At 43.5% G+C, this 70,998-nt stretch overlaps 5 protein-coding genes across 6 annotated transcripts; 2 read left to right on the top strand and 3 right to left on the bottom strand.

Annotated features, from left to right (window-relative positions):
* The first annotated feature begins 24,495 nt into the window (after positions 1-24,495).
* On the top strand, positions 24,496-31,099 carry LOC136475974 (copper-transporting ATPase HMA4-like). The gene is made up of 9 exons (XM_066473628.1): positions 24,496-24,936; positions 25,443-25,707; positions 27,182-27,927; positions 28,022-28,493; positions 28,575-28,742; positions 29,181-29,435; positions 29,599-29,721; positions 29,827-30,312; positions 30,403-31,099. The coding sequence occupies exons 2-9, from the start codon at positions 25,456-25,458 to the stop codon at positions 30,823-30,825; spliced, it is 2,925 nt and encodes a 974-aa protein (XP_066329725.1). The 5' UTR covers positions 24,496-24,936; positions 25,443-25,455; the 3' UTR covers positions 30,826-31,099.
* Positions 31,100-31,355: 256 nt separating this feature from the next.
* On the top strand, positions 31,356-32,987 carry LOC136475976 (exopolygalacturonase-like). The gene is made up of 2 exons (XM_066473630.1): positions 31,356-31,944; positions 32,065-32,987. Exons 1-2 carry the CDS (start codon positions 31,462-31,464, stop codon positions 32,809-32,811), a joined length of 1,230 nt encoding a protein of 409 aa, XP_066329727.1. The 5' UTR covers positions 31,356-31,461; the 3' UTR covers positions 32,812-32,987.
* A 134-nt stretch (positions 32,988-33,121) lies between these two features.
* LOC136475975 (fumarylacetoacetase-like) lies at positions 33,122-36,863 on the bottom strand. Its single transcript, XM_066473629.1, has 14 exons — positions 36,525-36,863; positions 36,229-36,307; positions 35,837-35,895; positions 35,619-35,743; positions 35,218-35,292; positions 35,021-35,099; positions 34,683-34,782; positions 34,538-34,597; positions 34,286-34,356; positions 34,085-34,147; positions 33,928-33,992; positions 33,698-33,794; positions 33,481-33,606; positions 33,122-33,361 (listed from the first exon to the last, which is right to left on the bottom strand). Exons 1-14 carry the CDS (start codon positions 36,753-36,755, stop codon positions 33,299-33,301), a joined length of 1,293 nt encoding a protein of 430 aa, XP_066329726.1. The 5' UTR covers positions 36,756-36,863; the 3' UTR covers positions 33,122-33,298.
* Positions 36,864-38,195: 1,332 nt separating this feature from the next.
* On the bottom strand, positions 38,196-42,800 carry LOC136471338 (3-oxoacyl-[acyl-carrier-protein] synthase, mitochondrial-like). 2 transcript variants are annotated; one of them, XM_066469065.1, is made up of 13 exons: positions 42,397-42,800; positions 41,546-41,650; positions 41,391-41,462; positions 40,950-41,036; positions 40,715-40,866; positions 40,313-40,393; positions 39,983-40,016; positions 39,771-39,837; positions 39,597-39,673; positions 39,416-39,476; positions 39,079-39,161; positions 38,910-38,981; positions 38,196-38,808 (listed from the first exon to the last, which is right to left on the bottom strand). In XM_066469065.1, the coding sequence occupies exons 1-13, from the start codon at positions 42,727-42,729 to the stop codon at positions 38,644-38,646; spliced, it is 1,389 nt and encodes a 462-aa protein (XP_066325162.1). In that variant the 5' UTR covers positions 42,730-42,800; the 3' UTR covers positions 38,196-38,643. The 2 variants fall into 2 exon arrangements, with proteins under 2 accessions (XP_066325162.1, XP_066325163.1); XM_066469066.1 differs by having other exon boundaries at positions 41,546-41,607; positions 42,397-42,691.
* Positions 42,801-55,742: 12,942 nt separating this feature from the next.
* Positions 55,743-57,265, bottom strand: LOC136471340 (protein MONOCULM 1-like). The gene has a single exon (XM_066469067.1). The coding sequence runs from the start codon at positions 57,130-57,132 to the stop codon at positions 55,876-55,878; it is 1,257 nt and encodes a 418-aa protein (XP_066325164.1). The 5' UTR covers positions 57,133-57,265; the 3' UTR covers positions 55,743-55,875.
* Positions 57,266-70,998: the final 13,733 nt, after the last annotated feature.

Genomic DNA, 70,998 nt, shown 5'->3' on the forward strand with positions numbered 1-70,998 from the left:
GCTACTCAAAGGAAAGACTAAGGTCCTAACATCAACAAAATCAAGAGAAGCTAGAACAGTCGATCCCAAGATGCAAATATCGGCCGACGAATACAGGGAAAATAAAAGACGTCATGATAAGCAAAAGAGCCAATATGAGCAGGGAGAAACGTCAAAAGATGGGGCGACAAAGTCATGAGTTACATCTTGGATCCTATTGAATAAGTGGCAGCGGCAGAAGGAAAAGGATTATCAGCATTGGTTAAAGGATTAAGAATACCAGCGTTAACTAGAAAAAGAAAGGTATAAAAGGAAACAAGCTGAATCGCATTGGAATTGTCCTTTCTTCAGACATTGCTGGAATGAAGGTTTGAAGTTGCCTACCAGACATGACTGTCCAGAATGCATCAATCAATATTGGGAGTTTAGGCAATCCTAAACCAACCGTCGGTCTATCCATGCTCAAGATGCATATTATCATAATAACATGGATCAGCGCTTAAAAAATGGAAGTGTTCATAATCGGCTGGGAAAAAGAGTTGCTGACCAAGATTGGGCTGATTATAAAGAAGGCAATGAGAGAAAATATATTTGGCAGAAAGGCCAAAGGTGTCCAGGAGGTTTGATAAGAAGTCAGAAGAGAAGGGTGTAACGCCTAAGGAATAAAGAGTTGGAACAGGCGCAGGCATCCGGTAAATCTCAAGTGTGGCATACTAAGCAAACAGCTGATAGAAAGCAACCATCGGCTAATATTCAAATGGCTTTTCTGTTACCATTAGAGTTCAGAGCTTTGACAGATTAAGAAGTTTACTTGGATTTTGATGAATCAGAGTATGAGGAGATAGTTGCCAAGTAAACGGTTGTGCAGCAAGCAATATTTGATAAATCAGTCAAGCATTGACACTTAAAGGCTTTATATATGAAAGGATTTATTGATGGGAAGCCGATGAACAAGATGTTAGTGGACGGAGGTACTTCTATTAATCTCATGCCTTTCACCACTTTCCATAAACTTGTCAAGAGACTAGGAGATCTAATTGAGACTAACATGATTCTTAAAGACTTCGGAGGTAACACATCTAAGACTCGGGGGGCAATGAATGTCGAACTGATAATCGGGAGTAAGACTCTGCTCACCACATTTTTTGTCATCGATGGAAAAGGATCGTATAGTCTGCTCCTTGGTCGTGATTAGATCCATATGAACTGTTGTATACCATCAACCATGCATTAGTGTTTGATTCAATGGCATGGAGATGATGTCGAACTGGTTCGCGCTGATGAGTCTATGAGCATCGCAACAGCCGATCTAGTCTTCTAGAAACTAGGAGACTTTGAATGCTTTTCTAGCAAGTTATGGGAAGGAGCCTTCATTAAGATCAGCAATGAAAGCCAACAGTCGATGTAAGCGATCGGCTTTGAGAGTTTGTTTTAGTAAAAAGTCACGGCTTCACGTCAGCCATTGGATTATGGAAAAAATAAGCATTAGCCCCGAAAATGGGTTTAGGCCGACGTATGTGAATGCTAAGTCGAATCATAAGTGCGATTCATAGTTGATAGATTTCTTAAAGGAGTTTTATTTTGCTTAATGGGATGCTTGCCCTGGGTTGATCAATCGTTTAACCTTTGGTATGAAAAGTTCTACGGCAAAATATATAAAGGGACGTTATCCTAGCATTTGATCAACATTTGATAGCCGATTTGTTCAGTCATCGGCTCTAATAGCCGGTACCAAAAAGGTATCACCTCTAGTTCAAAAAATGAAAAATCTTCAAAGACATAAAAGCTAATGCGATATGTATCGCCTCCAGAGCAAGAAATAAAAACAAAGACAGTCATACACGAGGGCATTGCATTAAGATGCGTTCATGGAAGAGCAGGAGTCTTTATTCATCAGTTTACCCTAAGTACAAACTAATTGAAGACCTTGTTCACCACATCTTGAGCAGATGTGATGTCCACAATAGCCTCCACCGTGATGACAAACTCCTCAAGCAAATCCTCATGCTCCTCGGGGCCGTCGCCCATTAGGAAGCCAATCTCCATGGCGTGGAGCTCGTACCCAATCTGGACTTGCGCCGTGGTCAGCACCACCGCTGCACCATGACGAACGCTGTGGAGGGTGATCTCTTGAGCGCGGGACAAGATGTCTTGGAGGCAAGTGTTGATGAGGGAACCTCGAGCATTGACGGCATCTGCGGCCGCATTCGTCGCTAGTTGGAGAGACTCCGATAGCATCATCAGGGCTGGCGATCATAGAAGACTATCAAGATAAAGACGGTGGAAATCAGAATAGAAGCATTCATGGAACTCATCTTGCCTGCCACTGTGGCGTCAGACTTGGCCAATCGCGCTCGAACAGCACTAGCCTCCTCCTCAGCCACATTAAGGGCCGCTTGGAAGACCCCTATACAGATATCAAGCTAGCTATTTTTTCGAATCGCCTCAGAATAACGGTCCTCGGCCGCCCTCCATTCTCAAAAGAAATACCGGGCATCATCGTCGTTATACGAGTTGGAAGAATCCAACGACGAAGCCGACGCGAAAGATGCAGCGTCAGAGGGATTGTCGGCCCTAGGGAGGGGGCGAAGGCTGTCATTCATGACAAACCTATAGGCAAGTCAGAAAAGATCATCACCATGAATAGAGGATGTCAATCGTACCTCATGCATCAGAGGCGCTGGTTCATCGGCATGTTCTCCTCCGGGACCTCCTCCGCTGTGCGCTTGCCGTAGTTCTCCTCACCAGCCATGAAGTTAATCTAATCTATAGGAAGAGAGAAAGGCTGCTATAGAGTTATGCGAGGGCAGAGAAAAGCAAAGAAACAGGAATAGTTGCAAGTGTGGATGTATGCCAGATCGGAGCCCTCAACCAGTATTTAAAGCCACGGGACGAAGGAGTGGATGCCTCGGGTCATGCAAAAGGCAACCACAATTAATAGGAGACGTAGCGTCACCTCGCTAATACCGAAGAGAGTACGACGTCGGATGACTAAGGATAGAAGATCGAAGGGCTCTCTTAATAAAGGCCGCATTTTCAAACCTGAATAGGATTAAGACCGGGAATCTGGAATCGGCTATTTTCAAAATAAGCTCTTTAGCCGAAACAAAGGACCTGATCTTCAAAATGGAAAAGGAAGATAAGACTCTAGAGAAGACTAGGGATGGATTACCCTTGATGGCCAAGAGCAAAAGAGCTGATATGGTCGCCTTATGAACTTGTGCATAGCCATAATGCAGTCCTTCCTTGGGAAGTTTAAATTGGATCGAGGCGTGTTATGTTGCAAAATGATTTGTCGACCAAAGTCTATAAAGATCTTGTGATAGATGACTTAGAGAATTTGAGTTGCGGCTACGTGCACTTGAAGATATTAAAGCCAATAGACTAAGGGTTATGAAATATTACAATAAAAGAGTCAAGAATAAGCAATTTTCTAAAGGAGATTTGGTCTAGAAAGTAAAATTGTCGATCGGGTCAAAGGACAACAAGTTTGGCAAATGACCACCTAATTAGGAAGGACCTTATCGGATCAAACGTTGTACGCCTGGTAATGCTTATGTTTTGGAAACACTAAGAGGAGAAGAAAATTTGGCAGAGCAATCAAATGGGAAATATTTAAAGAAATATTACCCTAGTATTTAGATTAATACTTGACAACCAATTTGCTCGGTCGTCGGCTCTAATAGCTGATACCAGAAGGGTATCGCCTCTAGCGTGAAAATAAACCCAAAGGGGTAAAAGCTGGTACGATATGTATCTCCTATAGGAGCAAAGCAAACACGGACAAAGTGATGCCTATAGTATGAAGTACGAAACAAAAGGAAAATCACTCAAGAGGGAGAACTTGTTTGCTAATATCACCTATTAGTCTATTACAAACTATGATACGGAAAACACTTTAGCTACTATATCATTAGCCTAGGAAATAAAGGCTACGAAGTTAGCAGCACCGAAAAAATCCTCAACCAGGCGCTCACAATCCCTAGGGTGCGCCGCAGCTGGAAAACCATGGAGAAGGAACCAAAGTTCGTGGCTAGAATAGGCTTACGCAGAAGCCAATGCCATGGCGGCACCATGGCGAACACCATACAAAGCGACCTCCCTAACATGGCTTGGGATGTCGTGCGGTGAACCATCGGGACGGTGCCCCTAGCGTTGATGAATCCTGTCGCGTACTCTGTAGCCAATCAAAGGCTTTATAGTTGAGCAGACAAATCTAAAAAGATTCAAAAGGAAGATGATCAGAATCTTGAAGATGAAATTGAAAGAAAGCAAAGGTTATGATAGATATCTCACCAGCGATTCTAGCCTCGGCCTTGGCCAACCTATCCTCCACTGAAGCGGCCTTGGGAGGCAATTAGCATCGAACCATGGCCAGAGCTGATTCTGCGAGGGAGAGACATTCAGCGAGACCCTGGCCATGCCGATCAATAGAGGCAAGTAGATCATCATTGTTAATCTGCCTCCTCTAATAACAAGGGAGCTGGCGATGAGCTATTGATGAAGAGAACCCTAAAGGCCAAATGGAGTCAGTCCTATCCCCCGAGGCAGTGGGGGCATCACGAGTTGTACCCTCCTGACGATGAAGGCGCTGATGCGATGATGCAAATCCTTTGAGAGCCTCCTCAGCAAACCTCTTACTGTTCTCCATGATCTCAAACCTATGAAAAAGCAGGAACTATACTAAGGATGTAGAAGGTTTGGGATGAAGCGAGTTGTTTTTTGATCTCCAGCCGTGGCCCGTATATATAGCCTGGGAAGGCGAGGAGATAGATTTCGCTGGGGGTGTGAAATTGAAATCAGATATAGAAACGGATCGATGCTCTAAAAATTTAGGGGACAGATAACAAAGAGATAACAGATTCAGACTTATTGCTTCCCAAGTTACAAAATATCATGGAATGGATACAAAAGATTTACATTAACCAGCAATTAGCCCACCAAGGTTTCTTTGGATTGAAGGGAGTTCGAATCCCCATAGGGCCGAAAGTCATCATGAACTGAGTCACATCGGCCCGTAAATAAAATTATGTCAGAAAAGAGGAAAAACTGCTTGCCTAACAGATGCCCAGCTGATTTCTTGGTGACTGGGAAACTGCAGGAAAGAAACTTGTGGCTTTCCCGATGGGCATTTGATTGAGCAAACAAGGGGAAGTTGTCCACACATTTTAACCCTTGCAAATAGTAGAACAGCTCTGCAAGCATGGAGAGAAGACCTAGGCGATATCACAAGGATTCTTCTAACTGCAGTAGCTGATTCTCTTGCTCGACAAGGTGCTAAGATGAGCTACACAATCACCCTATGCACAAGAATTCTTCTAACCGCTCAAGATCTTCATAGCAAAAAGATAGACCATGGAGGGTCCAGCGAAGTCGAAAGCACTCGAGGGGTATATGGAAGAGAAACATAGCTGAATTATTGAATTGCTCTCATCGGGGTCAGATAGACTTTTTATAGACGGCCTAGAAGGATAAATCCAACTGTTCGTGAAGCAATGATGCTCTTGAAAAAGTTTTGAAGCATGGGCTCATGAGCTGACATAGACAACAACAAATAGTAGACCCCAGATCAAGCCTCTCTACCCGTGACTACGGACCAATCGGGGATGCAAACGTGATAATTTTGGAATAAATTTACTTTTATCCCAAAATTAGGGGGCATGTGTCTACACCAAAATTTGGAAAAAGAGTCATAGGGACTTGAAAGCTCATAAGATCATATCATCAAGGAATCAATCGTGTGTAGGTCAGTATCAGCTGATTCGAATGCAACATTGGAATCGGCTTTCTTCAGATAGTATCGGTAGATAACGACAAAGGCTATGTCGGCGCCGGGACAAGACATGTTGGACTCTACAAAAAGGGAAAGGTTAGAGTCCAAATTATCTTAAATTAGGAATGTTTCCTCTAGGGCCAAAGATTATGATGAGTCATGCTTAGATAGGAGTCATGCATAGGTCCTGGGTATAAATATCAAACCTCGGCTATTGTAAAGACACACAATCAATCAAATACAAGTTACTTAGGCTCTGTTTGGTTGGGCTTTTGGCTTTGGCTTTTGGCCCCAAAAGCCAAAAGCCCAACCAAAAGGGCTGCTTTTGGAGGGTGCTTTTTCAGAAGCAGCTGCTTTTCCGTAGTTCATTTTTGAAAGCTGGTTTGACCCTGCTTTTGGCTTTTGGCTTTCTGCTTTTCGAAATTGGTGGAATAAAAAGCTCTTCCATAGTTGTTTCAAGAGAGATAAAGATGAAAGGTATATTTTATACTTGTTTAACCAAACAGCTTTCAGCTTTTCTACAGCTCACAGCCCACAGCAGCTTTTCCACAGCTCACAGCCCACAGCAGCTTTTTCCCACAGCCACAGCTCAACCAAACAGGGCCTTACTTTTTTCGGCTCCGGCCACCCCTTAGGAGTAGGAGTAGAGTAGATCTCGTTGAGTTCTTCAGCAAGTACGGCTGCATCGATCTGGTCGACCTCCACTGCTTGTCTGTAACTACCCTCATGGCTTATACCTTTGTTCGTACGGCTGCATCGATCCGATCGACCTTCACTGCGACTCTGGTATAAGTTAGTTATCGATTCTTGTCTAGTTCAAGTAAGTCTGCATCGATCCGATCGACCTCCACTGCTCGAACTAGATTAAGGTCAAGTTATCGGTTCTATCTAAGGGTGGCGTTCTTTCGGATAGATTCATTAAGTTACCGATATTGCTTATTGCTTCTATTATTTATTTAATTATAGTAATATCACTTCTTCCAATTGAGATTGATCTAGATCGGCCTTATATCTTGTTTAACCCATTGTTTGTTAATCTAAACTGATCTAATCTGTTCTTTAAACGATGAGTTATGTTTTATCGGCTGTTTTATATCAATCTTGATCGTGCATAGCGTGCGGTTAAGGCACGTTCAATCTTGAGTAGATCTATTGGCTAGCGAAAACCGTTCAATGGCCCATTATCATGGCCTGTGTGATTCTGCCTCACACCCCACTATTAGCATCGTGGAGTGGGGATCGTTATTTGATAGATCTGTTCCTGATATGGCATGACCTTAACTGTGCGTTATGCTTGAATCGACTATTTTAATCGATATCGAGCGATTTCACGAACAGTTCACATCATGAGATTATCGAAGTAGGGATAGGTTGAAAGATGTGTTAGTCCCATGATCTTATTATTGTATTATAGCCTGCATGATTCTGCCTCATGCCCCACTAATATTAGTGATAAGTTAGGGTCATCGAGTCTATTGTTGTTTCTACGGCCTGCATGATTCTGCCTCATGTCCCATTGATCATAGCGATAGATGAGATCTAATATGTTCATTAGATTTATCTTTATTAGATGGTTGAATAGTGATGAACTATTTCTTTTATATAAAAGGGGTTCCGTTACTTGAAGTCATTGGCTTAGTATAAATTAATCATTGTTGACATCTTTTACCATTGACCAATATTTGTCTAAATAATGACATTCATCCTTAACGATAACCGATTCTTCTTACACAACCCTATGAGCTTTAACTGATTTATTTTTATAAATATGCTGAAATCGACTATTTAGTCGATCTTCTTTCATATCGGCTCTCAGAGCCGCACATTCGGGATTGTCTGGTAACACCGGTATGTTCCACCCTAAATTACTGATAAACTTTCTATTTTTTGTCAATTGCAAGGTCAAATTGACTGGCACGTCTCGAGAGAAGTGCGCAGGATTGACCGCCCTTGGACTGAAGCTAGACGGATCTCTAGCTCCATTGAGCGGACCCTTCCGGCTTACACATGTGCCCTCGGCACGGGACGAAATTTCATACCGACATCATCTCACCCTTGTGCTTTTGGTTGCAGATGACTATGAAATTGGCTTTGTATTAAACTATGTGTGATGTTATGTTAAACTACTTTGCTTCCGCTACTTTTAAACTTGGTTTGTAATAATTATTCGAACTCTGATGTATGAGAACTATTTGTGAACTGTGATGTAACATGTGACTGGTTACGTTGAATCTTTACGATCTTGGTTTGTATGTTGGTTGTTTGAGATCCTTCGTGATTTCGTCGGACTATCGTGTTTATATGTGCTCAAGTATGACAGTTTGATTGCTTTGGTAATTGCTATTGTACTTGTGCTCTTATAAATTGGACGGTTCTACGATAAATTATACTTCCTCAGTCTAAAATAAAAAACATATCTCGCATATTGAGGAGTTAAACTTTTTAAAATTTAATTATAAATATAGAAAATACTATCAATATTTGTATCTCTAAATAAATTTATTATAAAAATAATTTCATATTTTAATGATACTTAGTATATATCATAAATATTAGTGATTTTATATATTATCAAAATTTTAAAGGTTCGATTTTTCGAAAAACGAGATGTATATTTATTTTGAGACGAAGAAAACATGTCGGTTGGTAGAAGATCTTTTTGTAACCTGCCAAATCTCCCAGGCGTTCGCAAAAACAGGGTGTAGGTGTAGGTGTCAATATGTTGTTTCAGAAAAAAAAAAGTGTTACTCCCATCGAGATAGTGAAAATAGATGTTACATTAAAGTGCGTGTACGTCACCTTCAACTTTTGTATTGTGCTTTGGAAAAAAAAAACTAGCACAAATGGATTCGTTTGGTTAAATGCGGTGCGGCATTTTTCTTTAGAACGATACAGGCAAGCAGAAATGCAGAATGAAAGAGTGGAGAAGAAGCGGGCGCTAGAAGGAGATGACGCCATGGAGGTAGATCCTTTGAACAAGGCAAGGACGGTGCCGGTTGGAGAGAGCCAAGATGATGAGAATTTCCAGAAAGCGGAGCTGACGTACCAGCTCCGCAGGACAATAAAGCTCTTGGCATGGAACTACCGGGGCTTGGGAAACGCCCCGGTAGTTCGTTGTCGGAAGGCCGAGCAAGCAGACATCCTGTTTTTGTCGAAAATCAAGTTAGACACCAATACAATGAATGTTTTTAAACAGAACCTAAATATGGGCAAGTGGCGGTGGATTGTGAAGGAAAGGGGGAGGGGGGGATTGCATTGTTTTGGCGGAGAGCAATCGATGTGGTTGTGAGGACTCAGTCCAAAAATCACATTGACATGGAAGTGTCTGAGTCAGGGAGTGAAGTTTGGAGATTTACGGGCATTTACGGTGAACCACAAGCCGAAATGAAGTACAAAACCTAGGACCTGACGAGAGACCTCCACTCAGAGGACCTCAAGGGGCTGCCGTGGCTATGTGTGGGAGATTATAATGATCCTTATTATATATCATAAACATTAGTGATTTATATATATATTTAGTCATATTTAAAAGGTCTGACTCCTCGAAAAACAAAACGTGTATTTATTTTGGAAGGAAGAGAGTATGGCGGTTGGCAGCAAGATGTTTTTGTAACCTGTCAAATCTCCAAGGCATTTGCAGACGGTGTAGGTGTGCGTGTCAATATTTTGTTATAGAAAAAAAAGATTTACTCCCTTCCAGATAGTGAAAATAGATGTTACTTTGTTAGAAAATGAAGGTTATGATAATTTTTCATACGCCAAGTTTTAATATATTTTTTTATAAAGTTTATATCACTAATAAGTCCAGCATCATTCAGCAAAACCAAACAATCTAGGAGCACAAGGGGCGTGTTTCTCTATTTGTTCCGGTTTTCGAAAACCGGTGACTCCTCGTTCCAAATAAAGTGCATGTACGTCACCTTCAACTTTTGTATTGTGGCTTAGAAAAAAAAATCACACAAATGGATTCGTTTGGTTAAATGCAGCCTTTTTCTTTAGAAAGAGCGATACAGACAAGCAGAATAAAGGCTTCTCCAGCCTCACATCTCAGCGATGGGCTGAGGTTTAAAAAGGAGACCAAATAAAGCCCAAATCTGAAAATCTCACGGGCCAAATTAGGCTGTTAGGCCCAACTATTTTGGCGCCATGGAAAAATCATGTGAGGCAGCAATCTGAAGCCTCGGAATGGAAGAGAAAATTTCAGGATCAATGTCCTCCACTTATTCAGCAAATCAAGCCCGCGGCCGCAAATTATGCATCGTCATCTCTTTGAGAATGGTGTGTGATCTCTGCTTGAAACGACCCTACTGGCTAGTGGCTACTGCCGTCGTCGTCACCGTCGGTATACCCAGAGTTCTGGCGGGGCCGTCACCGTCGTCGCCAAGGGACGACCGGCGAGGCGGTGAGTTGATCCGATCAGACGACCCTACTGCCGCTGCGGGCGGGCCGGGCGAGTCCTAAGCGGCTGTGCCGCCGTTGCGCGATTTCCCATGACCGCTGCTAACGTCCTCCTGCCTGGCCTTGGCATTATTTGCTTTCCCCATCAAAGCTTGTTATTAGCAAACATGGAGCCAGCTGCAACACGTCTTTCTCTTGTGATTTCCAGTTTTTGACAAGCACTGAATTCCTTAGCAGAGATATATGTTCTGGGTCGGTAAACGACTGCATGCATGTGTTGTATCTTGTGATTACAGCACGCTTGTTCCATAATGAAGTACAGTAGCAAAAAAAAATTCTTGACTTTTTCGACAAGGAGACTCTTCTTCCAGTAGCAATTTTCTACTCTTTTTTTTGAACATTTTGATCACTAACTAGTTGATGATTAGACATGTTTCTGCTATGCTTAACATTAATGTTCTGTAGTGATGTATCCAAACTGTAATTAATGTTCTTTAAATTCTCTGTAAAAGTATGGAAATGTCTATTGGAGTGACTAACATTGAGCATTTCCGGTGTTTTTATTGACTAAATGTGAATGTTTCCCTTGGCAGGAAAAATGAGAAATGTGGTCGAATCCGCCTTCAGCGAGGACATTCCCAGAGGCACCGGTACTCGGCTGACAGTAGTAGATCTCAAATATCACTCCATGGTGTGATTGACAACTTGTAATCATCCATAAGTCTGGTGACTTCTCTTGTCACAATCTTAATGCGAACTATGTATTTTTGAGCTGATCACAGTATCCGGCACAGTTATTTATGCAACTATGTATTTTGGAGCTGGGGTAGCGATTGTTTATGGTCCTGACCATGGCTGATGCTCCTCCATCGTCATGACAGATTCCAATTGTGTATCTGGTAAAGTTTGCTGACGCTCTGAAGACATTGCAACACATTATACAATCCGTGATCTTGGTCTAAAGAAATTGCAGTGCATGAGGCTGCATTCAGCCATTCTGTGTTTCTATATACAATTGACTGAACATGAGGCTTCATTTCCATGCATTTCTGGTGGCTATAGCGGGCGCAGCATTGCAGCAAGGGAGCGGAGTGGGCCGTTGATTGGAAGGCTGTCTTAATTAAGCTCTAATTTTTTAGTAAATCCCAATTATCTAAGGTTCCCAAATCCCAAACAAAATAAAAACCCATCAGTCGACTGTGTCCGTTACTGTGTTATCATACCCCATAAGCACAAACTTTTCTTCTTTGAGTACAACTACTATTCATAATCAATAATCTTGCAGTTCAGAATATCTCTGATCTAGTATCTTAATTAGTCAATTACCGGTACATAGAATTGAAGAACAACCCACACATATACCGCAACAAATTCAATATCCACCAACAAATTCCGAATGCAATTGACATCCATCATAAGAGCTCAATTACCGGTACACACGGAAGAACAAACTTTTAGTTTCTGCACCCACATCTGTATTCCCCTATCGTGAAAAAAAAAAGTTTCTGCACCCACATCATCATAGCCGCTCAATTACCCGTACACGGAAGAACAAACTACTTTCAGTTGAGCTTGAATCGGAGCCATCATAGGAGCTTGAAATCAGAATATGGGATGCGCATTGCCCATGCCTTGTGCAAAAGGAGCTTCACCCGCTGAAGGTCCTCCAGCAGCACCTCTGGTGGGTGGCGTGCATCCTGGAGCGCATACGCCACCTCCTCGATTTAACGTCCGAGACCTTGCACGATCAGCTGAATTGAGGGACTTGCCATCTGATGGTTTCGAAGAGTTGTTCCTGATACAAACAGCCGGTGGGTAGCGAGGTCGAGATTGTAGCAGCAGTCTGGCTCGACGGCGGCCGAGGCGAAGAGGGTCGGGTTGACGGTGGCCCCGAGCGAACCCTCTATGCCATGTCCCCAGACGTTGTCGTTGTCGTGGTCGGGTCCACTCTAGGCACTGGCTTGCCAGCAAGCTAGGGAGACATTTACGAACTTCTATACGAATACCCGAACGTGGGGGATTACAAGGGACGGATAGAGCTGTCACCACCTGCCGCCTACCCCTCGACCGTGGAGCACCGTCACATTCGAAAGTTCCCGTATACCCAAGCACCACGCTCGTGTATAAAGAAACTACCCGTATCCCCCGAGACTCAGACCCTACGGATCAAAGTATAGGACACGAGCAAACCCGAAGGAACGATGAACCGCCACCTCAACTTAGCTCTAATTTTAATCATATAAGTTGTATGACTAATTAAGCATATAAAGTTCTATATGCTAAGTTCATAACATAAGAACTATACCCTAGTTCATATGCTAAGTTCATAACATAAGAACCATATTCTAAATCATAAACATAATTGTATTGATATATTGAGAACAAGACTATGGAAGAACTCTTTATTTTATTCATACCAAGAATTCTCCAAGGTACAAGCTCTCCAATGAAGATTCTTGCCTAGCTTCAAATGTCTAAAAGTATAAAAATACAAGAGTAGCTAGAGAGAGGAGTGGCTCCAAAAGTGGTGTTTTGTGAGAGAGGGGGCTCTCCCCTTCCTCTTATACTACTCTACAGGTCGGTTCGGGGGGATATTCGGGGAATCTTCCCCAAACCGACCTCTAAGGCATTAATGGCACCGCCTGTCGAAGGTGGGCCTGAGAGGCAGTACGGGGTGCGGGCACACCCCTGGTACGACCGCACTTGGGCCGGCCCCTCTCGCCACCGCCTTCACGTGGCGAGTTGCTGGTTGGGCCTGTGCTGCTTCTTCGGTGGTTTGGTGCCCAGATTGAACATGTAGGTGGGTCTTCCTTCATATCCTTTGCGTAGTTCTGCTTTACGCTTTGTTGGGTTGCGCCTTTTGTCCATGTTTTCACTGTATTTATGTATATGTCCTGCAAAACATTGATCTTCCAAATACATGTGGAACTTTGTTAATATAAATAACATAGGTGTGTAAATTTGCTAGTTTCTCATGTTTTGTATCTTAATTGGCGATCGAATTTGGTCGTTAAGGACCGCCAACAAGATCCCCCAAGCTTAACCTTTACTCGTCCCGAGCAAATAGCTAAGTCATTGTTTGTTGACCAGGAGTTGCTACAATACTGATTAGAATTCACAAGTGCCATGTCTATATCCAAGTATTATTTCTTGATTTAAATAAGTTGTATTTTATCCACCCTTTTAACTCTAATCCTTATGAGGCTTGTTCCTTTTTCAAGTCTTAGGTGGTTAAGATAGAACAGTTTTAACAGAATCACTAATCATTCGTTCTTTGATCAACTTTATTTCCGAAGGTTTTGAGAGTTTTGCAAATAAAAAGTAAGTTCCTCAGATGATTCACTCGATCGCTCAATGTGTATAATTCTCACCAAAGGCTTTTGATATTTGCCTTCTTTTCATCCTACCTCTAAAGGCTTTTTGTGGAGTTTTGGATAGGTATGAAAGAGAGACATACTTGCATCACATAATGTTGCTAAGTCAAAAACCGGATCCAAGGAGATGCAAGTCATACACTTTGATCAAGAAGTGCAAGTGTGTGAAATTTTAAATATTACTAATTTTAAACTCCTTTGTGCATGGCTCTCTCTCTCTTTGCTTTGGTTTTGAAAATATAGGCTATCTTTATTGCTTTTAGTTTTTTTTCTTTTCTCATGCTTTTTAGCATGTATATTTTTTTCTCATGCTCTTTGGCATGCTTTTTTAGCATAGCCCATATTTTCTTTTGGCACATGAATATTTTGGAGAGAGAGACTCATGTCATATGAATTTTTTAATTGGTAGAAAAAGCATGTTTTTGCATAACTTTTAGCGTGAGAGTTAGTATTTTATTTGTGGGTGTACGTGAATCTTGATCATGGGTGCATGACGAGAATCTCAACAAGGGTCACATCAATTTGAGAAAGCTCAATGTAATAATAAGCAGCATATGACTAAGTTTTTGTATTTGTATAATGTCATATGGCTTTGGCAGGACTTTACCATCATCGAGAAACTTTTGATTTTAACATTTTAAAAATTGAAAACTCCGGATGTCAAGATTCTTTTAGAACAAAGTTATAGCAAATTCTATTTGTACCATATCATAACTCGCAACAACTTAGAAAATGATCATGCGTTTGCAACCCACAAGTTTTAAGTTTTTAAGAATGAGACATTTTTAGCCAACAAACTTAAACCTTGTGGAATACTAAGTTATAAACTAGGCACAGATGAATTATAAAGCAGAGCAACTATTCATCATTTCAACAAGAAAAAACTAAACATTCTTACTACACGTATATGGAGTAGAATAAATCAGCATCAGCTGGCTTATCAGCCGTAGAAACCATCAGCCGAACAGCTCCGATACATAATTCAAACAATTTTCACTGTGGTGGTTACGGTACTATGACAAAACCAAGGAACATTAATAATTTTTACATATGGCGCTTAAAGAGAAAACTAAGACCACGTTAGTATAGGTATAGCATAGTCGCACGGCCCGAGAAAAAAATAAATAAAGGGACATACAAGTCTTGAAATATTCCTTTGCTTTTGCGAAGGAGTCAGTCATGTTTTACATAAAAAAGTCTACTTAATCCCCCCACCTTTCATACTTAGTCTACTTCACCCCCAACTATGAAACCGTCTGTTTTATCCCCTGAACTTTCTAAAACCGTCTATTTTACCCCCTGGACGGTTTTCAGCGGCGGTTTTGCTACAGTAACAGCGGGTCTGCTACAGCAACGCTAGGTTGCTACAATGTTGGTGGTTTTGAATTTCCTTTTTTTTATTTATTTTCGGTGAATTTTTGAAAAATCATAATAAATCATAGAAAAATCATAAAATAAAAAATCTAATTTTATTGGACTCCACATGAGTAGATCTACACAGTGAATATATAATACGGTATGCTTTAGTACAATTTTTTTTGTAGCTTTAGATTAATTAAAAAATCCAATTTTGTCTGTAATTAATTAGAATTTATCTATAACTAAGTTATACATAGTCCAATGAGTACAAAATTTTTACTATAGTTCAAGCATACAATAATTAGCATACCATAAAAATTTCACCACAATTGGACCATAGAAGCTGCAACTATGAATTATTCCAATTAATTACAGATAAAATTAGATTTTCCAATTAATCTAAGGCTACAGTAAAAATTTTGTACTAAAGCATACTGTATTATATATTCACTATGTAGATCTACTCATGTGGAGTTCAATAAAATTAGATTTTTTATTTTATGATTTTTCTATGATTTACTGTGATTTTTCAAAGTTTCACCGAAAACAAAAGGAAATTCGAACCACCATTACTGTAGCAAACACCATAATTGTAGCAAACATGTTGTTACTGTAGCAAAACCGTTGTCAAAAAACCACCCGGGGGGGGGGGGTAAAATAGACGGTTTTGGAAAATTCAGGGGGTAAAACAGACGGTTCCATAGTTGGGGGGTGAAGTAGACCATGTATAAAAAGTGGTGGGGTTAAGTAGACTTTTTCCATGTTTTATATGTACTCCACGTGCTTCTTTGTTTACTATCTCCTACCACACAAAATACACTATGATATTCGTACCGGACAAACTAGATTAAATTTAACTAAGTTTATACCAAATAGTATTAATATTTACATCTCTAATAAAACTTATTATAAAAATATATTTTATAATTAATCTCACGATACTTATTTTGTATCATGATACGAGAACTACTATAGTACTCCTCTTTCTAAAATTAGTACGGATCTTAAAGCAACCAAGGTAAATAATTATTTATCTCCGAGGTCTCGCATGGGTCCAGCTCATCCAAGCCTGGCCCATGCCCAGCCCGACCCACAGCCAAAGTCGTCTCTTCCCTATCCCCTTCGACGAAGACGGGCGCAGATCACACCGTTCGGGAGTCCGAGAGCTTGCACTGACCGAGATCCTTTCCAACAACGCAGAGCATGACTAGGAGTGGCATCTCGCCGGCTGTGTTACATTAATTTGACCGGAGGACCGCAAGAGCACGATCGTTTGAACTTATCAGCCGATTTATCAGCTACAATCTACAGTATTTTTTTCTCACAATAAATCAGTCCGGTTTATCATCTGGCTTTAATACCAGCCAAAAATGCCCCTAGAGCGTAGCTACAGCGTGCTTCCTGGGTTGACTTTGGGTTTCTCGTACTCACATGAACTGACACCGCTGAATCCTTGCTTCGAACGTCAAGAGCCATGGAGTACACTGCACTGCGGATGATCCCACACCTGTCATGCACTCGTGCTGTGCAGGAGACCAGAACACAGGGGCATGGTCTGGCTCACCGAACCCTTGCGAGGTCCGAGTGCGACGGATGGAGAATTGGAGATGGATCATCTCCGCCGCTGACTGCTGCAACTTGCACAGGAGATGTGTCCGGCTAGACACGGGCTGGGCTTGGATGGGCCAGGCACATACGAGACCCAGCAGAAAAAAAATTAAGAAAAAAATAATTATTTGGTTATGTTGCTTTGAAATCTGTGCTAATTTTAGAAAGAGAAGTAATGGAGTAGTTCTCTACTTTTGGATTTGAACCACGAATCTTTTCAACAAATTCGTTTTTTTTCGAAATCCAGCAAGAGAATTGCCGGTAAATTTATCAGAGAGCAAATAAAGAAACACCAAAAAAAAGAGAGTGCAAAAGACATAGAAAGGGGGCAGGTAGTGAAGGCACGCACAGTACAGACATATAGAGGCATTATTAGCCTTAGACTAAAGCTATGCTCCATATTGGCAAGGCAAAAAAATAGGACTACCATTCAACTATACATGCATGATTCCTCGGCCCCGTTTAGTTGCTGGCCGATTTAGCGCCGCCAGAATCCTATAACACTGTAGTGCACTGTAACATTTCGTTTGTATTTGGTAATAATTGTCCAATCGTTGACTAATTAGACTCAAAACGTTCGTCTCGCAAAGTGCAACCAAACTGTACAATTAGTTTTTGATTTCGTCAACATTTAGTACTCCATGCATATACCGCAAGTTTGATGTGACGGAGAATCTTCTTTTTGCATAGTGACAAAGTTTGGATTTTGGGTAACTAGGGCCTCATTTCCTATCACCTTACTCTGTACAGTAAAAAAGACATGCATGTAGCACCTTTTCTCCTTTAAGGCCACCATCCGCCGGTTACACCACATTCTTGAGTGTTCTCTCTCTGCTATGTGTGTGTCACATAGGGGCACTACTTGGCCCGGGAACTACTATAACCCTCTGCGAGACCATCAAACGGAGTGACATGAAACCATGATATAAAGGTGGAGGTTAGGGACACACCAACATGGCGCGCTGGGGAAAGCGTGAGGGCATGACACAAATGCCCCAACCAAAGATATCGCACCCATGCAAAAATAAAGGATGACCCGATTACAACCTGGATCACCTCTGAACTATTAGAAACTGTCTTTCCCGTCTTATTATGAACCATTTTTCTTGGCAGCTAGTTTGAATAGGTTAATGTATTCCTTAGTTAGAAATGCTAGTTGCTGAGGTTGTAAAGATGTTTGCTGGAAAATTCTTCGATTCCATTCCTATTCCACCAAAAATAAACCATGACGCCATCAAATTTCTTTCCCTCCTTTTCGTGATTGTGCGTCTCCCTTTCCTCCAATATTTATAGATTGATCCTAATAAGTCCAAGTTTTGCAAATGTCGCAAAGTCAGCCCATGGTAGGATGATTGCCCAAACTTCTTGAGTATATGATCGAGTAGCCTTTGCATATGTGCTTGAGTGTTTCTAGATGGACCGAGCATAGTTTAGAGAACGGGTCATTGTCCGGACTCTTATTTTATAGATTTTTTTTCCGATAATATTATTTTAATGCAGCCAATAGCGCAGCCACCACCCGGTAGCCAAACTTGTCGGCGAAGTTCAAAAGAAACTTTTTTTTATATCCAATGACGAGAACACTGTAGTTTGCTAGCTAAATATTTTTGGATAACAAGGATCGTCCAGATTCCTAAAAGCTTCTGGCTCTGTTACTCATGTAGCAAAGTCCATGTAGAGAACCTAGATCTCGGTTCCACTTTTGTTTTCCAGATTAGACATAAAATCGTTCTTGTATAATTTGTTTTAAAGTAGATGAGGTGTACTTCCTCCGTCCCAAATTAATTGTCGTTTTTTATTTTCGTGCCGCAAGTTTGACTTGATTTATAAAAAATACATGCAATATTTATATCCCCAAATAAATTTGTTAAAAAACTAGATTCAAGCATCTTTCTGAAGGTATAAATTATGTACCATAAATATTAATATTTTTTAATATATATTTAGTCAAAGTTATTTCTCGAGAATCGAAAACGACAGTTACTTTGGGACTGAGGGAGTACACTCTTAGGGCTTGTTTGGATGCACTCATATAACCATATTCACCTCAATCCATGCGTGTTAGAGTTAATTGGGGTAGAAATTAAACTAAGTTTATCCTCAATTTACTCTAATACATATGGATTGAGATGAATACAAGTGTATGTAAGTAAGACCTAAGTGGAGTATATAAGTGGCCATCTGGCATCTAGCGCTACCGAATCTTGTCTTTCTTTCAACAGATTCACAATCGGTTTCTCTCTCAACTTTAGACTTGCAAGGGCAACTCCAACCAAACCATCAAATTTCGGCCCCTTCTTCAAATGAGAATCCCTCATTCATATTGCATCCCTTACTCCCCAGTGCACTCCAACCGATCTTCTAAATTTTATCTACTTTACACTGTATTATCACGGACCCTATACGTAGTGGTCCCACTTGTTAGCTTTATGAGAAGAGAGAAATGAGGAATAGGGGAAACGATGAGAGAAAAATAAGAGTCTCTCATCCATCGGGTCTTGAATAGAGGTCCGGATGGAGAGGTTTTTTTATGAGTTTATAAGCTCCCAAAATAGGACGAGGGCGAGTAGGAGCTTGGTTAGAGTTCGTATCCATACTTCACAACCATATTTTAATAGGAAAAAGTCTACTTAACCCCCCACCTTTCATACTTGGTCTACTTCACTCCCCCAACTATGAAACCGTCTGTTTTACCCCCTGAACTTTCTAAAACTGTCTATTTTACCCCTGGGCGGTTTTTTGACAGCGGCTTTGCTACAGTAACAGCGGGTTTGCTACAGTGTTGTTGTTTTGAATTTTCTTTTTTTACTTTATTTTCGGTGAATTTTTGAAAAATCATAAAATGAAAAATCTAATTTTATTGGACTCCACATAAGTAAATCTACACAGTGAATATATAATACGATATGATTTAGTATAATTTTTTTGTAGCTTTAGATTAATTGGAAAATCCAATTTTGTCTGTAATTAATTAGAATTTATCTATAACTAAGTTATACATAGTCCAATGAGTACAAAATTTTTACTATAGTTCAAGCATACAATAATTAGCGTACCATAAAAATTTCACCACAATTGGACCATAGAAGCTGCAGCTACGAATTATTCCAATTAATTACAGACAAAATTAGATTTTTCAATTAATCTAAGGCTACAGTAAAAAAATTATACTAAATCATACCGTATTATATATTCAATATGTAGATCTACTCATGTGGAGTAAAAAAAATAGATTTTTTATTTTATGATTTTTCTATGATTTACTGTGATTTTTCAAAGATTCACCGAAAATAAATAAATAGAAAGGAAATTCAAAATGGATACTGTAACTGTAGCAGACCTGCTGTTACTGTAGCAGACAGCTGTCAAAAACCGCCCAGGGGATAGAATAGACGGTTTTAGAAAGTTCAGGGAGTAAAACAGACGGTTTTATAGTTGGGGGTGAAGTAGACCATGTATGAAAGGTGGGGGGTGAAATAGACTTTTTCCTATTTTAATACAACACCGATTTCATAGCCAGAGATACAGTCAGTAGGATTGGATTGGAACCCCAGGTGTGACCACGAGACACGAATGTGGCACATTTTAGTGATTTTTTTTGTGACTTTAGAGATTTGACAGTTGACACCGGTCTAAAGCACCTTTGAGCAGAGCTTTATTGAGGTCGCCCGTGTCCTACCGCCCTTTTCTCTTTAATTTAAAGAGGGGAGGAAGCAAATAATGCACCGGGCATCTGACGATGAATAAATGAATTGCGTCGCTAGTGCAAGGAAGCTGTCCGGGTAAAATGTTTGGTTTTGTCATACTGGTCTTTCGTGAACATCAAACCGGACAAATTCTGGTCCTTTTTGCTTCTCATCAAGACGTAAATGTTGGCCTCGTACAGTCGTACTCGTGTCGATGGAGATCGCTTGGATGGCCCTGTGGATCATTCGGTAGAATGAGTGCAGAAGAACTCATGCACAGATAAGTAAGCCTGGCCTTTCGGTTTCGATTTGGTTTCTCGGTTTTTGAAGAAATTCGGTTCTTAGAAAATAGAAACCGATTGGTTCTAAAAAAAAATTATCGGAACCGACCATTTAGGTTTTCGGTTACTTTGGTTCGGCTCCGGTTCTAACCGAACTAACCAAACTTTTTGAGAAGACCTCAAGACAACAATAAATATACGTGTTATAAGGCAAATTTATGCAACACTATATTAATTTTTAATAATAATTTATAAGAAAACAATAGCAATATAGTAACACAAATATATAGCAGGTCAAATATAAAACACCACATATAAACTAAATATAATATTACAAAATACAAGTAAGTGGAGTATAATTTATGTAATTCGGTTCTTTCGGTTAATTCGGTCATCCGAGAGTAGGAATTGAATTTTCTTCGGTTATTTCGGTTCCTCAATACCAGAAACCGAATAAGAAACCAAATTTTTCGGTTTCAGTTCTTTCGGTTTCGATTCTGATTATTTGGTTCGGTTTTTGATTCTCGGTTATTCCTAGGGCTACGGATAAGTGCAGTGGGTCTAGCAGGATCAACAACAGACGCAACGCTGCCCAACTGCATGCGTTCTCTTGGGAAAAAGGGAAAAAAAAGGCTCGGCATCTTTGGCGTGGCTTGTGCTCCTGCCATAGCGGTAGCGGGTGCCACATGGTCGGGAAGCAAGCCGCTTTTGGCCGTGGCAACGAGTGGCGTCTTTCGGGGGCACGCAGCCTATTCGTTTGGCTGGTTCGTATCGTTACTAGTTTGTAAAGAAGTACTGTTGGTTGGTTTATGTGAGAGAAAAATACTATTTCGACTGAAAATTTACGATCGTTTACGACAAGCCACAGCCAAATGAATAGGCTGATGATTGGTTGGCTATCAAAAATTTTTATATCAAAGATTTAGCAAGCTAAAAGTTAGGTAAAAATATTGTTAAAAATTTAGCAAGATAAATATGAGAAGTTGATAAGGTTTAGTAGCCAACCAATCATTAGCTAAGACCATGACTTACCAAATTCAAATTCATGATATGATAAGTTTTGGTAACCAAACCCACATTTTCCCACGATCGCATCGCATCGGGGTCGGGGCTCAACTCGTCGGAGAGTCGGAGATGAGAGCGACGGGAGGAAGCTCGTCGGCAGTCGTCTTCGTTCTTCGGGCCTGTTTAGATGGCAAATTTTTTTGTAAAATGCACTGTAGTACTTTTCGTTGTTATTTGACAATTAGTGTCCAATCATAGTCTAATTAGGCTTAAAAGATTCGTCTCGTGAATTTTGTCTAAACTGTGTAATTAGTTTTATTTTTTATTTATATTTAAACTGGACCTTCGTCTCAGCTCCCCGTTGGTTGCCGCGCGAAAGTTTTGCAGCCTTGCGGGGTTTGAGCAAATGTAGTTGCTGTGCACATCCGTTCAAGACTGCACATGCTGCTGCGTTTCTTCTACCCATCTATTTTGAAGCTGCTATCAGCCTGTTCTGTTGGCTGATTCATATTGTTGCTGGTTCATGAAAAAATATTGCTGACTGATTTATATGAGAGAAAAATACTATTCCAATTAAAAATTTACGATCGTTTACCACACGCCACATCCATTATGAACCAGCTTTATTACGTCCACACGTTGGTAAGTACTAGGTGGTGGAGTGCCCGTGTACTACCCTCCTCGCACAGTCCTACTAGGGGGAGTACGGTCTCCATCTAAAAAATACAATTCTAATACAGCGTAACGCTCTGATACCTTAAGTTTGATCAATTATAGATTAAAAATATCTATATTTATAATACTAAATAAATACTATCAAATTAATTATAAAATATATTTTTATAATAATTAATTTAAAACTATAAATATAAATATTATTTATTAAAAACTTAATTATGAACCACTCTTCGTGTCAAATAACTCGTAGGTACATTCTTTTCGTAACCGAGGTAGTACCAGTAAACACAGAATTGACGCGACAGGCGAAATGATAGCGCAACAGCCTTCCTTTCCGCTGGACCTGTTGGAAAGCAGGCCAGGATCGCCTCCGGTGCGGGCCATGCTGCCCGTGCGCGTGCGTGCCCACGCACGCACTGGCCGATTTTTTTACTATTTAGCTCTTTTTTTTTTTTTAAGTTTCTCTCAAATAGATCTCTGACAAAAAGAATTCTAGAAATAGACCCTTGGCTCGGCGTCAGAGTAACTGGCGCCGAGCTCGGCGCCACGGTCACTGGCGCCGAGGTCCTGGGCACAGGAAAATGGCCTGCCAGGGGCTCGGCGCCAGAGTGACTGGCGCCGAGCTTGGCGCCATTCACTATGGCGCCGAGGCACCTGCATTTAACCCCGCATGCACTTCTTCTCCGAGCGCTCTTCCTCTTATTTCTCCTCCGTCTTGGGTTTTTTTCTCGCCACTTCACCCTACCTCACAATCACCGGCAACTTAGAATTTTGGCTAAGTCCCTAAATTTACCGTGAGATGGATATATAAATTTACCGTGAGATGGATATATAAAATTTTAGCCCAAAATTTTATATATCCATCTCACGGTAAATTTAGGGACTTAGCCAAAATTCTAAGTTGCCGGTGATTGTGAGGTAGGGTGAAGTGGCGAGAAAAAAACCCAAGACGGAGGAGAAATAAGAGGAAGAGCGCTCGGAGAAGAAGTGCATGCTGGGTTAAATGCAGGTGCCTCGGCGTCATAGTGAATGGCGCCGAGCCCCTGGCAGGGCATTTTCCCGTGCCCAGGACCTTGGCGCCAGTGACCGTGGCGCCGAGCTCGGCGCCAGTTACTCTGACGCCGAGCCAACAATTCATTTCTGGAATTCTTTTCGCCAGAGATCTATTTGAAAGAAACTTTTAAAAAAAGAGCTAAATAGTAAAAAATTCGGACGCACAGGCCACTGGGCACTGGCGCAGGCAGCCGCACCGCAGAGATAGGGCCCTCGGAGATCCATAACCTGAACACCGGACGCCGTGAACCGTGGCTATCTTAACTAATCCTTCCTCTCTTTTAAAAAAAATATATAAATCTCCTTTGTCAGGACTTAATTAACCTCGAATTTTATCGAATATATAAACAAGTTAATATAGATTATTTATAATAAACATCATTAGATTGAATATATAATAGATCTTTACAATAAATCTATTTCCAGACTGCTTGATTTGTCGAAAAGCAAAATTTATGTTTTTTTGGACGGAGGGCCAAGCCGTCACACCCAGAAGGAGAACATGCACCTCAAATCAAAAAAAGAACAAAAAAACTCCCATCGAAATAACTTATAACTAAGATGCACAACTTGTCCGGGCTGATGTAGTCCTCAACAGACTCTATCAGAAAACTTACAATAAGCGCTGTTACATGTCGGGATCACCAAAGTCACAGTCGCGGTCAACAACAATTCTTCTACGGCGCGTTTAGTTCTGCAAAGTTTGCGCCTACAAATTTTACATAGTGCATGATTCTTCACTATAGCATTTCGTTTGTATTTGTGAATTATTGTCTAAACATTGACTAATTAGGCTCAAAAGATTCGTCTCGCAAAGTTAGCAAACTGTATAATTAGTTTTTGATTTCGTCTATATTTAGTACTCTATGCATGTACCGTAAGTTTGATGTGACAGAAAATCTTTTTTTTACATAGTACGCTTTTGGAGAACTAGGGCTGTTCCACAGTACACAAAGCACAAAGCGCTTTGTTTTGTTTCGCCCGTGGTACCGAAAACAATGCTATGCCGCCCACGAAAACGAAATGGTTCAAAAAGTCAGCACCTGGTTCACGACAAGTTTGAATCTCGAAACCCACTACGACCATTATTAGTTTTTAAATTCGTCCACACGTCTCAATTCGAATTGAGAATTCAATTGGTCTATTCATTCAAATTTCGTGCCGTGGCCGTTTGGAATGGAAAACTCTAGAAACGCGGCGAGGAAAGCCAAGACAAAATGCGGGCGGAGAAAGCGAGCGGGCACCCAAGGACAAGGAATGGGGGTGAGGGAACCCAAAATCAAACCATACTCGTCCGGGATTTCAAAAGGAATCTGACAAAACCTCGTCGCGTTCCCATCCAAATTTACGCCGAATCCCCACGAAATTTAATAATAAAATCAAACAAACCGCCGCACGCAAGAGCGAGGCGACCTCGCCGTCTCCACCCTGTGCCGCACCGCACCACCGCCCGATTCACGCCGCCCCTCCCCCCTCCGCTCCGCGTCCTCTTTTATAGACGGACGGTCGGTCGGCCTAGTCTACTGCTACGCCCGCCAAGTCACCCTCCTCGTTCAACTCAAAACCCCCACCGCCACCCCGCGCAGGCAGGCGCCGCCGCCACCGCGGGAGCAGGGAGGCTACAGCAGGCGGGGGGCCGAGAGCTTCTTCTCGCCGCGGTCGTCGGGGACCGACGCGCCGGCTCGTGTGCTTCCGCCGCGCCGACCGCGGGCTTCTGGTTCGATTGATTGATCACAGCACAGGTTTGTGTTTGTGCCACCCATCTTCTGTGGTTTGTTTGTTTTCCCCCGTCGCCTCGCGCGGTCGTGGACTCGCAGCGTTGGAGTCGTTGGCTCTGGCTGATTGATCCACGGTTGATGGGTGCGCGGGTTTCGCGTTAGTTCTGCTGCACGAAGCTGCGATTTCAGTTCCTGTATTTTTGTTCCCTCCCTCTCTGAGAATTAAATGAGGGAACTCTCGCTGTCGTGGTGTCCACTGTCGTACGCCGTTCAATCACCAGTTGTGTGCGTCAGTCGTGGTTCCATGTCTCTGGTAGTGTTGCTGCATATTTGTCATTGATGACTCTGATAGCGTCAGCGGGTGAAGTATGGTTCCTGAATTACCGTGACTTTAACACTGCCCAATGATTGGGGTGCTGTAAGCCTGTAATGCAGATAGTGCCACTGAGCTACTAGTAGTAAATTAACAGTGATTGTGTTCAGCTACTTACATGTGACATCTAACATGCAGTTAATCTTTGGCGTTTCAGATCAGCGACAGGCATGGAGCGGAATGGCGAGAACCACCTCACGGACCTGCTTCTGCCGGCGACATCCAGCGCCTCTCCTGCCGGGGCGTCTCCAAGGAAGGAGAGGAAGACGAGGAAGGTCATGTTTAGTGTCCGGGGCATCTCCTGCGCTTCCTGTGCTGTGTCGATAGAGACCATCGTGGCCGGCTTGAAAGGGGTGGAGAGCATCCAGGTTTCCCCACTTCAGGGCCAGGCCGTGGTTCAGTACAGACAGGAGGAAACTGATGTAAGATTATCATGAGCCCATGGCCTTGCTATCTTTGCTCCCTTTTTTTTTTTTTTGAAATTTTAGCATAGCATGATTTTTTTTTTCAGTTCTGTGGCCCATTCTCGTGATGACAAGATGCTAAATCGTAGGAAGCTCACAATAAATAGGAAAAAGTCTACATCAACAAAAAAAAAAAAAACCCCTCCCACCTTTTATATTTGGTCTATTTCACCCCCACAACTACGAAACCGTCTGTTTTACCCCCGGAACTTTCCAAAACCGTCTATTTTACCCCATGGGCGGTTTTCTGACAGCGGTTTTGCTACAGTAACAACAGATTTGCTACATCAACGGTGGTTTGCTACAGTGTCCGGTGGTTTTGAATTTCTTTTTATTTATTTATTTCCGGTGAATCTTTGAAAAATCACAGTAAATCATAGAAAAATCATAAAATAAAAAATCTAATTTTATTGGACTCTACATGAGTAGACCTACACAGTAAATATATAATACGGTATGCTTTAGTACACATTTTTTTTTGTAGCTTTAGATTAATTGGAAAATCCAATTTTGTCTGTAATTAATTAGAATTTATCTATAACTAAGTTATACATAGTTCAATGAGTACGAAATTTTTACTATAGTTCAAACATACAATAATTAGCGTGCCATAAAAATTTTACCATAATTGGACCATAGAAGCTACAGCTATGAATTATTCCAATTAATTAAAGACAAAATTAGATTTTTCAATTAATCTAAGGCTACAGTAAAAAATTTATACTAAAGCATACCGTATTATATATTCACTATGTAGATCTATTCATGTGGAGTCCAACAAAATTAGATTTTTTATTTTATGATTTTTCTATAATTTACTGTGATTTTTCAAAGATTCACCGAAAATAAATAAATAAGAAGAAACTCAAACCATCGGATACTGTAGCAAGCCACCGTTACTGTAGCAAATCCGTTGTTACTGTAGCATCCCGCTGTCAGAAAACCGTCCAGGGGGTAAAATAGACGGTTTTGGAAAGTTCAGGGGGTAAAACAAATGGTTTCATAGTTTGGGGGGTGAAGTAGACCAAGTATGAAAGGTGGGGAGGGTGATGTAGACTTTTTCCACAATAAATATCTGTATTTGTGTTCTCCATGCCAGGAAGATTGTTAGAAATTGGGTTCACAAATGAATTGGCGACGTATATAGATAAAGAGTTTTTCATTTTTACCTGCCTATGTATTTGTGCTGTAGGAATTTCCTCAGCCTGTTTGGGAGGCCGTAAACGATCGTGGATTATTTACTGCTGGCTGGTTTGGTGTGAGAGAAAAATACTGTTCCCGGCTGGAAATTTATGGTCGTTTACGAGCAAGCGAACAGGCCGCCTATCCATGTGTAGTTTATTAATACCATGAAGTAGTGACAGTATATTACACATTAGGTGTTATTTTCCATATTTTCTCAGTTATTAACTTGTGATTCTTATTTCCCCAGACAAGAACCATAAAAGAAGCTATTGAGGACCTCAACTTTGAGGTTGATGAACTTCAAGAACAAGAAATTGCTGTGTGCAGACTTCGGATAAAAGGAATGGCTTGTACAAGCTGTTCTGAATCTGTTGAACGGGCGCTTCAAATGGTACCTGGAGTTAAAAAAGCTGCAGTGGGTCTTGCTCTAGAGGAAGCTAAGGTCCACTACGATCCAAATGTCACTAGCCGTGATCTTATAATTGAAGCTGTTGAAGATGCTGGATTTGGGGCTGATCCCATTAGTTCTGGGGACGATGTGAACAAAGTGCATCTAAAGCTTGAAGGTGTGAATTCTCCAGAAGACACCAAACTCGTTCAGTCTGTACTGGAAGCTGCGGAAGGGGTCAACAGTGTTGAATGGGACACAGTTGAGCAGACAATAAAAGTTGCATATGATCCTGATATCACTGGTCCAAGATTACTTATTCAGTGCATTCAGAATGCTGCACAGCCCCCTAAATGCTTTAATGCTACATTGCACTCACCACCAAAGCAAAGAGAAGCAGAGCGAAATCATGAAATTAGGAATTACAGGAACCAATTTCTCTGGAGCTGCCTGTTTTCGGTTCCTGTGTTCCTGTTCTCCATGGCTCTTCCTATGTTTTCTCCTTTTGGGGATTGGTTGGAGTACAGAATCTGCAACAACATGACAATAGGCATGCTACTACGGTGGTTGCTATGTTCCCCAGTTCAGTTTATTGTTGGTTGGAGGTACACCCTGGAAGTCTTCAGCATCTATTACTGGTTTATCGATTCCTAGATTTCATTGCACCTTGTAATTTCCTATTATTTGTTTTACCTGCAGATTTTACGTTGGAGCCTATCATGCACTCAAACGAGGATACTCAAACATGGATGTGCTGGTTGCTTTGGGAACAAATGCTGCTTACTTGTATTCTGTGTATATTGTTCTGAAAGCACTTACATCAGACTCATTTGAAGGCCAGGACTTTTTTGAAACTAGTGCTATGCTGATATCTTTTATATTACTGGGAAAATATCTGGAGGTGATGGCAAAGGGAAAGACATCAGATGCGTTGTCGAAATTGACAGAGCTTGCACCAGAAACAGCTTGTCTTCTTACTTTTGACAAGGACGGAAATGCCATTTCAGAAACAGAGATCAGCACTCAGTTACTTCAGAGAAATGATGTCATCAAGATTGTGCCTGGCACCAAAGTTCCTGTTGATGGCGTTGTCATCAAAGGTCAAAGCCATGTCAATGAAAGTATGATAACTGGGGAAGCAAGGCCTATTTCAAAGAAACCAGGCGACAGGGTAAAATCCATTGCATTTTTTTGGGGTTTTGTGTATAATACTATACTACTTGTTCTGATGATTCAATTTGTTTTGTAACAGGTTATTGGGGGCACCGTAAATGATAACGGTTGCATTATTGTTAAGGCCACTCATGTTGGGTCCGAAACAGCTTTGTCGCAAATAGTTCAGTTGGTTGAAGCTGCTCAACTTGCAAGAGCTCCAGTGCAGAAGTTAGCAGACAAGATTTCACGGTTTTTTGTTCCAACTGTAAGTTGCCTGTTGCTTTCTCCTGCAAATTTCTTCCCTGTTATGCATGGACTGTTTTTTTCTAATTCAAAATTGGAACATGGCCAGATCATCCTCTTGCCCAGTGTTTTGTAACTGGATCACCACAATGAATTTATCTTGTTGAAGTTCTGAACATGATAAATATGAGTAGGTGACGGATACTTGGTCAGAGTTCAGCTCGAAACTGTCTAGAAGTATAACACATTGATTTCATTTTGTAAACTGGTGGACTTTTTTCCTATTCAGTTAATGAGCTGGTTCATTCCTGCTCTTTATTTGACCAGTTCTCAGCAGTGAGTAATGGGTTAGTTATAGGAAGACATCTGCTCCAAACATGCAGATGTTCTGACGTATGCCTGCTGTGAGACTCCTTATATAAGTTCTTTTGTTCCTCATATTGTTCCTTCTCATTTCAAGGTGGTGGTGGCTGCATTTCTTACATGGCTTGGCTGGTTCATACCTGGGCAATTGCACCTCTTACCCCAACAATGGATCCCAAAGGCCATGGATAGTTTTGAGCTTGCTCTGCAGTTTGGAATTTCTGTCCTAGTTGTCGCATGCCCATGCGCTTTGGGACTTGCTACACCAACTGCTGTTATGGTTGCCACTGGAAAAGGTGCTTCTCAAGGTGTTCTCATTAAGGGTGGAAATGCACTTGAGAAAGCTCATAAGGTAATGGACCAATTTCTTTTCCGAAGATTTTAGTGGCACAAGTGGAGTTGATTTGAAAAACAATGTGCTTGTGGGCCACAAGCACATTATTTTCCAAATGAACTCTGCTGTTCAAATTGGCATACTGAACTAATGTCTCTTTTTTTCATCTATCCTTTTGCAGATTAAGGCTATCATATTTGATAAAACTGGAACGCTGACGGTTGGTAAACCTTCAGTCGTTCAAACAAAGATCTTCTCAAAGATACCGCTTGTGGAACTCTGTGATCTGGTTGCTGGTGCTGAGGTTGGTTTCTTAACTTCAAGATATTTTCCTGCACAAATGCTATGCTGAACAGTGAAGTCTCCGATAACTTCTCTCTACTTTCTAATGCTTTTCTACCTTGGTCAGGCAAACAGCGAGCATCCTCTATCAAAAGCTATCGTTGAGCACACAAAGAAGCTCAAGGAGCAATATGGATCTCACAGTGATCACATGATGGAATCGAGGGACTTTGAGGTGCATCCAGGAGCAGGTGTCAGTGCCCAAGTTGAAGGCAGGCTGGTTTTGGTTGGAAACAAAAGGCTGATGCAGGAATTTGAAGTTCCATTGAGCCCTGAGGTGGAGGCGTACATGTCCGAAACTGAAGAGCATGCTAGGACCTGTGTACTTGTTGCTATCGATAAGATTATCTGCGGGGCTCTTGCTGTTTCGGATCCTCTGAAACCTGAGGCAGGCCAAGTCATTTCTTACCTTAAGTCAATGGGCATCTCCAGTATCATGGTGACAGGTGATAATTGGGCTACCGCAAAATCAATTGCAAAGGAAGTCGGGATCAGCCAGGTGTTTGCCGAGATCGATCCACTGGGAAAAGCTGAAAAGACCAAAGACTTGCAGGTACAATCTATTGTCCTTTTCTGTCAGGATTAATTCCGATGTTGCACCACGGACTATTAGTAATCTTTCTTACATTTTTGTTTTAAATAGATGCAAGGGTTGACGGTGGCAATGGTTGGCGACGGGATAAACGACTCGCCAGCATTGGCGGCGGCAGACGTGGGCATGGCGATTAGTGCCGGCACAGACGTGGCCATCGAGGCCGCTGACATCGTTCTGATGAAGAGCAGCCTTGAGGACGTGATCACGGCCATCGATCTCTCGCGCAAGACCCTCTCCAGGATCCGGCTGAACTACGTGTGGGCCCTGGGCTACAACGTCCTGGGCATGCCGATCGCCGCCGGCGTCCTGTTCCCATTCACGGGCATCCGGCTGCCCCCCTGGCTCGCCGGGGCATGCATGGCTGCCTCGTCGGTGAGCGTCGTCTGCTCCTCCCTGCTCCTCCAGCTCTACAAGAAACCGCTACACGTCGAAGACGCCCCCAGGCCCGGCGACGGCTCGGGTTTGGTGTGAAAGTGTGAGGACTGATCCCTCGATCCCGATGTACTAACAAGAGCTTGCTGGCGTCACTGATGCTTACCGACCCAAACACTGGCATACCGGGTGACCAAAGATGCATTGCTTATTGCAAACGCTTTGTCTGCAGCTGCGGCGGCTCACCAGATTGATTCGTGTACAGCAGGTAGTTGTGTTCTTTTTTTTCACGTTTTGGAACAGTTCACCAATTGATTGTGCAATAATTCAAGACAAGGTTAAATGATGGGTAGTGTTTCATTGTTGGTATGCATCCATGAGGCTATTCTTAATCCACGGTATCATCATACTTTAATAAGGCACGAATGGGACTTCATTGGCTCGGACAATTCACATGCTGGAACAGACCAGACCAGAACCAGTAGAGCAGGCTGGTGATCGTTAAGCTGCCGCACGGTGTGTCGCTCGAATCGGAGAGAGTTCAACGGGCAACCAGCTGATGGGACCCCTAAAGAAAGCAGGGGACACCAACGTCTCGCCGGCCGCGCCATGCACGCATGGCCATCGTCCCGAACATAGCACGCCACCCCCTCGCCGTCGCCGTATATATGTGCTCGAGCGCACCGCCGCTGTCACGGCACCGGCACGCAGCCTGCATCCCCTCCAACACGAGATATGGCGTTCATCAGCAATGTCGTGACGATGAAGGCGGCGGCCGTGGCCGCGCTGCTGGTGATGGCCGCGGTGTCGCCCGCCGCGCGCGCGCAGGGAGGCGCGCCGTCGGTGCCCGCGGGCCCGCTGGACATCGCGCAGCTGGGCGCCAAGGGCGACGGCAAGTCGGACAGCACCCCGATGCTCCTCAAGGCGTGGAAGAACGCGTGCGACGCGACGGGGGTGCAGAAGATCGTCATCCCGCCGGGCAACTACCTGACCGGCGGGCTGGAGCTGTCGGGCCCCTGCAAGTCCTCCATCATCATCCGCCTGGACGGCAACCTGCTCGGCACAGGCGACCTCAACGCGTACAAGAAGAACTGGATCGAGATCGAGAACGTCGAGAACCTGTCCATCAACGGCCACGGCACCATCGACGGGCAGGGCGCCCTGGTGTGGAACAAGAACGACTGCCAGCATTCCTACAACTGCAAGATCCTCCCCAATGTATGTGTGTTTTCTTTCCCTCGATCTGTCTCTCCGCCTGCTCTCTCTCTCTCTCTCTCTCTCTCGAAAATGATACAGCTAGTACTGATTGATTGAAATGCCATGCATGCAAATGGACAGAGCTTGGTGCTGGACTTTGTGACGAACGCCCAGATCCGCGGCATCACGCTGGCGAACAGCAAGTTCTTCCACCTGAACATCTTCGCGAGCAAGAACGTGCTGATCGACAAGGTGACGGTGACGGCCCCCGGCAACAGCCCCAACACGGACGGCATCCACATCGGCGACTCCAGCAACGTGACCATCAGCAGCAGCACCATCGGCGTCGGCGACGACTGCATCTCCGTCGGCCCCGGCAGCAAGATGATCCGGATCGAGGGCGTCAAGTGCGGCCCCGGCCACGGCATCAGCGTCGGCAGCCTGGGGCGGTACAAGGATGAGAAGGACGTGGAGGACTTGAAGGTGAAAGGGTGCACGCTCGTCGGCACCACCAACGGCCTGCGCATCAAGTCGTACGAGGACTCCAAGTCGTCGCCCAAGGCCAGCAAGTTCCTGTACGAGGACGTGACCATGGACAACGTCTCCTACCCCATCATCATCGATCAGAAGTACTGCCCCAACAACATCTGCGTCAGGTCCGGCGCCTCCAAGGTGGCCGTCACCGACGTCGTCTTCAAGAACATCCACGGCACCTCCAACACGCCCGAGGCCATCACGCTCAACTGCGCCAACAACCTGCCCTGCCAGGGCGTGCAGCTCATCAACGTGGACATCAAGTACAACGGGTCCGGCAACAAGACCATGGCCGTCTGCAAGAACGCCATCGGCAAGTCCAGCGGCTTGGCAAAGGAGCTCGCCTGCATCTGAAAGAATTGACATGCATATATAATCGTCACTCTCGAGTCTCCACTATATATACAACCATATCCGCTGTTTTTGTTTTTGTTTTTTGGATCACAAAATTAACCAACCAATGCAATTATTATTAGGCGCCTGACAATCTACGAACTTGCTTATTCTACTAGTGTTTATATATCTGTAATTCCGTTCCATATATCCATTCACGCTCGATGCTATGCTCTCTGTTTCACAATCCGCGTAACATTCTGAGTTTCTTATCAGAGGACATTGCAATGTAGTACAAGTTTAATAACACAACTCTTAGAGAGAGAGAACGTGTAAAATGATGAACCAGTTTTATTGCACAACAGAGTATCAGTCTCCTCATCTTCAATAGTGCAGGAAAACAACCCGTATTGTTCAGTTACATAGCAGCTTGCTAGATTGCGGAATGAACTCTTTGATAGTTGAGATTGTTGAGACTCCGGAGAGCTGATGCGAAGACGTTTTGGGCTCAGGGAAGTGCCGTCAGAACCTTCCCGGTGCAGGTTCCAAAACCAACGTTGTAGCCTTCACCCTGAAGAACCAGCAGATGGAATCAAGATACAGCCCGACAGCAGATGGAATCAAGATACAGCCCGACATAACCATAGAGACCTAGATTTGAGTTGATGAGGAAAGACGAATTCACAATACCTTGCAGCATCCTGTCAAGATGACCTCATCTCCATCTTCTAGATACTTGCGGGTCGAATTCCCCACCGGTATCTCATTCTGCCCGTTCCATGTTAGCTCCAGCAGACATCCGAGAGAGTCCGGTTCCTGAAACGTCACATGTCAAAATAAGATTCATATGGATAGGCAACCCCCAGTTACATGTCAGATGATAAAAGATGCAGTGTTTATTCCATACAGGTCCACTGAGTGTGCCAGTTGCAAATATATCCCCCGGACTCATGTTGCATCCATTGATAGTGTGGTGTGTTAGCTGCTGCGTCACCGTCCAATACCTGTGAAATTGGTTGCAAGAATGTGCCAATGTTATGCGCTATGGCAAAAACATATGCAGTATGGTTGATGGGTTGCATCCAACTAAAACACATGAGCATTTAAAGAGAAAAAACGAATAAGCAGTGTACTTACAGATGCTTGAAATTAGTTTTTGTGACAATTGATGCATCATTTTGACCTTTGGGCTTAACCCAGACCTTTCAAAGGAAAAAAAGCGTGCCCCACTTAGATCTCTTTTTGACATAAATAAAAATAGTGAAGAAGAAGCTGCAGAATAACAATGCCATACTTCAAGAGGAATGTCATAGTTTATGTGGTTTTTTTCAGCTAGGTACGGTAAAGGCTCAGGTTCCTGTAATGCAAAGAGAATTAGGTCTCCATGGACTGAAGTTCCATAAAATGCTGATTAGGAAAAATAATCAATTGGTCAGTGTTATCTTAGCAGTATTGGTTATTCCAACGACAAATCTTAAAGACACTATTTCCTCACCTGCTTAGGAGCATCACACATGAAAGGCTTCAAAGCATCCAGAGTAACAATCCATGGCGATATGGTGGTACCTAGAGAAATTGTACAAACACAGTAAATTTTAAGGACACAATTGAAATATTATGGAGCCAAAAAGGGAAAACGATGGAAGCGCATATGTTAAGCTTGCAGGATTGCTAACTTTTTATTTATAAAGCATAGCTTAATATTTGTTCAGAAAACATAAAGTTTCATTAAGTTCAAGTGTCTTACTGAAGCTTTTCCCAAGGAAAGGTCCAAGAGGTATAGTCTCCCAGGCCTGGATATCTCTGGCTGTCATATTACATGCAACTCAGTATAATCACATCATGCATGTTAACATTAATTAAACAGATTAAAATTGTAAAGAATAGAATACCACTCCAATCATTCATCAAAGTTAGGCCAAAAATATGTTCTTCAGCGTCATTAATATCAATAGGTTTGCCTAATTCATTCCCTGGACCAACAATGGCAGCCTGAAAGCACAAGCCAACAAGCATTATGAATATAATATAGTGAAAAGAAAATCATCACTGAAACAAAGCACACATTACCTATACTAGTCCTATATTTGATAATCATATACCAATAATAACTGAAAATGTGCAAGGAAAAAAATAATAGCTGAAAGTGACTTAACAGCTTAATGAGAAAAAAATTAACTGAAAGTGACTTGACAGCTTAATTAGGTAGATAGGGCAGTAAGAAGCTAACCATCTCAAGCTCAAAATCAAGCTTCTGAGAGGGGCCAAAATAAGGAGCAGAAGAGTTTCCTGTTGGATGTCCTTGTCCTCTATATAAAAAACAGAGAAATAATTAAACAAAAGAGCAACAGACGGAGCACAAAATAGAGGTTTCAAGCTTGAAACAACATTTAAGACTCTTTTTAGCTAGTATTTTGGGATGCACACCTGGGCCTAATGACATCGGTCCCAGAGACAACTATAGATGATGCTCGCCCATTGTATGCTATTGGAAGATAAAACCTGAATTGACAAAATGTACATTGTAAGTTAGTTACAATTGGGTCACATCAATGAAGTGATGAAAAAAAAGTAGAGTAAACAGTAACATGCAGCAAAGCATCTAGAAATTTAATCATAACCATGAAGGTTGAACATAGTAACATAACAACCAGTGCTACGGATGTTCATACTTTTTTTAGTCTTATTATCAGTAAAAAGAGCAACTGCATGATCCCTAGCAACTTAGCAAGAATATTCACAGGACAGGATCTGATATCAACTGATTAGCATACTGCTTTTGTTTCCCCAGATGCCAAAAAAGCACATTATCAGAGAAAACACATTACCAATTTGGCATGAGTGGAGTTTGCGGCCCCCGGAAGATGAATCCGCAGTTCCTTGCATGGTGCACAGAACAAAAGAAGTCTGTGTAACCTCCAACCGTGATTGGTAGAACCATCTCTATATCACTCTGCATTACCAAAGCAGAGCATTGGCGATGATTTGGTCACTGGTCCTTTTGTTACCATTAGAAGAGACGAGAAGGCTGAGTCATGAAGCTCACCATTGGTACCAGACACTTGTTCCTCAGCGCCTCGTTGTCACGCAAGACTGGCTCATCGGCTGCAAAGCGACAAGGAAAGAAGAGTGAGGACTGCCGTCCTGCATCTGTATATATTGCCATCGACATCGATAGCTGGTATGAACAAACAACCACACTTTGAGCCTGTTCGCTGGTTGGTTTCTAGGCTGATAAGCCCGGCTAGTGCTGGTTTGTTGTGAGAGGAAAACACTATTGGCTGGCTGATAAGCCCCGGCTGAAACCAACAAGCGAACAGGCTTTTTTTTTTTTTTTTGCCTGACACTTTGCAAATTGCATACTAATTGTGTGGTCAGTAAATAAAAAGGCTAAAAGGCGAAGCGGGTAGTAAATAAAAGGGGCAGAAGACAACGAACCTGAGAGGATTTTCTGCAGCGTGGCGCGCGCCTCCCTCCACGCCGGCCGGCCCATGCCCAAGAACATGTTGAGCGTCGCCTGCGTGCACAGCACCAAGGACACCAATTATTTTCTACTCTAGTCCAGTACCAGACCAGTTACCTCAAATCCTCAATTAACTATTTCCACCCTGGCACCACCAACCCACACGGCGACTCGGCGTAGCTAAAATCAAGCTCACGCCATCCATCCGTCCGTCCGTCACTGGAGCAATCGAATCGAATCAAAGGGCTAAGGGATCAGAGCAGGCATGCACCTGGTGGAAGCACGGGGAGCCGGAGAGCACGGGCCCGTCGAAGAGCCCCGCGTCGGCGACGGCGGCGAGGTCGAGCGCGAAGTCCCCGATGGCCACCGCGGGGCGCGGCGCCTGCGGCTGCGACCCCCGGCGGCGGAAGACCCCGAAGGGCAGGTTCTGGATGGGGAAGTGCGAGCCCGCCGGCATCTCCACGAACGACCGCAGCAGCTGCTGCTGGCTCGGCTCCGCCATTGCTCCTCCGCTCTCTCGTGGAGTCGTGGGTGCTGCTGCCTACCACAGCCACAGGCCACGGCCACAACAACCCGCCCGTGAAGACTTGCAGAGGCAGCAGAGACCCCCGGCCGGCCGTATGTATAAATAGACAAGGGTGGTGGATGTGTCGGGGCATTGCTGGTTTGGTTTTGGAAATCCTCCTAGGATATGCAGTACGGTTCTAGCTAGCTAGTTTTATCCGAGTCAAATATCTAATTGTAAATATGCAGAAATTATTATATATAATATATTTAGATTTATTTACTTATAAAGTAGAGTAGTAGCTTAAAAGGTACAATGATGTGGATAGATTGAAGTTCAGAAATACTCCTTTCGTACTAAAAAATAAAGTCGTTTTTTTTATAGCAACACGATCTCCGAAGTATAACTTTGACTTCTTATTTTTATAAAAAATATTTATCAAAAATGATATATATATATATTTTTATAAAAGTATTTTTCAACACAAATCTATTCGTATGGTTTTTATATTTCTAAACTCAACTACTTAAAAGTTATTCATAATTTATATTTTTAATGTTTAACCCAAAACTTATCTAAAACAACTTTAATTTTTTTTAAGCACGGATGGAGTATTGCACATGGGGAGTCCAGGATCTCAACAAGTTACCTATTCTCACATACGCGTGTACCAAACAGGTCATATAGGATTTTCGTTCGGGAGAGAAGAGGTAATTACTAGGAGTGGTATTTACTAGTCTCTTTGTCCCAAAATAAATTAATTTATAGAATTGGTGCCGGTTAATTTTTTTTAAGTTTGACTGAATTTATAGAACAGAGTAACAACATCTATTATATAAAATGAGCATATTACAAAAATATATTCTATGGTACATCTAATGATACTAGTATGGTATCATAAATCTTGATGTTTTTTCTATAAATTTAGTCAAAGCATAAAAAAGTTTGACTTAAGACAACTGATGAATCTATTTATTTAGGGACAGAGTAGCTTACTGATAGCTATTGTTTATCTTTGGACGGATAAGTTTACGATGCGGTTAGCGCTTCAGCCGGTCACAAAGAAAACCGTCTAGAAGCCGTAGGCGGCGCTCAGCTTCCAGCTGGCCCGCTGCTTACGCCACGCAAGCAGTTGTAGCAGTATTATCGTTGGGCATCTACTATTGCTTTCGACGGTAGCGAGCCCTCTGTCGACAAGCAAAGCAGTCCACCCCAGACAATACTCCATTTTTTCAGAGAACGAATGATGGGTGCCACAGGTAACTCAAGTTCATAAATAAAATTTAAAAAAGCTCAGTACTTTAGCTTTTTTCCCCAAAAGAAAAACAGAGTCGTCCACTCGTTTTGCATTGGCAGAAAGTATTTTTTTTTTAAAAAAAATCCAGAAGCCATCTTTTTTGGTCTAAAAGCTGAATCAAAACTGGAGAGAGCAAGGAGTTTGTGCCTTTGTGGTGGCTGGTAAATTTGTTCTTAACTCAAGCTGGATACCACACTCTAGAAGACCGATGGGGCCATGCATACACGAACACGAACACAAGTACCCAAATATAGCTTTCACTTTGAACTGCTTTCTCCAATGCAGTGCAACTGTGCAAGTGGTGTTCAGTTTAACCGACACTTGAAACAAAAACCTGCGAAGAACCGTTTAACCGAGTTTAGTTGCCTCAGGTGTGTAGCAGTTAAACGGTTTGCACGGCAGCCGAAGCAAACGCATGAGCAAGCGAAGGAACAGAATGTGGCGCGTCAAAGCCCTGAAGCCTCCTCAACTTCAGCCAAACGCGGGTGGTGCCTTCAGAAGCTTACTCCGGAACATATCTGAATATTCCAGTAGGCCTCTTCACTTCCAGCGAGAAGCCGAGGAACAGATGGTAGAGCGCTGTTAAAACTAGGGCGGGCACGAGAACAGCAGCGACGTGTTAGTTCCACCAAACCCGAAAGAGTTGGAGATGGCCGCTCGTATCGGCGCCTTCTTGGGCGCAGATAGTGGCGTGAACGCCCCTTCGAACAGCGGGTCCGGCTGCTCCAGGTTAAGCGTAGGCGGCGCGACTCCCTGAAAGCAGCAGATGTTGATGTGAGTTGAGCACAGGAGTGTTTTCTCTTTTGGTACAAATTGAGCTGCTGCTCATAACCAAGAGATGGTAGACGACATACGTGGTGGATTGCTAGCACAGTGAAGATTGCTTCTACCGATCCAGCTGCCCCTAGCAGATGACCAATTGCTCCCTAGACAAAAGTTGTGCGTTGGAATGGACTGGGGGGGAAATGAAACAAAAGGGGGAACAGAGGTAAGTTTTGATAGGACTGTGGCGCCGGAGACTACCTTTGTTGAGGATAATGCGAGACAACCAGATGCCGCGTGGTTGCCAAAGACGGATTTGATCGCGTTCGCCTCCACAGCATCACCTAATTGTGGGCCAAATCGAAATTAAGTGTCAATTCGTTTATCATTACTCCATTTAGCTCAGGTTGGAAACGGAAGTTATCTAAATGGACAGAACAAACAGAAGTTATGTGAATTAGCCTATTTGTGCTTCAAACAAAAAATAGTTCCATATAGCTTGCGATCAGAAACAGAAGTTATCAGAGGAATAGAACAGAACACAAGTTATAGCTAAGTTGATACTAATCTGAATGTCTTTGGCATATGTGAGCCTTACCAAGAGGAGTTGACGTTGCATGCGCATTCACATAATCAATTTGATTTGCATGAAGACCTGACTGGAAAGAGGATCAGAACACAAATCAAAGAAACAGTCATACTGTTCCTAACTTCTTTTACACTAAAAGAACAGTAAAAATATGCAGCGCAAAACAACAAAGGTGCATATGATTTTGCACCTGGTCCAAAGCCCGCTTCATGGCTAAGATAGCACCTCTACCACCATTTTGTGGCTGAGTTATGTGATGCGCGTCACCTGGAAGAAACTGAGCTTCATAATCTGACATATACTAATAACAGAAACAATCTTCATGTGAGACAGAAACAATCTTCATTGAGGAATAACAGGGTACCAGACATTCCGTAGCCTCGAACTTCAGCATAAATTTTTGCACCCCGTTCCTTTGCATGATCAAGTGCCTGTGGAATAAGTAAGAAACTTTTCAATACATGTAAAATGAGCAGAGCCTGGAAATGTCAAGAAACGACAGGCATTACTCTCCAATACTGTCTTGTGTGTTACTGGAAGTAATGATTGGTTTTAAACAACATCCAAACCACTCACCTCCAAAACCATGACCCCACAGCCCTCACCAATCCTATTGATCAGTTTAGAACAAAAGGTAAGAGCATGGTGAAAAGAATAAGCTGAAAAAGGGGGCAAACCCAGTGCCGGAGGCTCCCACATGAGTGGGGTCTAGGGAAGGGAAAAACCAAGGCAAGCCTCCCCCCCCCCCCCCCCCCCCCGCAAAATCTGCGGAGAGACTGCTTCGAACCCGCGACCTGGTGACTCAGTGAGACAGCTCTCACCACTGCACCAGGCCTGCCCTTCGTGAAAAGAATAAGCTGAACATTAATTAAAACAGACACACAATCTAATAGTGGCATGACATACACAAATCCATCTCTACCACAGTCAAAAGGTCTTGAAGCTGAAAGTGGAGAGGAATTATATTTTTTAGACAATGCCCTTAGCCTGCAAAACAGAAAAAAATGGAAAATGGAATAAGGTATTGGCTGGTGACACTAATAAGGGGGAAAACTACATATCGATCAGCAACAATGGGCAAAAGCCAAAACATGCAGATAAATTTTGCAATTTTGCATATATATTTTACGAGTGGCTGTTAGTGGATGCAAAAGTGGCTTTTCTATTGCTTACTACACCCTCACACTCAGCAGTGTCTCCTAATAGCCTTAGTAAAGCATTCAGGCCATTTTCCAATTACCAAAAGGAAAGCACATACAGTACTATTTTGGAAGACAGACAAAACAAAACATTTGAGAACATACTTGCCTAGAAAATCCAGCTATAGACAAAGCATCGATACTGCACTCAGTTCCACCAGCCACCATCACATCGGCATCTCCAAATTGGATCATCCTAGTAGCATCGCCAATAGAGTGAGCACCAGTGGCGCAAGCTGTCACAGCAGCATGGTTTGGACCCTAAGTTAGAAGCATAACTACTACTATTAACATCCATTTTATGAAAAACCTTAGTTATTCCAAATGGCAACAAGGAAGTTCACCTGGAAACCATATCTCATGCTGATATGACCTGATGCCATGTTGATCAAAATCTTGGGGATGAAGTATGGGCTGAGGCGACGTAAACGCTGATCAAAGAAAAAACAAACTTTAAATTTCAGCTTTGGAAGTAACTAGAATATAATCATTTATATTGCAAGGCATGTGTGTCATCGAAAGCCAAACAAAGCATGGCAATGAGATACTATACGTATGGGATTGCTTATGGCCATCTTGTCTAAACAAGACATCTAACATTGCATTTCCTCGATACATTCTCAACATATAAGAGAATAGATGCAGAAAGTTCAGATCGTAGAAACACATATCAATTAAGAGGAATTATGTGCAACCATCATTTGAAATTGAACTACCACAGTAATTACTGACTACAGTGAATGCTGCACACAGCAAAATTGGAATGCAGGAGCAAGGATACAAACATTTTCAATGATCATTTGCGACGCATCTAAAATATCTGAGATGCTTCCGATCCCTCCACCAATAGAGACTCCCTGATACAGCACTAATCAGACCCGGAACTTAAAACCACATATATGAAAAATGAAAATGAGCTTCCACAGAAGACAGATGGTACCGTTCTTTCCTTCTTCTCATCTTCGGAAGGCAACCAATCTGCATCTCTTAAAGCCTCATCAGCTGCACACAGAGCATAGGATATAAATCCTGATATAGATTTATCCTGGAAACAAGAAAGTTCAATAAAGATTTAAGAACATGAAAAAGAAAGTTTGACCACATAAGCACAAAATTTACACACTTATAGCCATGCAATAACATTCCAAAAGCGTACAATGGACTTCCTATTGGATTATAGAGACGCCACATTGGAACAAAGCCAACAGAGAAGACACATCTTTGCTATACAAATCTGTTTATTAAATCAAGCATGCATCTAATCCAAGGAAGGTTCAATACACACCGACTTTGTAAGCACTGGCATCAGTGACGATGGTGGAAAGTAGCAAATATTCCCTCCATTCCAAATTATAAGTCGCTTTGATTTTTTTTGGTACATCAATTTTGCTATGTATCTAGACACAAAATCTATGTGCCAAAAAAAAAATTCAAAGCGACTTATAATTTGGAATGGAGGGAGTAACTAACAATAGCACTTTTTGGATTGATTATTTGCAACAGTGTATAATGAGTGAGGACTGTAGTATAGCACTGTGAGATGTAAACTGTGACATTTATCTTCTGTTAATAATCGAGACTATTACACCTGTCCACTGGCATGGAATTTAGCAGTAATATGGGTTTAGTGCCATAATATGTCCACGTTCTAGAAAATTGTATTGTGGATTTTTGGTGTAGAATTAGAGCAAAAAATTCGAACTCCTAATGCGAAGTAAGCACACAAATGGCACAATGCTCTCTTCCTCACACGCGGGCACCGTGAGCAACAATTGAAGTAAAGCATTAGACCTTGGTCCACGAGTCCTCGTCGAACTCGTCCTCGCCCTTCCCGCGCGGCACGGCGGCGACGACCCTGGACGAGAGCTGCTCGAGCGTCCTCCCCGCCGCTTCCTCCGAAAGGCGGAGGTCCTCTGCGGCGAGCGAGCGCACGGCGCATCGCCCCGCGACGAGGCGGTCCCAGGTGGCGCCCACGCCGCGCGCCAGCGGCGTGACGGCGCCCAGCCCCGTCACGACCACGCGGCGGCCCGCGGAGGGGCGCGGCGGCGGGAGCGCCTCCGCCTCCGCCGCCGAGGAGGAAGAGAGGCCCCGGAGGAGGCGGGGAGCGCGGCGGAGGCGGCTCATCAGGCGACGGGGAGCGGCTCGAGGACGGCGGCGTGGCTGTGGGAGACGGGCGGAGGCGGGGAGCGGCAGCCAACGAGTAAGGGCCTGCGATCTGCGAAGCAACCGCTTTCTAGTTGGGCCGAGGGAAAAAGGGTGACGGGCCATTCCTGTGATGCAACGGGCCTTTTCATTTTTGTGTCTAGCTTCATCCGTCTGCTTTACGAATCACGCAATCACGACAAGGTTGACGCGCATGAGACTTCTATAATATATAATAATAATAATATAATGCAATTATTCTCGTTGTATTTACAAATGGTATATTCTTGAGATGTTCCAAGATGTATCTAGATTTTGTTTTTCCAAATTATTCAAGTTCCATATGTGTTGTTTTTTTCAGTGTTTCTATATATCGTACCCATGAGATGTTACACGATGTATTTTTTTTATTGTTCACACACAACATATGAGATGTTCTATAGTGTATTTTTAATCGTTTGTCAATATCAAAAGATCCTCGATGGTACAATTTAATTGTCCCAATTATGCAAGATTTTTTTATTTTCTAATACTGGGCACGAATATTATGCAATGAACCTATAATTTTATTTATTCTCCTAAAATCTGAAATATTATTATCCTAAATCTACAATATATATTTCTTGTGAACGTTGTTTCCTAAATCTAGAACATTGCTATGCTGAACAAAAAAAGAAAAATATTATATCTTTACAAGAAAAATGTTCTTCATAAAAAAAATCTAAACATATTCGTATGGGGTTTTATTTATTTTGAAAGATTACTGTAAGAAACATAATGGTACAATTGAAATTTAGTTTGAATCATTAGTTTGGCAACTACGACTTTAAAATTTCCAAAAGTATTCGTCAAACGCTGGATCTGTACAGGCGTGGAAACACAACAGTCGAGCGGAGAAAGGGTGCGGAGCTAAAAAAAAACCACGCGGCCCAACATTGTGATCTTTCGGCGGGGACTGGTTGACGCGGACAGGCGGCGGACACAGACGGGACGCGCACGGCGCACACGCCGCCGCGCTGGCCGGCCGGCGGTCGGCTGCGGCGGGACAAGAGCAAGCTGTTGAGACCTGTAGCGCGGCGGCGGCACGCCACTTCTGCCGTTCTGCGGGCTGCGGCTTGCCGCACATACGCATGGATTCTCAGCAATCTATTATTGCGCGCTGGCCTGTTTGGTACCGCGGTGTGGTGCCCGAGCTGCGACATCTGTGATATGTAAAATTGCTTCGTGCAGTACAAAATCAGCTGTGGCTAGTCTTGTGCGGTGGTAAACGTCAAGCGCACCGCATACTGTTTGGTGGGATTGTTCGCTTCTGACGATCAACAACGTGAAAAACGTGGTTCCAAGCCTGACAATACCAGATCTGTTCGACTGGCTGAAAAAACGGCTGACGCTGATGTTAATTTGTTGTGAGAAAAAATAAGGCCCCGTTTGGCACGGCTCCACTTCACCAAGGAAGCCGTTTTTGGGGGGCTTCAGCTCCATGAACGGCTCTATCGGTGGAGATAGAGCTGTTTTGGTAAATTGTTTGGTAAAACAGCTCCACATATAGAGTTCTTTAAAATATGTTCTCACAGAACGCCATATAGGATGAAGTGAAGCCGAAAGAAGCCACTATTTTTGGCTCCTTCCCACCCCAAAGCTCTGTGAGAGCACGTTTTTAGGGGCTTCATCGATGGAGCCGTTTTATTTTACCCCGTTTGGCAGAAAACGGCTCCAAACAGCTCTTGAAGCCGGTGGAAAAGCCCTGCCAAATGGGGCCTAAGTTGAATAAGTTCAAGCGAACTGGGCCACTCTCTCCCAGATGTTAGAGCACGAGAGCAGAATAGCAGATGCAGGGTTAAGTATATACGGAGTACAACATATTGGCCCCGTTCGGCTGATAGAATTTTGGTTGAAACTGACTGAAAAACACTATTCTGGTTGAATTGTTGTGAGAGAAAAATATTGTTCCGGCTAGAAAAAGAAGCCAAACAAATCGAATATGGGGCGAACGGGCCATTGTCAGGACAGATCCATGTGTCATAAATTTTAGCTAAGGCCATGTTTAGTTCCACCAAAATCCAAACTTTGGCACTATGCAAAAAGAAGATTCCCCGTCACATAAAACTTACGGTACATGCATGGAGTACTAAATGTTGACAAAATCAAAAACTAATTGCACAATTTAGTTATACTTTGCGAGACAAATATTTTGAGCCTAATTAGTCAACGATTGAATAATTATTATCAAATACAAATGAAATAATACAGTGCTCTGAATTCCGGCGGCACCAACTTCGGCCGGCGACTAAACGCGGCCTAACAAAAATTTGCTCCAGCGTATTGTTATACAGCCGGTGCAAACTCCAAGGTGCTCATGCTACTCTCTCTCTCTCTCTCTCTCTCTCTTGCTAAGGAATTTCTAGCTAGCAAGTAGCAACACCCCACTCCAGTGTATTGCACTTCTACCATTTCACGTCTTGGCACCTCAATCACAACGCTACGCCTGCTCAATGTCGTTTATACAGTACTCCTCTGTTCAAAAAAAAATCTTGATGTTTTAGTATTTTTATGATAGATGAGCGCTCAATTGAAATTACTCATGTACCCCTATCTGTTAAAGGTGGTCCATGCTATTTAAGAAATACTCCTTCTGTCTAAAACATAATTAAAGTATCCAAGCGCTTTTTAGACAATACAAGGAGCTTGACAAAAGACCATCTTGCCCCTCACTAATCAGGATGGAGGGAGTAGTTCAATTGTTATTTTTTTCTAATTACTTACTGGCCGATTGTTTTAGATGACGCCAAGTTTATTCAAAAGGAGTCTCAATATTTCTTGCCAGAAAAGACGGGAGAGAGAGGAGCTTGAGGCTTCGGAATGTACAATCTTTGAACTCTGGATTTCTTATATTTTTAGGACAGATGGAGTAAACCACTAATTAAATTAAAGAAATGCATGGAGACTATACTATTACATGCATTTGCATCTATATATTACATGCATTTGAGGGGTACTATACTATTACACGCATTTGCATCTACATATGCCCATAAAAAAAATATGTGTCCATATATATATAAAGTAAATTAAATTAAAAGAATGTTACCACCTTAATTGCCCGTTAACACCCCACTTGAGGACAAGAATTTATCTAGCTAGCTAGTATGCTATTTTTGCATGGCTATATTTGAAGCAAATAATATACGCTCAAGCCGTTGCGCGTGTCGCTTACGGCAACAACAAATATGCACAATGACATTATGCCAATAAATCAATAGGAAGATCAGAAACGCGGTGCCAAAGCATGCATGAAGCAGCCTGCTAATAGCTAGCTACCAGAAGCCTCTGTTGCCTTCTTGTCTCGTGGGCTGTGGGCTAGCTCTTTTAATTTGGGGGTGCAAGCGCAACAGTATAATCGCATGCATTCTTGTATCCCATCGGTTCCGATGCAGAACACCCCGCTGTTGTTCACCAGCGAATGAATGCAGTCATGCCGTCATGCGGCTGTGTGCCCGGCCGGCCCCTGCATGCAGAAATTGCGGCATTGGCATTGCATCCAAAAATTAGATCATCAATCAGGAATAGAAGTCAATAGACTAGCTAGCTTATCAAGGAGTAGTATAGAAAATGAAGCTATAGATTGCATGGATGAGTACCAAAGATAATCATGCTTTAATTTTGACCGGTTATCTTGACACATCATATATGAAGAATGACTAGTAGCTAATTAGTAAATGCATAAAGATCAGTTTAAGTATGTAGTAAATTACCATAATTCAGAAAACCGAACAGCAGAAAAAGATCAACAGTTTGAGTCAATAATAACCAAATTCCAAACCCTAGATGGCTGTGGATATAGTCTACTGTTGGAGTCTACTAGCAAGCAACAATGCAAGACACGAGGCACGGTACGTACTACGGTACGGTGAATATATATCATATATATGCATTGCACGTACTGTTTGCTCACTCTGTAATAAACAATCCTGCCTGCATGATCGATACACAGATGTCGACAGAACGAGCTAAGCTACACATTTAGGCTTAGCTGGAGCCGCCGCTGATGTGATATTACATCTGAACATGCGTTACGCCAAAACTGAATAGCTAGCTAGCTAGGGGACTAGCAAGCTAATAAGTACTGTGCTAACTGTGGCCGCCTTTAGATGACGAATTTTTTTTGTTTTGGCTACTGTATGTCTGTATTTAGCAATTAGTGTCTAATTATGGACTAATTAGGTTCGAAAGTTTCGTCTCGTGATTTCTCACCCAATTGTGCAATTAGTTTTTTTCGTCTACATTTAGTACTCCATGCATATACCGCAAGATTCGATGTGACACTTTGGGGTGAAAAATTTTGAAAACTAAACAGGCCCGATATGTATGCCGCTTTCATTTTCTTCCGTCACTTTCTGGAGCCATAACCTTTGGTTTAAATACATGTATAGCTATATTAGGTATGTTTTCAAAATGAAAAAAGTCTACTTAACCTCCCACCTATCAATCATGGTCTACTTCACCCCTAAACTATAAAACTGTCTATTTTACCCCCCTGAACTTTTCAAAACCGTCTATTTACCCTCCCGGGCGGTTTTCGACGGTGGTTTTGCTACAGTAACGGTGGTTTGCTACAGTACTGGTGTTTTGTCTTTTCTTTTTTTATTTATTTTCGCTGAATCTTTAAAAAATCATAGTAAATCACAGAAAAATTATAAAATGAAAAATCTAATTTTGTTGGACTCCACATGAGTAGATCTACACAATGAACATATAATATAATATTCTTTAGTACAAAATTTTTGCTGTAGTTTTAGATTAATTGAAAAATCTAATTTTGTCTGTAATTAATTGGAACAATTCATAGCTGCAGCTTCTGTGGTTCAATTATGGTGAAATTTTTATGGTAGGCTAATTATTGTATGCTTGAACTATAGTAAAAATTTTGTACTCATTGGACCATGTATAACTTAGTTATAGATAAATTCTAATTAATTACAGACAAAATTAGATTTTCCAATTAATCTAAAGGTACAGTAAAACCTTTGTACTAAAGCATACCACATTATATGTTAACTATGTAGATCTACTCATGTGGAGTCCAACAAAATTGGATTTTCTATTTTATAATTTTTCTATGATTTACTATGATTTTTCAAAGATTCAGCGAAAATAAATAAATAAAAAGAAAGGTGAAACCAAGGTTACTGTAGCAACCATCGTTACTGTAGCAAAGCCGCCGTCGAAAACCGTCCGGGGGGGGGGGGGGGGTAAAATAGACGTTTTGAAAAGTTCAGGGGGTAAAATAGACGGTTTTATAGTTTGGGGGTGAAGTAGACCATGGTTGATAGGTGGGGGGTTAAGTAGACTTTTTCCTTTTCAAAATATAATACACAATCAAGTAATAAAGTATACAAACCAACAAGATCTGCATGACGTACTGATGATAGGGATATATAACCTTTAAAGCGAACAACATTGTTGACTTGTTTTGCTAGGAGAAATTCAAGTTAACAAGCTCGATATGAAAAGGCCTACTGAATCTTATATACGAAGTACATGAAAAAGAACCAGAGCAAACATAATGAATTCCTAAAATACATCCTAAAAAGTCAAAGCATGAAGTAACTCATAAGCGAAAATCTGTGGAGCAAACCATGCATCAATCAAACAAGAAGAACAAGGTAAAATGTGACGTTTGCTAATGCATGCGCAGTCCAGAAAGTGCACTGCAATATATAAATGTCACCTACTAGTGCCGGTCTGCTGGGGCACTACAAAAGAAATGAAAAAGAATCATGAAAAAGAAATTAATAGGTTAGACCAGAATCATTGCAACCAGCTAGAATCATCTCCCCAATCTTTCTCATATTATATACGATATCTAGCTACTAGCTAGTAATCAATTTCTGTTAAACTAATTAAGCTAGTGATGCCTTTAAACCAACTAAAATGATACTGATGGAAGACAGCAATATAAACTGAGATTGTTCCAGGCATTTCCATATTTTCTATTTCATTATCATGAAGAAGAATGTAACATGACCCGATCTTGGAATTCTGATAAAATTTGGAACTTCTATTCCAGGAACTTTAAATTTTGCTGGCAAGGACTGATTCGGGTGAAGAAATGTTGCTTGAAACATCTACAAAATATCTAATATGAATTAATAAAGGAAAGTTCCAACGTTCTAATTAAGTAACATGAGTGTAATTTGCCACCTAGAGCAAACTCCATTACTTTCTTTCGTTTGAAAGAAAAAGAAAGGATGCAATTGTCAGTTATAGTTCGAACTATAAATAACATTCAAAAGCAGAAAAGAGACAATATGATTGTCGCCCTTTTGCTCTCCCTTTTCATCCAACCAAATAATGCAGTGGCCGTGATGCAATCATGGAGCCGTTAGCTAGCATTCTAGCAAGATCGTCTTCTATATTCTATCAAAGCATGAAAGCCAAATGGCCAGACAGCTACTAATCCTGTAGTATTAAAGTACAGCTATTAGCTAGTGCTGCATTTCATGCATGCATGGCCCTCTTTGAGTGAGCTAGGTGCCAACGAACACGGCATGCACGCAAAGATCCCGATGCAAGTCAAGATATATATGTATATATACACACACAGAGGAAAAGTTAGGCGAGTTAACGGGTCCATCCAAAAGAGAATGATCTTTGTTGAGAGAGGAAGAGGACGAGGAGGCAACTCAACAAGAGAGAGATTCAGGATTGCATGCTGGCCACCAAAAAGGGGTGCCGGCCTGGTTTTGAGAAGTCCCATGATTTTGCTTGAGGGGACAGTGAGCAGGAATTAGGGCATGCAGCACTGGTCACTGGTGCATGGGATCATGCATGCCATTTCTCTGTGTGTGTGTGATGTGCTCTCCAAAGGACAGGACAGCTTGCCAGCAGCATATCTGGGACATGAGGCAGAAAACAAGAACCACATCGTCCAACACCTCAGGCAGGAAGGGAGACAGATGAGTATTTTTTTTAGTGTGCCTCTCTATGCAAGAACATAATAGTACTATATACTAGCTAGACGACCATATATAGCCTAGCTTCATATAGTATTAGCTACATGCAAGAGAGTAGTTTGTATTTTTACTATATGTATTGTCGGGTAGTGATATCAGAGATACCTAAAGCAAGAAAGTTAGCGCACACGCTGACTTACCCGGATGGCTCGACACGTATTAAAAGGTCTCATCCGATCCCAAGGCCGCGGGCTCCGTCTCGCCCGACCTCAAGGCCTCGGGCTTCGTCTCAGCCTGACCTCGAGGCCACGGGCTCCGTCTCGCCCGACCTCGAGGCCGCGGGCTCCGTCTCGTCCGACCCCAAGGACGCGGGTTCCGTCTCGCCCGACCCTAAGGATGCGGGTTCTATCTCGCCCAAGGTCACGGGCTCCGCCCTGTCTGACCTTGAGGATGCGGGTTCCGTCTCGTCCGACGGGGACTCATACCGCCACCAACCACTCCAGGCCCAAGCGTATGGGCCTGGGTCAAAACTCTAACGCTAGGGAAGAGGCTAACACGCCTCGATGTAACTCATGGCCATCACGCGCCATATCTGGGGATTCACATCAAGAACAGTGTCGGGTGTGCCGATACTGTTCTACCTAATCCTCGTACGGACGCTGACAGGCGCGTCAGTTCACCACGATGTCCGTCGGGACGGAGTGGAACGCCATGACTGGCAGATGACGCCTGCGCATGGCGCCAGTGACGAACAAAGCCGTGACATGGAGACGTCCCTATTGACATCTATAGGATCAGTGGGACCCATATGAAGGAGAAGAAGAACCCGACAACCCTGAAAGCCTTCTCTCTCTCGTTCTTCTACTTTTCCTCCTCTGTAACCCACTCTTTCTCTTCGTCTATAAAAGGGGAAGCAGTGCACCCCATGGAGAGGGGATATGAACAGAAGAACATGACATGAGCACACGACTGAGCGGCAAGCGAGCTCTCAGCACCCGTTCACTTCTTCCACCAGAGACTTAGGATCCTCTCTCTCTCTCTCTCTCTCCTGTTTGTAACCCCTACTGCAAGCCAAGTACCGGTAACACGAGCAACAACGAACTAGACGTAGGGACGTTCCACCCAAACCAGTATAAACCCTTGTGTCCTCCGAGCACACCATCCGAGCAGGACGCGCAAATACAAATTTACTCGTCGATGGTCTTAAAACACCGACAGTTGACGCCCCAGGTAGGGGTTTTTTGCGCGTCTCGACGTCCACATCAGGCCTCGAATGGCTAGTCACAACGTCCGCTGGGTCCTAGGCGCGGACGTGCGCTTTGGGAACCTAGACTTCATCGTTACGGCGGAGGGAGAGTTGGTGCAGGTTCCCGTCGCCGTCCAACCTCTCCTCTCCGCCGGCCTCGATGCGATCACCGAGGCGCTTGAGGAGCTATAGCTGCACGCATCGAAGGCCTACGCCCTCGGTAGTGACCAACTCCTCGGCTTCGATTACGGGAGGCTAGAGCGCTAGCTCGACGCCTTCCTGGGACCTCGACCGTCCCGGGAGGACCTACGCCGCCTCACCATCTTGTTCACCAACGTCATGACGCAGCTTGCTAGAGGAGAGCCGCTCTCCACGGAATGCCTCATCCGGAGCACCCCGACAGTGCTCACGTTTAGTCTACGCAACACCGCAGAGACCTTTGGCCACCTTGTGGCGCAGCGCACGCCCCCACCACCTACAAATGACGAGTTCATGGGGATGACTGAATACATCATGGAATCTTTCCATGACCTTCTCATGGAAGAATCAGAGCCGCCCTCCGACTCTGACTCTAGTAGGGGGAGCCATCACCCCTTGCGAGAATGTTTCATGGCATGCATCCTAGAGGGATACATCGAAAGCATTCGCGAGGGAGGGGCTACCCCAATAGATGACCTCGATGACGAGGTCGAGGGGGATGCAAGGGCCCCACCTTGTCTATGGGTAGAGCAGCTGAGGGCGCGGCACTAAGAGCTCAAAGAAGCACGACTCTAGCTCGAGCAGGAACGCTCGAAGCTCGAGCAAGAGATCGAGCGCCGTGAAGATGGTGGGTGTGCGAGCGCCGTGGCCTACGACATGAGCTCCATCTCGCCCGACCCCAAGGCCACGGGCTCTGTCTTGACCGACCTCGAGGCCGCAGGCTCCGTCTTGCCTGACCCCTAGGGTGCGGGCTCCGTCTCCCCCGACCCTAAGGCCGCGGGCTCCGTCTCGCCCAACCTTGAGGCCACGGGCTCCGTCATGCCCGACCTCGACGCCGTGGGCTCCGTCTCACTCGACCCCTTGGGTGCGGGTTGCATCTCGTCCGACCCCAAGGACGTGGGTTTCTTCTCGCCCAAGGTCGCGGGCTACGCCCCGTCCGACCTCGAGGACACGGGTTCCATCTCGTCCGACAGGGACCCATACCGCCGCCAACCACTCTAGGTCCAAGCGTATGGCCTTGGATCAAATATCTGACGCCAGGAAAGAGGCTGGCACGCCTCGATGTAACCCGTGGCCATGACGGGTGAAAGCTCTAGTTTGGTTTTGGTGAATTAATAAAACCATAAGTGCTAACCTAGTTTATCAAATGATCATGACATAGGTAGCACATTCTAAGTGGTGAAGCAAATGAAGATCATGACACGATGATAGTGATGCCATGGTGATGATCAAGTGCTTGGACTTGAAAAGAAGAAAGAGAAAAACAAAAAACTCAAGGCAAAGGTACAAATGATAGGAGCTATTTTGTTTTGGTGATCAAGACACTTAGAGAATGTGGTCACATTTAGTTTTGATAGCCACTTAGAGAATGTGGTCACATTTAGGTTTGATAGTCGTACTATTAAGAGGGGTAAAACTCGTATCGAAATGCGGTTATCAAAGTGCCACTAGATGCTCTAACTCATTGCATATGCATTTAGGATCTAGTGGAGTGCTAACACCCTTGAAATGTTTGTGAAAATATGCTAACATATGTGCACAAGGTGATACACTTGGTGGTTGACACATTTGAGTAAGGGTTAGGAACTTTACCGGCGCCCTAGACAGAAAAGATGGAGGTCACTGTAAGTGACCGGATGTTGGTCTCTAAAGGACCGGCGTGTCTGGTCAGTAGCAACAGAAGAAGCGCAGCGTCGGTCATTGACCAAACGCTGGCGCTGAAACGATCGGACGCTAGCTGGCTACGTCCGCGCACAAAGGAGTCGCCGAGTGACCAGACGCTGGGTGTGTCCGGTCGAGCATGACCGGACGCGACCGGTCGTGAAAAGTCGTCTCTAGATGCTTACTAAAAACGACCAGACGCTGGGGTTCAGCGTCCGATCACTTTGAGCTGCTACGTCCGGTCATCACTTGACCGTTGAAATCGGGCGATCAACATTTGAAGAGAGGGGACACATGGCACGCATCGTGTGACCGGACGCTGAGGTCCAGCGTCCGATCAATATGACCAGAGCGTCCGGTCACCCCGTGTTGTGCCCAGTGAAGGGGTACAACGGCTCTATTTCGTGGGACTTCTATTTAAGCCACATGGCCAGCTCAAGCTCACTCTCTTGGTCATTTGCATTGACATAGCAACCTTGTGAGCTTAGCCAAAGTCCTCTCAATCATCTCCATTGATTCATCATCTTTGTGAGATTGGGAGAGAATCCAAGTACATTGCTTGAGTGTTTGCATCTAGAGACACTTGGTGTTCGTGTTTCGCTGCAGGATTCGCTTGTTACTCTTGGTGGTTGCCGCCATCTAGACGGCTTAGAGCAGCGAGGATCGTCGAGCGGAGGGTGGTGATTGTCTCCGGTTCCGATCGTGGTGATTGTGAGGGGTTCTTGACTTTTCCCCGATGGAGAACCAAAAGGTACTCTGGTGGATTGCTCGTGGCTCATGTGATCCTCATATTGTGTTGGTTGTGCGACACCCTATTGAGGGTTTGGCGTGTGATGCCAATTAGCTCGTTAACCTCCAAGTGAGTGAATCGCCACAATGAGGAGTAGCTTGCCGACAAGCAAGTGAACCTCGATAAAAATAATTGTGTTCATCATTTGATTCCGAGGTGATTGGTCTTCATTGATATTCATTCTTGTGATTGATTGGCTCCTTCTTCGACACGATGGTATAAACAAATTACTCACTCTCTTTACATTACTGTAAACTAGTTGTCAAGCTCTTTAGTGTAGCTAGTTGTGAGAGCTTGTTAGTTTGGTTAGTGTGGCTCTTTAGTTAGCCTTTGAAAGCACAATAACTTAGTGTAGTGACATAGTTATTGTGTGGATAGAATCTATATAAACTAGAATTGTGGTAGGTGGCTTGCTTTTTAGTAGGCTAGCGCAACACTTGCTTTGCCTCATAATTGTCTAACCGTTTTGTTAAGTATTGTTGTAGAAATTTTTATTAGGCTATTTACCCCTCTCTAGCCATTAGGACCTTTCAACGGGCCATACCTGAGGATTCATATCAAGAGCAGTGTCGAGCGTACCGATGCTGTTCTGCCTAATTCTCATACGAACGCTAACAGACGCGTCAGTTCACCACGACGTCCGCCGGGATAGAGTGGTACGCCATAACCGGCAGATGACTTTTGCGCATGGCGCCAGTGACAAACAGGGCCGCGACATGGAGCCGTCCCTGTTGACATCTACATGATCAGCAGGACCCGCATGAAGAAGGACCCGGCAACCCTGGAAGCCTTCTTCTCTCTCGTTCTTCTACTTTTTCTCCTCTATAACCCGCGCTTTCCCTTCGTCTATAAAAGGGGAAGCAGGGCGCCCCATGGTGGGGGATCAAAACATAAGAGCACGACACGAGCACACGACTGAACGGCAAGCGAGCTCTCAGCACCCGTTTACTCCTTCCACCCGAGACTTGGGATCCTCTCCATCTCTCGCTTATTTGTAACCCCTACTGCAAACCAAATGACGATAACACGAGTAGCAGCGAACTGGACACAGGGACGTTCCGCTCGAACCAGTATAAACTCTTGTGTACTCCGAACACATCATCCGAGCCAGACGCGTAAATATAAATTTACTCGTCGGTGGTCCGAAAACACCGACACATATACACTGGGAATGCACACTGGCTGGCCTTTCGTAGCACACAGGAGTGATCATTACCCCGGGTAAAATAAAAAGACCAACCAAATGGTGCATTAGTTTATGTCCAGTGGAGGCCAAAGCATGATTAGTTATATACATAATACAAACAACCGCAACAAACAGCAAGAAGAGCAAGTGAAATTTCAGGATAAACTTTAAAAAAGATGGACCCAATCCACTGTGAGGTGTGTAGGAGCTTCAAGATCCTCTTCATTATTTGGGATTCAACAAATCAGCTTTATCTACGACCTGACCTAATTTTCTCAGGATCATGCAAATGAGCATATCCCTTTACCATTACAATATTGACAACATTAGATAGCCATATCAAAATGATCAGCAAACCATAACAACTCCACCAAATATGTGTGTGTAGTGAGAGAGACCGAGAGAGAGAGAGACCAGTAATAAATAAAAATAGTATATAGCCAAATAAAATAAAATAAAATAAAAACAAAAGAATTGGTAGTGTAGGTAGTGGTAGAAGGAAGGCTTACCAAGTTGAAGAATTGAATTATGCCAAAGATCCTCGCATGGATCTCCCATGGTGCGTTTCCATGCAACGTGTCCATCACGCACGCCAACGCATCTTCTTCCTCCTTCGTCCATTGAACCACACCAAAAGCAGCAACCTCGCAAGTTTGAGCAGCTAGCCGCCATTTTGGCCATCATCGATTTGGTGTGGCCAAGCAGCTAGGTCAGCTGGCTAGCTGCTCATCCACCTCCCCCCCCCCCCCCCCCCCCCCCACCCCCCCACCCCCTAGATCCTTGCATGGGCGCATGCACGCGCGGTCTTCTTCTTCTTCCATACAAAACTTTACCAAACAATCTCTTCAACCACGAGCTCAGCTTGCCTCTCGACCCACAAGTGTCATTGGCTCATTGCTTGTGGCCGGCAATGCAGTGGCGTGCCCAGAGCTCAGCTTGCCTCTCGACCCACAAGTGTCATTGGCTCATTGCTTGTGGCCGGCAATGCAGTGGCGTGCCCAGCAAGATCGAAGCCATTAATGGAGAAGGAGAAGAGCACACCACGCACGCATGGCAAGGTCCAACAGTCAGCACTGGCCGTTTGACGATCGATCTATTGCCAAGACGAGACCGACATGAGCGGCCGCGTCTGCCAGCCGAGGAAGCACGCGCCGCGGGCCTCCTCGGCGACGTACCCCTCCGACGGGTAGTGCAGCCGCAGCAGCAGCCGCGCCTGCGACACCGCGAACGCGCTGAGCGGGCGAGGCGAGAGCCCGGCGGCACGCGCGGCGGAGGCCCACGCCTCGAACCCCCAGGTGTGTTCGCCGACGCGGCCCGGCTCCAGCGCCAGCGCCGCGTCGATCTCTCTGCCGAGGACCTCGCTCTCCACCAAGAACCGGTCAGCGCTGCCCGGCGGCACCGTCGCCTCCAGGGCGTCGAACATCGCCGAGTAGTAGCCCATCGCCGCGGCCACCCGCCGCGGCAGGTCGTCCGGGGGGCAGTCGTCGCTGCCGATGCTGCTGCTGGCTTCCTTCTCAGCGATGGTCACCACGGCGGGGTTCATGGACTTAACCCACTGCAGGAACGTGGCGACCTCGCCCTCGCCGCGGAGCCTGTGCAGGAAAAGCACGCAGTTGACGGCCAGCGTCTCGTCCGGGTGCAGCTCCAGTCCCGTGGCGGGGTCGGCGGCGAGCTGCGCGGTGCAGGGGAGGAGGAGCGGGTGGAAACGGAAGGGCAGGTTGAGGGAGCCGGCGAAGGCGCGCAGACGGTCGCCCGTGCGGAGGAGCACGTCGCGGTCGGGCCCAGCGCCGGTGATCCGGACCTCGGGCGGGCCGACGGCAGGGTCCGCGCTGTCGGCGATGGCCTGCAGCAGCGGCGGCCACTGCACGCCGTGCGCGGCGTCGAGGTCGACGATGTGCAACCGCCGCGCGCCGCCGCTGGCGGCGGCGTCGAGGATCGCCTGGTTGGCCGTCAGGTGCGCGAACCGCAGGAACGGCGCGATCTGGTTGTACGCCAGGTACGCCGTCGCTGTCGGCGCCCCCCGGGGGGCCGGCGGCGGTGCCCCTCCCGCGGGCGCGGGCGCCGCGGCGACGACGTCCCCGGCGGCGGCCCTGTCTTCGTTGACGCGGCGAGCGAGCACGCGGGCGAAGTGGTGCGCGAGGCGGTCGGCCGCGTCGCCTCGCGGGTCGGCGGTGGACAGGACCTCGTCAGCCGCGCGCCGGGCGCCGTCGACGTCGCCGCGGTGGAGGAGGCCGGCGCTCGCGAGCACGAGGCCTCTCGGCGACGAGGGCCGCGCGGCGGCAGCGGCAGCGGTCTGCTCCTGCGCGCGCTCCGCGGCGTCGTGGCCGTTGTGGCCGGGTGCGCCGAGCATGGCGGCGTCAGGGCGCGGTGGGCGCAAGGGCGCATGGCTCGGGCGGGTTAATAGCTGCGCCGGCCGGGTAGCATGTGCACGGGCAGGGGCAGCAGCTTCTGTGACAGGACATGCTCAGATTGCAGTAACATGAGATTCAGATTTCAGATCGACACACACACAACACAGAGATGCTTCCGCGTGCTTGTGCAGAGAGAAAGAATGGAGAGAGAGAGAGAGAGAGAGAGAGAGAGAGAGAGAGATTAGCAACGTCTGTGGACTTGGCAAACTGAGGTGTCTTTTCTCTCTCTAGTAGATGAGACATGAGAGGAAAGGTGGCAAGGTGTGCATCTGTATTCTTCTTGCACCCAGTGGACTTTTGAGTGAGAATGGTCAAGCTGTTTCTTCCAGTTAGTGTGTGTTATTTAGAGAGAGATTAGGGAGAGCTTAGGGGAATCTAAGCTCTGTCTCAGAGCTAGTAATCTACTACAAAGTAGTACTATGTCTCAGAGTGGGCCTAATTAGTTAATTAGTGAGGTGTATACAGCATACACATATCATCATTAGCTCACCATCCATGCCAATAAGCGGCATGTTCGTTTGTTGGTTTCAGCCAGGGCTTATCAGTCATGATACAGTGTTTTTCTCTCACAATAAACTAGCACCAGCCGGACTTATCAGTCTAGAAATCAACCAGCGAATAGGCTAAAGGTCTCATTTTTTTTAGAATTACACGGTAGTGTCTTTCTAGCTCCGGCTCCTTTTGACATATTATTGTAAAAGCTATACTATATAGAAGAAGTTGTTTCTCTTTCTCTTCTTCTAGATGAACTACTAGGAGCCGATGAAGCCTGGCTTCGCCGACTTCGGCTCCTCTGTTGCTACGATAAGGAGACGGAGTTGTATATAATCATTGCTAAACGAGCCCTAAATATCATGCTATGGTGGTTGGTTGTTGTCTAATGTGAGAAGTTAGAGCCACTACATGGATATGGGCTCTACAGTGATTATTAAGTTGGGTCCTCGTGATCGCGTTGGCTTCGTTGTGAGGTAGAAAACCATGGTGGTGTCCTCAAGTCGTCGTTGTTGTGCCTCTAGTCTAGTTACATGTGTCTTCTTTAGCTCCACGCTCAAGCAATCGTTTTTACTTGTAGTACTTTTCTAGTTGAATGTTTTGCTAAGTACTTTTCTAGTTGAATGTTTTGCTAATTTGTCATGAATGAACCGTGCAGTTACCGGTTTTTATGCCTCGTTTTTCAATAAGTATCTTCAACCGGCCTTTTGAAAAGAAAAAGAATACATTCTTGAGATTGTCACGTTATCCGGACTGTCATTATTCAGTGAGCTAAGTATCTTGACTCGTGAGAAACATATATATAAATAATTCATAATGAGCTTTTGAAACGGCAGGAAGGTGGGTTTCTGTGAAGTTGTATGCAAAGGAAATCATTTCTCAAAACTATAGTATTGTGACAGATTTTGTCAAAGATATAGCGTGATTTTATTTTTATTTAAAAATGCAGGATATGTAAGAACCTTTTGTCCTGATGCAAACGCTTGCGTTCGGATTGGGGCCTAGTCCTGGAACTTTATTTATACAGGTTTTTATTTCATTTATTTACTAAATTATTAGTTTTGATAACATGCTTAATTAATAGGAGTATGTATTTAAATAAAGCACGGGGATTACCTACCGTCTAGAATACTTGTTTTAGTGTTGAGCACAAGAATAAGTGAGTAAACAAAATGATTGTCAAGATACAAAGTGGGCTAAGACAACACGTTTTTTTTTTAATATGGGGGTATTTCACTATTTGGGTTCCTTTTGAATATTTTTCTATGTACTATATAGTAGCTCTTTCTATGAAATAAGGATTTGTTTGATAACCCTCTTAGAGCAGCCAAGCCAGAGAGGCTTCACCAGACAATATTTCATATACAAATGATTCTATATATTGATTACATGAAGTAATTTTCTAAAGTAAACTAAGAGGTTGAGATCTGAAAAACTACTTCAGCAATACTTTTCAGCACTACTTCAGTAGTACTTTTCAGGAAAGGAACAATATTTTTCTCTCACAACAAATCAGCAGCAACAGCAACATACGCCAAATTTCAGCGAAACTAATAGGGCCCTAGCTTAACTTGATTCACACATAGTTACTTCCTACATGGGATTTATCCAAGGCAATCACCTTTAGCCGTAGATACTTCTCTCAGAGAATCATTTTCCACAAAAAAAAAATAACAGAAGCAGAAAAGAGATCTACCAACTATGCTCTAACTTTTCAGGTTCTATAAGAAATCCATATATACAATCATTACAAAATAAAAGATGAATAAAAAGGTCGGGTTGCGACTTGGAAGGGCGTTTTTTTTACTATCGCCACTGCAGTCTAAGGTACTACCTCTATCCAAAAATATTGCAATGGTAGCTTTGTTGTAAGTTAAATTACTTTAAACTTAACCAAATTTATAGAGAAGAAAATATAAAGATTTACAGCACCAGATAGATATACTACGAATATAATTTTATGATAAATCTAATGATATTTATCATACATATTAAAAATTATATAAATTTAGTCAAAAATTATTTTGACTTAGCACAAAATTAGAAAGACATGTGTGTTTTTTTTTGGTACAGATGGAGCACACACGATGGCATGAACCTTCAAACTGAACGGAACAACCGCTCATTCCACGTGCTACTCCATACTCCATCGGTTCTAAAAAGAATACAATTCTAGTGGTGCCGAATCAAATAATGTTGAGTTTGTATTATAAATATTGTTAGAGAATATATTTCTATGCTATTACTATTTTGTATTATAAATATTGATGTTTTTTATGAGATGGTTAAATTTAAGTTTTTCTTTTAATCAAAGCAAATATAGAAGTGTATATCATTTTTAGAAGGGAGCCAGTGACGCAGAGTTTAAACCGCGGTTAACGGAGTGGTACTTACTCCTACCCAAAGCAGCAGGGTTCTTCTTCTTCCGGTTCCAGGCCAGCTATCCAGTGCACACAGCTGCGCGTACTCGTGACGGGGCAGCCGGGTCACCCATCCATGTCCATGTGTGACCTCTGGGTGTCCCTGCGTGCACGCGCACACGCAAAGGCAAAGGCTCTGCGCGACAGGGACGAGACAGGGGGCGACTTGGCAATCAGCCCTCCTGTCCCGTTGTGCATGGCATTTCCATGGCTGGATCTCCTTCCGCTTCCATAGATGCCTGGCCTGCCACTATTCACGTGCCTCGCTCTCCACCCCTGAGCTCCAGCCATTGGAAGCTTCCCCGTAAAAAATGTGTTCATGAATCATGAGTAGAGAGAGAGAGGAGAGGGAGAGCCCATCACTGAGCTCTCACATCACATCGGATGAGAGGCATCTTCATAGCGGTACAACGCACACAGAGTAGCTAGGCAGCTAGCAGCTAGCAGCTAGCAGCTAGCAGCAAGCAAATGGAATATCGGTATCGCAGGAGCGGGTAGCCACAGCCCAAACACATGAGAGAGAGGAGTAGAGGAGTGCAGGTGCAGAGCTGAGCTGGAGCCTGGATGGATCATGGACTCATGGATGGTATTGGTTCAGTTCAGCTGATCCTGTTCTGTGTGTGATCTTCGTCTGTTCCCGGTTGACAAACAGCCCGTACGCTAGTTGATTTTAGCCGAAATTTATGATATAATATTTTTTTCTCGTAATAAATTAACATCAGTCAAACAAACAGTCCTACCTGCACCGCTGCTTCTGCACATCATCATATCCCATTGCCCTTGCCCTTGCCCCGAGAGATTTGCAGTCTTGCACTGCATCAAGGCATGCATACCCCTTGCTGCTAGTTCAGGCCTGCAAGAATAAAATACTTTTTTTAAGAAAACACACACACACCAGCTGTTTCCCTCTGCCAGGCCTTGTTTAGATGCAAAAAAAATTGTAAAATGACTACTGTAGCATTTTCGTTGTTATTTGGCAAATAGTGTCTAATCATAGTCTAATTAGGTTTAAAAGATTCGTCTCGTGGATTTTGTCTAAACTGTGTAATTAGTTTTATTTTTTATTTATATTTAATGCTTCATGCATGCGTCCAAAGATTCGATGTGACGAAGAATGTAAAAAAATTTTGCAAAATTTTTTGCAAACTAAACTGGACCTGGCTCATGTGCCCCAAAATCTACTATAGGAGTACTCCTATGTGTGTGCATATACATACTCCTATGCATGGGCCATGCATGGTCTTGAGTGGGGTTCAAGGGAGATGTGTGCTGTAGGGGAGCACATACAGTAGTTTAGTCTAAGGGGGGTCTTTAGATCTAGCAATACTAAAAATTTAGGAGACGAATCACGAGGATGTTGCATGAAGCGTTCGGATAGTAATAAAAAAATAAATTACATAATCCGTTAGTACTCCACGAGATGAATTTTTTTAAGACTAATTAATTCATCATTAGCACATGTTTACTGTAGCAAAACATTGTCAAATCATGGACTGATTAGGCTCAAAAGATTCGTCTCGCAAATTAATCACAAACTAATTAATTTCATAATTAGTCTATATTTAATACTTCATATATATGTCCAAACATCCGATGACACAACACCTAAAATTTAGGAGGGGGCAACAAACACCCCTAAGACACATGGGGCCAGAGGCGTGTGATACTATAATACCAAGCCACCGCATTAGATGAGACAGAAGAAGGCACGGGTTAGTTAATAATAATAATAATAATAATAATAATAATAATAATAATAATACGCCAGACCAAATCCAATCCACAGACTAAAGGCATACTGCTCCACTCATATTGCTTGTTGCTGTGTCTTGCTGACCTTTTTGCCATGGATATCTTTATTTTATCTTATTGACTTTTTCTCACGCAGGTCCTTTCTTTTTATATATTATAGATAGAAGCCAATAAAGTGGATGGATCCAATTGGGCAGTACTATTGGTGCAACAGCCCCATGCTGTTTTTTAGAACCTTTGCTACACCTGTACAGTACTATACTACTACCGAGCTCTTCAGTTCAGTCCCATCAGGTTGCTCTCCCAACTACTCTTTTCTGTTGTCAATAACAACAACAACAAAGCTTTGAAGTTCTAAACAAATTAGGATAAACTAGAGTTAAAACTTAGCAGAAACAATCAAGGTTCAGCTGTCTTCCAAGCACTCCTATCTAAGGCTAAGTCTTTGGGTATATTCCATCCTTTCAAGTCTCTTTTATTGTCTCTACCCAAGTCAATTTCGGTCTTCCTCTGTCTCTCTTCACGTTACTATCCTAACTTAGGATTCCACTATGCACCGGTGCCTCTAGAGGTCTCCGTTGGACATATCCAAACCATCTCAACTAATGTTGTATAAGCTTTTCTTCAATTGGTGCTACCCCTAATCTATCACGTATATCATCATTCCGAACTTATCCCTTCTTGTATGACCGCAAATCTCGACACTTATCTGTTGAACATGTCGTCTTTTCGTATGCCAACATTCTGCACCATACAATATAGCATGTCTAATCGTCGTCCTATAAAACTTGTCTTTTATCTTCTGTGGTACCCTTTTGTCACATAGGACACCAGATGCTTGCCGCCACTTCATCCACCCTGCTTTGATTCTATGGCTAATATCTTCATCAATATCCTCGTCTCCCTGTAGCATCAATCATAAATATCGAAATGTATCCTTCCTAGACACCAATTGACCTTCCAAACTAATATACTCTTGCCTGTTGTCAAAAAAAAAAACTACTCTTGCCCAAGTTCCAACACGACATATAGCATGCAAAAGTCAAACACAAATCTTCCTGATCATATTTTCGGCACTCAGAGGGTCAAAGGTCTAAAGGATGATGCTCCCAACCAGGTCATGGAGGCATATACGAAAATAAAAGGGGCGGATGCCTGTTACTCCTCTCATCCAAAAGCATGCCAATTTCAAGGACATTCCTTTAGCATATCTATACTCTCCAAGGTGACAAATTGAGTGGAATCTTCTATGAGGTTATGCAATTTCAAACAAAGAAAAATCAGCAGCATCAATCTATATATGTGACTCTAATTATTACTAGCAACCGAAACTAAAACATTTGGTTGACAAAACTATACTCGTATTCTGCATCGGAGTATTTATTTATAATGCCATGAAAAGAAAACTGGGGATGGAAGAAGCTGGGTTAAAGTTTACTACCATGGTTCTGTGGATTTGAGTGTGCAGCCTGCCGTCCATCCTCCATTTTCTCTGTCCCTCTCCCGAGCTAGGAGGACCACCATCTCAAGTGTCTCCAAAAGTGAGCTTTTGCCTTACGCCTAATAGTATTGTTATTATCTTGGACCTCTTGTCAACCGCAACTTCTCTAAAAAAGTGGGGGCCTGTGGTCCTCATTGATCCTGTTTCCTGTGATAATCAAGTTAGTCATGTCATTGCTATCGTAGGCTTACTAATACTACGGCCAGATAGACGCTAGGAGTAATATATAAGCAAGAGAGGCTTTGCAATGTTAGCTAGCGACAGAACTTGAATTCTCACTGACATACTAAACCAAAATGTTAGACAGAAGGGAGAGAAAATGTTCAGCTCACACATAAAACCAGTGAGAATTTTAACAGGAAAACTGGTATTGCAAATTATTTGATTGAACTTCATCTGGGTGAAAGACAGTGCTATAGTCAGTACAGAAAAGACTCCAGGCCAAGCTACTCTGCAAAGTGATAGGTACTAGCTCTTATTCTCTTAATACAACAACATGCATATAATAGCATACCTAGCTTGGGGTCCAAGTATTATTAGCACATACTACTAGTATAGAACCAGATGACAGCATGTTTGTTTAAGCGGCAGCCATGTTTTAGCAAATCATCATATCATAGGGGGGCACAGGCACAGCAAGAGAACATGTAGGGCGTGATTGGTTGCTCCTTGGTCTGCCAGCCGGGATGGAGGGTCTGTGCAGGCTCGAACCATACCAGATGAGACCATGCACCTTCGCCCGTTTGGTTGCAAATGAGTGTAGCATACTGGATCATAGGAATCGTGTTTTGTTGCTTGTGTGGACGGTTTTGTGGTATGAATTGGTGTGCCCAAATGTGTTTGGTTTGGCGTACGACAGAAGGTGTGAGCACCCAGGTATGGTTTTGGTGAGGTTACCACCCTATTCAATAGTACAAGGCAGACAATAGAGATGTTTTTGGGCCTCAGTTCACTGTGCGCTGCCATTGACAATGACCTTGGAGCATCTAATGACAAAATACAAGCATACAATAATTTTTCCATCTAATAGTCAACAACATTAGGGTCACAGTACCTCACAAGGTCATTGTCATTACAAGTTTGCACGACATATTTTGAGCATCACAGGCAATTGTAGCAACGAGCAAGAACGAACCACAGAAGCACCGGCAAGAAAAAGACTGCACCACAACCACAACAAATAACACTGGTGTGTTCCTGACCACCTTTTGTGGAGGCTTGACAAAAACTTTGTCATCTTTACAACCCATAAACTCTAGCGTCTTCTTTGTTAGGGAAGCTCTTGTAGCTGTTGTTTTTAAAACCAGTTACCTAGGCATTGCATCTAGCCCAGGTTGCATACAATGTTTTTCTAAACGGTAAACGGTCTTTACACGATCGCCCTTCGTTTAGCGTTTAGGCTGTTTACATGGTGTTTAAACGGAGTTAAACGGTTTTGTACTTAAAAACATATAATTATATATGTGCATGTAAAAAATCAAGTATTCTAGCATTTATACATATTTATCCGAGTAAAAATAAATTATTTTGGTATGTATATATATTTATGCATGTGAAAAAGAACCAAATATAGATATTTATGCATGTAACATATCACGTGTATACATTTATAAATATAATAAACTTAAGTATACAAATTTATTCATACAAAACTAAACTAGATTTACCTCATGTTCGCCTAAACAGCCCCCGTTTAATGTTGTTTATCTCCATTCCGTTTAGGCCGTTTAGGCCATTTTTTACCATTTAAATGGTCAACCGTTTAATTTCCGTTTACCCTCCCCTAAACAAAACAATTTACCATCATTTACCGTTTACTGGCCGTTTAATCGGTCATTTAGGCCGTTTAGGCAAACACTGGTTGCATATACCCTAGGAACCTTGCCACGGTACACAACATACCAAGCCATGTGCCCCTTAAAAGACACATAAAAGCAAATATAAGATGTTGATAAGATGAGGATTAGTTCAATTGAGTTGCCTCAGATTTAATTGTCTTTTTATTTGACCTTAAACTTAGAGCTTAAGAAACATAGACAGCAATAAACCTCAAATAGATAGTAGAAAACCAAGATCATGACAGGCATGAAACCATGAGAGACGTTTAGCCTAGTCATTAGATCATCACAACCGCCCAGCTGTTGCTTGGGCATGGATGTCTCACATGGTTTGATGACAGCCATTAGAAGTATAAGTAGAAGATAGAAGAAACAATGCTCCAGTACCTCATAAGTTCAAGATCATCAGTGTGCATAATCCAGTACTCAAACTGGCACTGTTATCTTCATAGGCATGAAAAAGGATCTCATAATTGTATCAGCCTCAGTCAAAAAATGATTGACATCATAGGCACAAAAAATGCAGACCTCAGCTAACTGTAAACTAACTTATGATCATGTTCAAGCTAACTGCAATCATCACAGGTGGCAAATAAGAACATAAATTGCTGAGGCAAGCTCATGGCTGCCATGGAAGTGTGCGACACGTCCATCCCAGCCATCCGGTAGGCATGCCTACAACAGTTGCTTGGGAATGGACGTATCTCACGGTTTGATGATAGACATGAGAAAACACAAGAAGATAATAAAGCAGCAACATGAAGAATACCCATAACCACCTCAGATTGCTATAGTTTGCATCATCGGCCAAATATGAACTCCAACAATAAGAATAACAAGAACAATAACATCATCTGAAATGTCTCAGATCAACTAAATGGCAATCCAAGGTATTTTAGGGCTTAGATCAACTAAGTAACAATCCAAGGTATTTTAGGGCTTAGATCAACTAAGTGACAATCCATCACCCGTTGCTAATGTCTACACCACATAGATCAACACAGCCTCACATCCATCATCATGGCTCCTATGCTATACAAAACTAGGTGCAGCCTTGGTCAGGCGGCAAATGGTTCTTTGTAGCATCAGATGAGGTCAGTACTACACATCAAAATACTTCCTACAACATAAGACAGTTAGCATGGCTATATGCAAAAGTGGAGAGGCCAACTCATATGCATCTAAGCAAAGTAGGTTGTGCTCAGATAGGTCCTAAGCCACATGATCCTATGAGCCTTTGTCATCTGAACAAAGAAAAGTCCCTCAGCCTTGTTCTTCAGCAGATAAACCAGGACAAACATGAGTGCCTCCTGTGAGTACCTAGGATAGTCCATAACACAGCCATAAAGGTCCTGATGCACCTCATTGTGCTATGGAGTCTTGAGGGCATCTCCTACAGACTCCACAGCCTTGATCATTCCATTCATGAGGTCTATTTCCTCTTGGGCAAGCTTCCTTCTCTTGCCACCCTTTTTCTCCTAGCCCTTGGCATTTGAACCCTTAGAGCCTTCCATACTAGAAGGAGTTCCCTTTCTAGAATCACCATCTATGCCACCTAAGTCAGTGATGTCCTCAACAGCATCAATATCACCTTGGTCAATGTTAGTTGGAGTACCCAGAGGCTCATTTGAGCCTATTGCATACCTGCTTGTGGCCTGGTTATCACCAAAGATAGCATCCATCTGAACATAGTTCTCTATTGGTGTGTTCAAGAACTTAGCATCAGTAGGATGGTCCTAGTTAGTGAAACAGATATAACTATTAGACATAGGGGAGCAAAAGAAAAGGGATAGCTGAGGTGTTATCCAAATAGTTTCTAACATTGGTGTGGCTAAGCAGGTGTTCATCATCAAGTACTATCATATGGTGGTCCTCATCCCATAGAGCACCACTCAAATTCTTGAGCCTAACAATCTTAACCCACCTTTGCCTCCACTTTCTCAAGTGATTGTAAATCTGCTGGGTGCTCACATTGACCCTAGCAAACTTAGAGACCATGAGTGCAACCTACCTAACATGTACCTCCTTGAACCCTTTGTCAGTTTTGACCCCCTGCCCCACCAAATCATGGAACCTCCTTAGCATGAACCCAAACTGCACAAGAGTCTTGTGCATTGGGCCATTGGGCTAAGGGGCTGCTGGATTGCCATCATCAACAACAACTACCCCACCCTGTTCCACCACATTGTCCTCGCCACCAATGTTAACAACCTAGTCAAGCATATTGTCCATTTCTTATCCACAACCAACAAAGTGTCAATGATTTTTTGTGGTTTGGATGATACCTGGTGGCACTCTAAGGCCATCAGCTCTTTCAAGAGCATCATGTGCAGATCCCTCCCAACTAGCAAGCACATAGGTGAATCTGAGGTCAAAATCCACGGCTGCTAACACATTTTGTGTGATGGTGTGTTTCCTGCCTCTAAAGGCAGCTTGCATCTTTATAGGCACTCTAGCTAAGACATGAGTACCATCAATTGCTCCTATGCAGTCCTAAATCAACAAAACATAAGTGCAAGTGAATATTGACACTAAGCTAATAATGAATAAGACCTATGTATGACAAGTTATGGATACCAACCTTGAAATAGGGGTACCACCTTCTGCTCCTAAGGATCCTAGGATAGACATTGGTAGTAGGAGAGACAATCAATTCATTCCTCTGCTCTCCTACTGCATATAACACCTTCTGGAAGAACCTACTAATTATCTTTGTGGATCTCTTGAAGGTGAGGTCAACCACCCTAAACCTCTCATTATGACCAACAACATGCAAGAACATGGCTACTTGTTCTTCAACAGATATATGTATGCTGTTAGTGACAAGCTCTCTACTACGAAAAATGTCACAAAGTTGGAAAAAGGGGCCCTCTTCATTCTAAGAAGGTTGACATAGTGCACATCATCATATTCATAGATGTATTTAAGGTTGTTCATCCTCTGTTTGTCCCTCTTAGCCATGGGACCATAGGTGACTGAGCGTGAATCTTCAACTCTCCTCCTAAACCACATAAAAAACCAAGCAGCCACTGCAACAACCACAGCAGCGGTAGCCCTACGCCTAGCTTCAAAGGCCATGTCTACCAATAGGATGGAGGGCAACATTAGAAAGAGAGCATGCAACATGGGTGTGTACTGCTTAGCAAGCAAAAAATCAACCAAAATGAACTATGAAAGATGCGACTGCCACACCAAAGGGTGCTCCTCCAACGTATACTATTATACAATCAACATCACTAACCTCTTGGCACTTTGCTCAGTGTGTACAATAAAATAGGCATCCGCATGTACAAGATTACACAAAACATGAGGTATACACCAAATACAAAGCATCATGTACAAATCTGAGCTAGGAATAGGTAAATTAGGTATAACATCGCACAGATCTGAGGATGTCAAACCAAGAATCCTAATTTCTTAGTATTACAAGCAAAATCCACAAACAAATCAATAAAATAGACACTGAAGAAGGAGGAGGGGAAGAGCGTAGGTGGCATATACCGTCGAAGCGCCGAAGGACCGAGAGAAATCCGCCAGCGGTGGTCACCTCGGTAGGGCTACCGAGGTCAAGGGGGAGCTAGAGGGGAGTTCGCACTAGAGCTATGATGAAAGAAGAGGCGAAGAGTGAGGGCGGTAACCCTAGCTGTGACCCCCACGCATACTTTATCATTAGGACGGCCTCATCTCCTGCGCTCTCTGAAAAGGTTCCTACTGAAAGCATCTAGGCCCCTAGTTGGGTTTTGGTGATTAATAATAATACATGATTACTGTGACTAATGTATGTTTTGCAGAGGCAATTAAGTTAGGTCATGGTAATAGCAATTGATTGGGCAATCATGGTTGTCATGCCCCTATGATGGAAATTGTTTTGGTTTTCAAAGGATGGACGATAAGGTTAAGGATGGACTAGTTCTAAGTGTCGTTTGAAGTTGGAGAGACAATTAGATTAGTTTAGGACTTTGTTTTTCCTTTGATCGTACTATTAAGGGGGGTATAGATGGGTAGCTTGACCTAGGTGAGTCTAGTGGGTTAGGTATAGTGCACACTTGCTAAATCTAGCACTAGGTAGCTCCTAAAAATCCCTTAGATCACTTGGAGCAAACTTCATTCACATTTGATTGAGATTTGGAAGTGAATGGAGGGTCAAATATTGACCAGATGCTGGATCCGGTGTGACCGGACACTGGCGCAGTGTCCAATCAGTTCATTTGATCAAGGTGAAGTCGTCTGGATGTGATCAGACATTGAGAGGTGAGTGACCAGACGCTGGGTGCCAGCGTCCGATCGACTCCAGTAAGGGTCTAGAGAGGGAAAATCCTAATCGCACGTGTCCGGTCAGTGCTGACCGGACATTGGTCAGGTTCCGGCTACTGACCGGACGCTGAGCAGCAAAGTGACCAGACGCTGGGTTCCAGCGTCCGGTCAACATCGGTAAGATTCTAGAGGGCAGTTTTTATGACTGAACATTGGCTAATGTCCGGTCACAACTTAAACTACACAGAGGCGAGTGAACTGACTAGAGCATCCAGTCACCCCGTTAAGGCACATAACGGTTCATTTTGAACACGGGTGTATAAATACTTCTTCCATTCATGTGAGGGGGTACTTTTGCTCACTCCAATAGCTAAGAAACACCCTTGAGAGTGCCAAGAAGAGCAAGGTCCTAGTGAGGTGATTGAGATTTGAGAATCCAAGAGTGAGACCTCATTAGTGAAAGCAAGAGTAGCAAAGTGTGCATCCACCCTTCTCATTAGGCTTGTCATGGTCAAGTGAGAGTTTGTGCTTCACCTAGATGACTTGGTGGTGATTGGGAGCTTGGTGATCATCCAACAGAGCTTGTGGATGACCTAACTCAAGTTATGAGCGGTTGTGGGTGATTCACCATGACGGAGTGTCAAAGAATCAACCCGTAGAGAGCACTTGATCCTTGCACAGATCAAGGAGAGCTACACCCTTACGTGGGTGCTCCAACGAGGACTAGTGGGGAGTGGCGACTCTCCGATACCTCCATAAAATATTGCCACGTTCCTCCTTCTCTCTTTACTTTGAGCAATTCAATTTTTGTCTTTACATTCATAGAATTGCTATGCTAGAGTAGGATTGGAACTTATGTTGCAAGACTTTTTGTACGGTAAAACATTAGAAACACTTTCTAGGCATAAGGGGTGAAGTTGGGCTAACCATAGGGTTTTATTATTGCAAAGAAATTTAGAATTAGCCCAATTTACCCCCCTCTTGGGCATCTTAATCCTTTTCAATTGGTATCAGAGCCTCATACTCATGTATTTAGGCTTAACCGTCTAGAGAAAGACGTCTCATGGGGATGGACCTCCTCCTATCTTTGAGGGGGATGGTTTTTCTTATTGGAAAATCCACAAGGAGGCGTATTTAGAAGCTCTAGATGTTGAAATACTTAGAGCCGCCTCACAAGGCTTCTCAAAACCTCGGGATGCTACACGCCTATAAGGCGATGAGGTGAATTATGAGAAATGGAACGCAAAGGCTCAAAACACCATCTTTAGAGGCCTTTGCAAAGATGTGTTTAACCGAGTGAGGAACCACAAAGACGCTCATGCACTATGGTCGGATATTTATGCGCTCTATGAGGGAACAAAGAGTGAGCATGAGGAACGCTATCATCTTGTCATGAAAAAGTTAAATTCATTTGAGATGCTTGCTAAAGAGAGTGCTAATGAAATATACTCATGCTTGAATGTTCTTGTAGAGAAAGTTAATGGGCTTGGACTTACTCAAATGCAACCATCCGACGTTGTAAGAAAAATCTTGAGTGTCCTCCCCTTT

This window comes from Miscanthus floridulus, chromosome 8 (genome assembly GCF_019320115.1).
Source record: "Miscanthus floridulus cultivar M001 chromosome 8, ASM1932011v1, whole genome shotgun sequence".
NCBI classification, from domain to species: Eukaryota; Viridiplantae; Streptophyta; class Magnoliopsida; order Poales; family Poaceae; genus Miscanthus; species Miscanthus floridulus.

Coding starts and splice junctions, on each gene's coding strand:
- LOC136475974 (XM_066473628.1), top strand. CDS start 25,456: ATGGAGCGGAATGGCGAGAACCACCTCACGGACCTGCTTCTGCCGGCG. Junction 28,743..29,180: donor CACGGTTTTTTGTTCCAACT/GTAAGTTGCCTG, acceptor TCTCATTTCAAG/GTGGTGGTGGCTGCATTTCT. Junction 29,436..29,598: donor CACTTGAGAAAGCTCATAAG/GTAATGGACCAA, acceptor ATCCTTTTGCAG/ATTAAGGCTATCATATTTGA.
- LOC136475976 (XM_066473630.1), top strand. CDS start 31,462: ATGGCGTTCATCAGCAATGTCGTGACGATGAAGGCGGCGGCCGTGGCC. Junction 31,945..32,064: donor ACTGCAAGATCCTCCCCAAT/GTATGTGTGTTT, acceptor GCAAATGGACAG/AGCTTGGTGCTGGACTTTGT.
- LOC136475975 (XM_066473629.1), bottom strand. CDS start 36,755: ATGGCGGAGCCGAGCCAGCAGCAGCTGCTGCGGTCGTTCGTGGAGATG. Junction 33,993..34,084: donor ACTATGACATTCCTCTTGAA/GTATGGCATTGT, acceptor TTCCTTTGAAAG/GTCTGGGTTAAGCCCAAAGG. Junction 33,795..33,927: donor AAAACTAATTTCAAGCATCT/GTAAGTACACTG, acceptor CCAATTTCACAG/GTATTGGACGGTGACGCAGC.
- LOC136471338 (XM_066469065.1), bottom strand. CDS start 42,729: ATGAGCCGCCTCCGCCGCGCTCCCCGCCTCCTCCGGGGCCTCTCTTCC. Junction 41,463..41,545: donor ATGAGAAGAAGGAAAGAACG/GTACCATCTGTC, acceptor GTGCTGTATCAG/GGAGTCTCTATTGGTGGAGG. Junction 40,867..40,949: donor GCATGAGATATGGTTTCCAG/GTGAACTTCCTT, acceptor CTTCTAACTTAG/GGTCCAAACCATGCTGCTGT.
- LOC136471340 (XM_066469067.1), bottom strand. CDS start 57,132: ATGCTCGGCGCACCCGGCCACAACGGCCACGACGCCGCGGAGCGCGCG.